This window comes from Athene cunicularia, assembly GCF_003259725.1.
Source record: "Athene cunicularia isolate RWA chromosome 19 unlocalized genomic scaffold, athCun1 chr19_part1, whole genome shotgun sequence".
NCBI classification, from domain to species: Eukaryota; Metazoa; Chordata; class Aves; order Strigiformes; family Strigidae; genus Athene; species Athene cunicularia.
The window spans coordinates 9,491,156-9,563,244 of record NW_020799124.1 but is presented as its reverse complement, the minus strand read 5'-3'; the positions used below and the strand labels follow the sequence as shown (position 1 = coordinate 9,563,244).

At 40.4% G+C, this 72,089-nt stretch overlaps 1 long non-coding RNA gene across 1 annotated transcript; it reads left to right on the top strand.

Moving 5' to 3' along the window:
* The first annotated feature begins 18,662 nt into the window (after positions 1 to 18,662).
* Positions 18,663 to 35,628, top strand: LOC113487259. The gene is made up of 5 exons (XR_003399753.1): positions 18,663 to 18,766; positions 21,901 to 21,904; positions 22,151 to 22,155; positions 23,880 to 23,889; positions 35,619 to 35,628. It is a non-coding gene; the product is annotated as an uncharacterized LOC113487259 (long non-coding RNA).
* The last annotated feature ends 36,461 nt before the right edge of the window (positions 35,629 to 72,089 follow it).

Genomic DNA, 72,089 nt, shown 5'->3' with positions numbered 1-72,089 from the left:
AGTTATTCCTGAGGAGATTCCAGTTGGACACGCGAAAAATTTTTCACAATGAGAACAATCAGCCACCGGAATAATCTCTCCAGGGAACTGGTGGATTTCCCGATATTGGACACTTACGATTGGGCTGGAGAGAGTGCTGGGCCATCGAGAGTGTGCTGGGCCATCTTGTCTAGACTGTGCTTTTGCCAGGAAAGGTTGGACCAGATGATCCTTGAGGTCTGTTCCAACCTGGTATTCTGTGATTTAAACTGTTACGGTCAGAATCATCAGATTATTCCTCCCAATTTCAGTTCTTGAAAAGAATAAGCAGAATATAATGTTCAGTTACCTAGGAAGGCTGGTTGCAGATCAAAGCCTGATGTCTTGGCAGTTTCTAAGACTTCTGCTTGGGAAAGGAGACTGAATGGGATAGAGGCAGAAAAACCTAAGCAACAGAAACTACCTCTGAGAACAAAATTTTAAAATGGAACTCTTTGCATCACTATTGTGATACAAATGCCTCACAAAGATGTTCAAGCATGCATGAGAGAAACAGGAGCATGAATTTATAAAGGGGAGGTGACCTGGTCACGGACGGTCTTGTTCCGATCCCTATTCCTCCTATTTTCAGCCCATCCAGGCACACTAAACTCAGTGAACTGCTAAAGCTTTAAATAAAGGCCACTACTTCCATACAGACAAAATTATCTTCAGTCCTTCCCTATTAAAAAAAACCCCAACTTGTTTCAGCCTAATACTGACTTTAAAAAATAACTACAGAGTTAACAATGGATCCTTTCAGTTTTATATGAACCTGAACATACACAGGTTCTACATAATATTGTCATTTAGACCAACAAATATGATATTACACATTAAGCATGGAAAGGAAACACGTTGCTTATGTGGGACATTCTCTGTTTATTGCAAAGTGCCAAAGCCTGATCCTCTTCATCAAGCAAACTGCCACACTCAAGAAAGGACCTCAAAGCTGACAGCTGTGCACAGCAGGTGACTCTAGTACTCCCATTCTACTTTTTAAAAATATATTCAGATGATTATCACCATTTTGTCACTAGAACAGAAAAATAAAAAATAAAAATTGTAATTGGAAATAAAAATAAAATATCTCCTTTAAAGAAGTCAGTCTTGTGTAAGAGAACACATTCTGAGGCTTAAACTATAAACATTGGAGCAGAGACTTTTTCCATACAGGTCTTAGCATAAAAAGGGCCCACCACAAGACATAGGCTCCTAGGTATGGAGTTGCAAACAATAATAGTAGTAGTAATTAAAAAAAAAAAAAAAAAAAAAAAAGGAAAATAGGCAGATTGGATTCCCAGTAGATGAACACAGTCTAACGATTTACAATGAACACATGTTTGAAGTCAACTTCAAGTAATATGCTAACAAGAATTATGTGCATCTGTTTCATGCTCCCTGAGAATAATGCCATCAAAACTGAATTCAAATGTTTCAAAGCTACAGAGAGCCTGAGTGTGTCTTTGACTAATTAAAATTAACCACGTTACTGAGGTCACAAGCTTACCCCTTTGGACATTAGCAAATTCTGGCTAAGGTCACTTCATCAAGCAAAATAATGAATGCCTCTGTTCAAAAGGCATGAACAATACATTTTTGTTAATTAACATATTGCTAGATTGAGGGAGATTTATGGAGTTATTTGAATTTTGGAAGACCCACAATAGCACTCTTCAGTCATAATACTATGGAGACATAAAAATATGAAATAAAATTTTTAAAAACCCTAGGTCAATAGTAAAACCTTAACTGAATTAATAAGGCTAAAATAGTGTTTGACACAAAACCAACCTATTTTTACCAAAAGGTATCAATTAACTTTCATTTTCTTTTAAATTCCAATAAACAGAAAAAAATGTAAATTTGACTCTAGTTTGAATACATATGACTGAGGCTGTTGCATCTTCCAAGTTCCTTATGTAAATTATAGGTATTCTTTCTCTAGGTCAAATGTAAAAGGGGAGCAGAAAATCCAAACTGAATCAAGCACTGCAACAAGTTACAAGTTTTTTTCCAGTCTTCATTTTTCTATAATATAATATAAAATAGGAAAATTAAGATCATGAGACAGAAAAAAAAAATAAATTATTAGGATTCTCAGACTGCACTATGCAGAAAACCAGGTTAGTATAGTGATAAAGGATTAAAATTCTGCATCTACCCATAACGCTGCTGTACCAGAGAGGTGGTGCTGGGGAAGCTTAACCAAAGCGTGTGGTTCTCATCTGTCCCTGCACCAGCAGCTCTGCTCCTCAGAGCCATCAGTTCCCTATCAGGAGGGGGCTCTGGGTAGCACTGCAATATAAATGTATGTTTAGGTGACAGTTTTAAAGTCCATTATTTCTTTTGCAAAGCATAGAAATCCATGCTAAAGTATTCCCTGTCGGATCTGTACCTGTCTGAACACAGATTTACTCACTGTGTTCCAACTGTCCCAACATGACTACAGGCAATTTATTTTCTTTTTTAGCATATTGGCAGTAACAAACTTTGAAACCTACTAAATGAAAATAATCTTCTTATGTCACAAAATGAAATCCCCCTCATTTTACCAGACACTGATATGATTATTGTATGAATAAAGCTAATCAGTGTAATTATACAGTTTAAAAGTGCATGCTGTGGACCCACAGTCATCACAGACAACACTTCTCTAGGTGCCAGCTGTGTTTCAGTTTTACTAAATTAGAGTTTCCATAAAGTTCTTTTTTAAAAAAAAAAAAAATGGTTTCAAATTATTCTTTCAAATTCAACTATATAAAAAGAATTGGAAGAAGTTTCCTGCCATTTGCTTTCCAACCAGAACATTTTGTCAAAAGCTTACAATTTTGAAGATGAAGCCCAATAATTTCACGCATTGTGATGCTACATCAAAGGGCTGGATTTAGAAATCCAGAGTCCCACTCAACTGCCCTGAGAAAGCCAATCAGCAGTTTACTAGACTACAACAACATGGACATTATCTCCACCATGTAATATTGCAGCATTAATATGTAGGGCTGCCAAAGGATTTTAACCACAGAAATACTGTTCAGGTTTAAAAGAATAAAAAGTAACCTGTGAGATACCCAGCAGCTTTATCTAATTAAACAGAAACAGATCAGGCTGTGCTACTGTCACTTCTATAGAGAGAATTTAAAGAGAAAAATAGAAGGGTCAGTGTGATAGCCTTATCCCTTTTAAGCCCTGTGGCAAGCAAAATTTGATCTAAAACTTTCCAGAAATTCATTGTCTATGATCTGGGAATTCCAGCTTTACCTTTACCCAGTTAATCCAGCTCTGAGCTGAAGTATCAATGATGTTCTCTCGCATACAGGTTCAGCAGCTCTGGGTTGAAAACCACTTTGACATTTCTAGCTTGGTATCCCACTCTCAGCAAATGCATTTGATGCTCATGCATAGCCTCTTGGCTGCCTGCTTCCACAGCCATCTGTCAGGATGGCATACTGCCTGCTTGCTAGGTGATGTGCCAGTTTTACTAGGGCAGAGATGCCAAGAATAGGTGGTTTTAAATGCACAGCCAGCACATTAATTCACTGCCATCTTGTCTCAATACCCTTCCTCCACCATCTCAATGAAGGCAAGAGTAGCCATACAAGAAGGCCATAAGTCCATCCAGAGCTCTCTCCCATGCCTGACACGGGTCATTAACACACACCTTAAAACGAAACAAGAGCATCAAGAGCTGCACAATTACAAAATAACCTGCTCATCAAAAGCCTGGAAACATTTCAACTGAAAACATGCATATGGGCTTCTCTGTATAAAGTCCTATAAACCCTGGAGTGAACCCTCTCATTTAAAAATGAAAACAGCGTTGAGGCATTTAACACGCAAAGCAAATTAAAGTCAGTCCAGCTCTGACACAGTGCCTGTGTAGAGAGATTTAAAATATTTAACATACAGTTTAAATTAATTTCAAATTACTTTTCTGTGGTATTTTCTGTGGTTTTTAATCTCCACAGTGGACACAAGCTTTAAACTCAACTATTTTATTGCCTGAATATGATTAATAGGGATGTAAATACAACTAGTTCTTCTGTAGCTTTATTCCCGCAAAGGTTAAAATCCTGAAGAATGAACGCTAGTGCTTCATTTTCATGCCTGTCCCTGTAAGTCTTTACATGCCTCCCTCACCTCATACAAAACACTGAACAGAGAAACTGTCTGCAAGACTGAAGACTTCTGAAGTACGTCATGGGTAGGGAACCTTCTGACTGGGGAGGGGACACAGCCCGTGATGAGGACAGTACCCGCTCCCACAACTCCCCCAGCCTATGACAGAAGGCAATTCCACTTGGTAGCGAGGTAGGTGAACTTTGATGGAATTGGGAAGGGCTGTAAATCACTTCACACTCATGTTTAAGGAATCAGTGAGGAAAACAGCAGTGATGAAGAGGTTGCAGACTGTGGGAATTGTAAGCGGGAACACCTGCCCTCGTGCCAGGCTCCGTGCCCCTGCTGTAGCTGAAGGAGTGAGCAAGCAGGTAGAGCGTGTCATCCCCGGCGCCAGCCTAGCCTCAAAGCCATCTGACAGACAGGCTCTGCCTTGCTGGCACAGGCAGAGCACGTGTTAAAAATTAGCCTCAAGGCTAACAGCAACAACACAGGACAGATCAAATCACACATTAAAAAGCAAAGCTGATGGAGTTCCAATACACACACGGGATTCCTCCGAGGAGGTGCGATCCAGCCAGTGCATATAAATACAACTGACCTTTTTTGGCAGAGAATAAATTTTTGTAAATACATTTGATTTCCCCAGTTATGTGACACACAAAGGTGCCAATTTTGAAACACATATGAACACTGAGTACAACACAAATGCTTTCCAGCCCTGAATTAGGAGTTCTATCCTATTTGGACAAAGCCCATTTGAAAACAAAAAAAAAAAAAACAAAAACAAAACCACAAAAAAACCAAAACACCAAACACCTCACCCTTATTCTACTCAGACACAACAATTACTTACCTTCTCTCCACTTTTCCTTATGACTTCATCTTTGTTTCTCTCTCTCCAGATCTTTTCTCCAACCTTCCAACCACAGACTCCTGTCCAGCTCTCAGATAACCTAAGGCCAGAATTCCCAAATACAGTCACCTACATTTGTCAAGTCAGCTACAGTAAGCTCCCACACAGACCTCTGTCTGCTGCACCAGAGAGAAATGATTTGAGCCCACAAAGTCAGAAACACCAGCTAGCAGAAGTTCACTGACCTCCATGAAACTCTAACAGAATTTACCCCAAGAACAGGACAATGCTGATTTCCACCAGGTGAGCCCATCTTCTACAAGAGGGGCCAACACTTCAAATCAGAGGATTTCACATCAAATAATGTCAGACTACTTAGTATTTACATTATTAGGTGCATTAGCACACTATATGCACAAGGCAAATTTCTTGTTTGTACCATGCAGTAGTTGCCATTATTTATGAACATGTTTCACCTCCTTGCTACATATAACTGAGCATTATTAGCTGACAGCACTCTAGAGCTGTGAAGAATGCCTTTATATTTGTAGTTCTAGTAATGAAAAAAACATTTAAAGTCTTGCCACAATTTTTTATGCTTTTGGGCAGCAGGCCAAGTATACTAACTTACACCAGACATTTTTAACACCCTCACCCTTCCATAGCATCACCCAGACTCTCCCCTTCACGCAGGCAGATGCAGGCCCTCCACAAGATCCCTTGCCAATGGCAGAACAGGGATGTACATGTGCCCTTACTGGGCAACTAAGCTATTCTTTAACAGAGCAGGGGAAGGAGATGTCCCCACAAGGCGCAGCACCAGCTCTCTTCTGAATGGTGCATTAGAGCAGAGAGGACAGGAAAGTCTCTGGGACTTCCCCACAAAGATCAATAGCTATCCAGGGCCATTAGCAGGCAGATTAAAAACAGTGAGGCTCATCTAATGTGCAGCCAGTACTAAACTGTGCTTTTGAGCCCTAGGATAAGGAAAGCAAAACATGGCTTTTTCCCCCAGCCTTCCTCTCAGCTCCACTCTCAGTTCTTCGATGGGACAAACAGAGCTGACCTCAATCCACCTCCGACAAGTAGTCAGTCATGAGATCTTCACACACCTCTTAAAAAGAGGCAGCAAAACTCCAATGCATTCCTGCCGGTGCTGCCTGCTCAGGAAAAGGTCAGCACACTCTCCAGGCCAGGATGTGTTTTTCAGTCAGTGTATGTGTTGCTCAATTTGTGCATAGTTTCCTGCAATATCTGTATTTATCTCCCATTTGAAAACTCACTGCACATTAAGCTAAATTCCTTCCATTCTTGCTATTTCTACACTATAATTACATTACAGATTTCATAAGCTAAAGCTGTGAAAAGCAACAATCCACTCTATTTGAATAGGAGCAGATTACACTTGCTCAAAATTCTATAGAATTTGTTTATGTTTGCGTGATTTGCAAACCGTTGTGGGGAAAGAGGATTACTGTAACCACCATGTTTGTTTGGTTTTTAAAGTGCTTGTTTTTCCATCATGTAGCAGATAACATCTGTAGTCATCATGCCTTAGTACACCGAGCTTCCAAGACAGATAATTATAGCAGAGACAGACAAGATAAGGCTTGTTGGAATATCTCAGCTGATGCATTTCCCTGCAAGCACAAGAGTGTCCAGTGCTACTGTTTGTTGGGTAGCCTGCTCAACTCAGCTTCTCAAGTCCCAGAAAGACAACCTCCCACCATTTTCCTTTGGCAGCTTTTAAGTTTTCAGAAAATTCCTCTCCCCACACCCCCCCTCCCCCCCAAAAGAAAGTCAGTGACACCTTCCTCCATTTATGCTCTTATGAGAAGGAAGCATCTCTATCCTGGGAAGCAATGACAGAGTCCCAGGTCAGGCAGAGAGCGAGCTGTGTGCGCTCTGGAGTCAGGAGCTTTCCTGCTTCCTCAAGACTTCTTCCACACGAGGGAGATGCCTTCCCCCATCACCTGGGGCACACTTATCTCTACAAGACCCTTTTGCTTTTAAACAAAAGCTTCAGAAACCCTGCCCATTCTCCCTTCATGAAGCCATACCCCTACAGAGCTTGGCAAAGCTGCTGCTTGAAGGCTCCCTCTGAAAGAAAATTAAGTGTGTACTTAGAATGGAAAAGTATCTCAATTCACAGTAGCATAACTGCTTGTAAAGCACCTGTAATCACATCACTCAAACTAAAGATTTAAACAAACATCAACAAAAAAGCATACTGAGAACAAATTCCAGCACAATGCATCACACCTAGACACCTATTTTCTTGTAGGAAAAATCAGACTCATTCTGTCAAGTGATGTCCTTCAAAAGGGTTGGTATCACACACACAAAAAAAAACAAGCAACTCTGACAGGCACAGTTACCAGAACAAAGTCACATTGGTGCTGCAAAGTATGAAGAGCTAAATTACAGAGCCGTATGTCATAGCCTGGTATGATAGCAACTGAACTTACAGAGTGCCAAAGATGCCACCACACTATACAAAATCAGTCATGAATTCAGGGTATCCATTGACCACAGAAGGGTGAGGGGGAAAAGTCACTCAAAATGATGTATAAAGCCTCTGTGTTCAAAAGGTTTAATAAAGCAGTTATTGAAGTATGACCTAAACCTACCAAGTATTAAGAAGGCAAGCAAGTCACTTTTAATTGAACAAAAACAATTTTTAAAAGCTATGCAAAGTAGGTGCAGTGTGCAGGAAACTCAGATAGGTCGCTAAACGTGACACCCAGCTAAGCAATGGAACAACAGATTCCTAGTAGAAGCAGAAACGTGTGTTTTATATCTCTCAAAAAACCCAGAGAAAAACAGTAAAAGCAAACAGCTCTGTTGCTGTTCAGAGCTGTTTGCCATGGTGTTGCAAACAGGACTGTCAAGGGGCAGCTGACATAAGGCATTTTCCTGCAGATCCATATTTAGAGAGAGCAGAAAAAGGACCCCAAACTGCTGCGCTGTGCTGCTATGCTGTAATGCAGAGGGGGCAGCAGTTTCACCATTGCCCCCTGGAATACCTGTGGGTCCTGTCTGCAGCAAACTCATGACAACAACAATATCTTTTCAGGCAGGTATGGAACTTCTGTTCTCTATGCTTTTAAACACCTTTGTTCTTACTTGTACTCCTCAGAAAAGAAATAATGATTTGCACCTTCATGGATATGGCTGTCAACATAAAATACAATAAAAATACAATAAAATCTAAGTTTTCCACCTGGTGTTAATGGAAGCAGCCCAGGAGAAAGCTCCATTACTTAGCATGGTAACCTGCTACAGCTCCTACCTTTTATTCTGTTCATGTCTTATTACAATGGTTTGGATTTTGTAGTCTTTCCTCCAAGGAATTTCCTAATATGAAGGATGGGAAGCTAGTGAAAATAAAGATTAGTATATAACACACAGAGAAAATGTTCCTTCTAAGTAATATCTCCAAGGAGTACATTTTCACTCAGACACCTCATTCTTTCCTGCATAGAACCTGAAAACTTTGACTAAATATATCCAACCCCATTGGATACATTCGGGCTTAGAAATATTATTTCAGTAATCATAAAAACCATTAATATATGAGAAGAACTGGTATTACTACAGTAATACTGTGCTTCCAGGAGTAACTGAACATTAGTTAGCATATAGTCCCTGTAAGAAATGTCTACTTTACTATACAAATTGCCTTTTTAAAAGTAAAAATGAAGCTTTTATTCCTCCTTTCTAATAGCAACAGTACAGGTCCTTGGTACACTGAAAATGGTTTAAAAATCAACTGAAATTTCCCAGAGTTTAAATTACTTCAAGCTTGACCCAGCAGTTGATCAAGAAAGCTGAAATTTAGCACATGTAATTACATGCAACTTTGTTATTATAAAACAATGCATGTGCTGGAAAAAACTAGTATCCGTCTCAAGAAATATCAGCTTAGAGAAAGCATTAGACCAGCTATCCCCAACACCTAGCAATGCCAAAAGGCCAGAATCAAAAGTTATTGTCCTAAAGTGTCTCCTAAAAATGTAATCCCAAACTCATTTTGCATATAAAAATAGAAGCATTGAGGGTGGGGGAAAACACCACCACAGAAAAAAAACCTGCCACAAACCCATGAATGCACAGGATGAAAACTGTCTTGCTCTCGAAGGGAAATTAAAGAATTTAGATAACCATTAGGGTTGAAAGTAGGGTGCAAGTATAACAACTACAACCACCTCTGAATATTACCAAAGGCAGCATATTTTCAAATCATAGTTCATGTTTAAGCAATTTTGTGGGCAAAAGCAAACTACACAATACATATCTAGATCACATTTACTCCCAGATTCAGGGCTGCTACATTCAAGATAGCTGCTGCTGGACAGAAGTCAACTATGAAAGTAAATATGTTAATTTTTTTTTTCCATATTCTCAATTCACTTCAAAACCACTTTTTCAAGCCACCCAAAAGTCAGCCAGCACAGAAATGAGTAAGTCCTTCAGTCTGACTCTGACAGGTAGCTAATTCTGCCATAAAAATCAAACCTTTTTTTTCCCTTCTGTAGCAGTCACTATTTTCAAAATTAAAATCCTGTAAGAAGAAAATTACATCTCTGGTTAACAGAACAAACTAAGGGGAGATGGGGTAAAAAAATCATTAACAAAACAATGTGCAAGGTGAGATGGGGTGAAAGAAAAGCTGGCTGTCAGGTTGTTTGCACTGTTCTCTTGGTAAAACAAAACGCAAAAAAAGCACCACAGTGTTAAGGTGAAAAAAAATAAATTTCAGCTGCTATCTTACATTTTAAAACATACCTAAACTAAATCAGGATTACATTCAAGATAGGAAAAAGTTTCAATTCTCTTATTCTTTCAGCTGAAACAATTCATGGAAGGCGGTACAAATTTTTCCAGACTTTGGTATAAAATTATACCATTTTGGAAAATAAATAATCTTTGTTCTGTCACTGGTACAGTTTCTAAGTATCTTTCATTACCTCCACTTAAAAATATATCCTTCTAACTGGCTTTGTTCCCAACATGATGACCAAAAACTCATCAGGAATTCTGAATTAGTGTGACAGGGATTAACACCTACATATGATGAAAATGAATTTGTTTGTTCTGTTAGACAGGGCACCAATTTATTGCACACGTTGACTTTCCAAATTTAAAGGAAATGTTCTAATTTATATGACAGAAGTAGAACCACCTATCCAAGCAGAAATTACCAGGGGAGCATCTAAATAAACAAAATCCCTTACTGCTTTTGCCATGGCCTCTTTCCAAATGCCCACCAGTTTAGTTTCTCGTTTTAACCAATCCAGTTTCCATAACTGGTTTTGGGGTTGTTGGGGTTTTTTTCCCCCCCATATTTACCATAAGTAAACTTAATATATGCTAACGTTAAACAACAGCAGCCTCCTCAAATGACAGAATCATTTATCATTAGAACTCAGGGATCCTTGAATCAATCTAAACAGAATAAATCATTAGCCTTTCCTAGTCTAAAACAGCTAAACAAACCCATTCTCATCTTAGAAAACAGGAGACACCCATGAGGAATACTGGATATTCAGGATGTTGGCAGGAATGGCCCCAAAAGTTAGATCTACAGGTTCCCATGGGCCACATTGCTGGTTGTTCTGGGGAATCAAAGTCTGTCCCTCATCACAGGAAACGCTCAGTGAATCATCAGACACTGGTCCCACATGGCCATAACCTTGCTGCACACACAGCTCCATTCTTTATCTTCCTCATTTCTGCATTTCAGATTCTTTCCTTGAAGGATGTTAAGCTCCTCCAAGTAGAACACCGTTTAGCTCTTTTAAAGCAAAGTAGGTATTTCATACCTATGTACGTGAACAGATTCCTTAATAATTCTGTACAGACAAAGGAAGTCAAAATGCCAAAAGATATTCAGCGTTTGCTACAAAAATTCTCATGCTACATTCAGCCTAACCCATACTGGGGTACAGGCCAGCACATAAATGGCTTTAATGTCTTTTAGTTATAAATCAAAGACTACAGCTATTGCAACTATCTTCTACCAAGTTTCCAGGGCTTCCGTACTCAGGCTGCAAAAGTTGCGAAGGGGTAGATGAAGTAAAACGATAAAGGCTTTTAATCCAGCTGAACAAACACCAAACCCCACAATCCCCGCAGACTCTTCATATCTAGCATTTCACATAAAAACAGAAATTTAAATACAGAACAAGAACTTTCAACATTATAAAGGTGAGAAAGTCATTCTTCAAGGAACAAAAAAAAAAAATCAGTCCCTAACTGTAAGCTATGAGGGAAAGAATTTTATTTTATACCTTATATTGTAAGGACAGCCATACACTTTCCTGTGAGCAGACCCCAAGTTTGCTCTGGCCATGCTCCAAGCTAGTGGAAAAGCATGTAACCATATCAGCTTAGCACTGAGCACAATCTAATAGTCCTTGTCTTTGAGCAAGGATTATCAGCTTGGCTTCAATGTGAACTAACTCAGCAAGACATTTTCTAACTTGAGAGTTCATCCACCTATGGTTGGCCCAGTCCCATCGGCCCCTAGACAGAGCTCTGATCCAGATGAAGGGTAGGAATTCCTGGACAGAATCCTCTGATGAGAGTCAAACTTAGTGCTGACGTACACCCCCGTGATGGACGAGAACCATCTCACCAACTACACATGCCCTGTGCCTACTGCTTGGATGCTGCCAGCACCTAGAAACACCAGACAGATGCACTGCAACAGGGGATACTCCTGGCTGGCAAATCCCTCCTCAGCTTCTCCAGTAAAACTATGCCTGAAGCATGTAGCCAGGGTAGAAGGCATTACCAACTGGTGACAGGTCTAATTGTATGGTTGCTCCTGTTCTCCTTTAAATCTGAACCCTCTATCTCTATTTATGCAAGATAAAGCTGTGAGCTCCAGGAAAGCACAGTTGCAGGCTATTGGCCACAGTGCCAGGAAAGGTCACTCAGCACTTCAGAGAAAGGGCTTAGGACATTTTGACTGAGTCTTCTGGATCCTACGGGGCAGATGGAAATGAAGGCTGCTCCCTTTTCACAGGTTCTTTTTTCCACTCTATTAGGATACATTCTTGGCACCTTTTTTCTTTTCACATTCCATTTTCTTTTCAGGAAGAAACAGGTACCTGAAAGACCCACAAAGGCTGCTAAGTTTAAGATACCATTCTTTTGTACCAACATTGCCACCAAGGGAAGTGGTTTTCTGTACCATAAGCTTCACACCATCAGGAAAGCAGTATCACCACAGATGTCAGTGAAAGGGAAGGCCAGCTGGTCTTCAAAGCCTGGATATGATGCAATGCTCTACCGGTTCAATAATGTATCATAACTGTAGCTTAAAAGGCAGGCTCTTATTAAAAATTCTAGGTAGTCAACTAACAGATTTAGAAAAAGAACATAGGATGGAACAACCCAAAAGGTTCAATCCTTCTTGCCAAGGGTGGGACAGGGCTTCCATGCAACAGCTGAGGATGGGGAACTACTACCTCTACAGACAGCAGCAACTGAAGTTATTTACACAATGGGGGGGAGAGGGGGAGAAGAACAAAAAAAAAAAAGAGGGAGTTTTGCACTGCATAAGACTTCAAGAGAACACAATGGCAATGGAGATGCCACCACCTCAGACTGAAAGATATGTCATGTCAAAGTGCCCTCCAAAACATGACAGTTCCTAAAAACCTTTCCTAAAAAGGAAACCTGCTGGGAGGATGTACACCTAATTCCTCCCACAATGCAGATTCTGCAGCTCTGAGAAAAAACAGTAGGGTTTGCAAACTCACTCCATTCAAATAACTGACAGTAGTCATTTTTGGCATAACATATTATTCAAACTGAAAGTATAAGCTTGCTAGATATATTTCTTTCCTGATCTATATGGAAACACCAATCAAAACCTCTGTCTCCTGACTTCGCTGAGTTATCTGTGCTCAGTTATTTGTTTGCTCATTAGATTAAAAACCCTGTTTCTCAACTCCAGTTTTTAAGTTACACCTACTGTAAGCAATGGTTCCTATCATCTTAACATCAGGATCAAAACTGAGATTGTCCCAGTCCACACACACAAATGCAGGCAGACTATAAAGAAGCCACACTTACCACTAGCACATGGTGGAGCATGGAAATAATAAATGACACATCAAAGACAGTTTCCCAGCTGTAAAAGATTCTGCTTTTTAATTCATCAGCTCATTCAACTGCCACATTACTTTGTTACAGTTCATATTCAATACAAAGTAATCACAAGTGTTTTACTGGACTAAATATGGAATAATTTGTAGCAATTTGATCCAGAAGACAATAATAAAGGCCTATAATATCGCCTTTTCTGTTATTAGAAAGCACTTTTATGATATAAACAAAGTTTCTTGACTTTCAGTAATTCACCATTTGGTCCTAATGTACTTAAATGGAAAAAATCCTTAGAGGTTTCAAAAAGCCTAAAATAGAGAAACATCTGCTAAAATTTAGGTGCAGCTGTTTAGTGAGGTCCAGTGCTACAAACACCAGTATTTAAAGTTCTCTCTGCAATCAATAAAAATTGTACTAAAAATGTCATGGAACAGGGTGAAAGCATTTGCCCAGGTTCAAAGTGATTTTTTTTCTTCTTCTTTTTAAAGCACTGACATCTTTTGGTCATCAAAACTTGGGAGGGATTTTTTTAATTTAGTGTCACATAGGTGTTTCAGCCAAAAGTCCAACCAGGCCAAATTCCAACCAGGCCATAGCTCGCTACTTTGCCAAAGCAGTCAAAGTCATTTCAGTTATAAGAATAAAGATCCCCAAAGCAGTTTAATTTGTGGTACAGGAGGCCTGCTGTATTTCCGGCTTAGTAACTGCACTTCATTGGTGAACGAAATGACTCTATGTTAAGCCTGTTACCAGCTACAGGCTCTTTTTAACAACTCTGTACAGATTTGTGTGTAAAGCATGACAACATTGTTTTCTTACTGGGGGAAAACTTGAATGATATTTATGTAAAAGACTAGCCCATATGACACTAGCAGAATTTTCAGCCAGGGCAGTTAGACTATTACAATCCTTAGCCAACAGCAAGGGGGATGGTGTCCCTCCAAATCGTTAATTTTTTGATTTAAATTGAAATTAAAGGGACAGATGAATTGCAGTTTTTCAGCAATAGCATTAATCACTAAACCTGTACCAGACAGTAACATTCCTGTTGAGAAGGACATGGACTGTTAAAGTGAGAAAGTTCTATTCGTTACTGTACCCCAGAGCAATCTGAGCATGCAACGAAAAAAAAAAAAACCAAAAAACCAAACAAAACAGTGAAAAGAAAATATTACTCAGACATGAAGCGTACATCCACCTGCCTAATGCTAGCTAGCACCTGTGAATACAATGCACACAATAAACTACACAGCATAGAGTGAAAGGGTTGATTTTACAAGGAAAAAGGAGATATTACACCCTTTGCCAGTTACCGAAATCAATGACTAGAGCAAGGTTATAGAGACTCAGACAATTATAGTTTCAGACACTATAGGTTATCTTTTCAGACAGTATAACCTCAAATGTTTCCTCTAGAGTTTGTACAGCTCTAAGCACTTCATCAACACAATTTAAATAATGACAATAACGTACCAGTATTGTTTTTTAAGAATGTGATAAAACTTGAATAGTCCTTTATGTTTCTGCTGCAAGAGGGAACAAGAAGGTTTAGAAACGCAATTCACAACTATAATGTTGGTTCATGGAACCACAAGCTACCCAAAAGATTTAGGGTGGTTCTTGATTCACGATAACTCTTGAGTTTGATATCCTGGCTGACTGCATACACACACACACACACGCAGCCAAAAAAGCAAAACATAACACAAAAGAAAAACCCCAGAAAGCATGCTTTCATCCTTCTCAGTTAGGAAATTAGATTTGTGCACAAGTCTACTAAAAGTCTATAACAGTAAATAAAGCATAACAAAGAAAACTTCAAGCTAGCTGTACAAAACTGTTTTGTAAGCTGACAATGTTTATATGTTTTCTGATCAGTCCCTGTGCCCTCACCAACAGAGGCACAGACACAGCCATGACTTCCATCTTCTTTGGAAATGGGTTAGAAGCACTTTGTAATATTAAGAAATATTTATGGTGCCCTCCTGTATCTTAGGAAAATGTTGACCTAAAGCATTAAGTGCATTTTGGGAACAGGGATTTACTTTGTATTGATCCTTTGTAAAATATTTGGGCTTACTATCAGATCTCCTCAAATAAGCTGTTCAAGCATTAAAGAACTAACTCAACTTTGAAATATATTCCCTCCCACTCAAAAGACTGAAAAACAAGAACAAATTCCACATTCTGAGTTTTTATGGAACTTATTAGTGTCTTCCTCCGATCACAAGCAGTTTCTTCAGTGAAAATACAACTTTCCAAAAGATAAAATATTTGTCATAGATTTATAGATATCAATACCTTTTGCTTCACATAGTCACTTAAAATATAGACCTTCTGGTTACTGCTGAATATGGGGAAGAACAAGAGTTTTCTCATCTCAAGAGCTACATTTTCAGGCCAGGAATGTTACAAAACTGAACTCCAGCCAGCCTTCCCCCAAACACCCATTTTCCTTTTACCACAAAAGCTTCATAAGCAGGTAGTTGAGATACATGAACAGAACAACTCTGTATGAGGAACAACCCAAGCAGATCAGGATTTCTTTGGTGAGAAAAGAGATAGTAGGGCAGGGTGGGAGATTTGAAATCACATGAAACATAAAAGGAAGGGTCAACTCCTATGAATGTCACAGTGTAAGATCTGAGGAGCATCAAGTGAAACTTCAGGGGAAACACTAACCACAGAAATTGTAACTGACTACACACATGTAATTCACCTCTGGAACTTCTTGCTGCAAGGCCCTGTGGGTGCTCGTAGCTTACAGAAGTTCACAAACCAAGTAGATAAATCAACATGGCTCAGGAAGGCTCTGAACCACAAACAGTGGATAGGGACGATTCTGAAGACCACCACTATGTGCCTGCCCTCTTCCTATACTCACCCCAGGTATCCACCACCACTTCAGATTATCAGCAACAGACCAAGGCAACAATTTTATTTTTATTTTTTAATTAGGTCAAAAGAAAATGGCTTGTCACAGTTAACCTTACAGCTGCACAATGCGTGTCTGAGAGTGCAAACACTACCCAGAATATCCAAGTGACTTTTAAAAGACTTTTATGGATATTCCACTCTCAAAGGATGCTGGACAAGATCAATGGACGCCAACCGAGATCATTATGTATGACTTACCTTGCCCATTTCCTTCCCTTTCTGCCTTTGAGGCTCTTTTAGTGCACTGAATGTCTTTCTGGGGAATTTCATTTAATATCTTGGCAGCATACTCAATTCTTCCTGTCAGATCCTTGAGGCAGTCCTATAAATAAAGGGCAGAATGCTTTATTACTAGAGTCAGCAAAAGAATTGTGCACAATGATGTCCTTACTCATACCACAACGTTATTAAAATGTGCATACTGTTTCTGTGGTTCAGAGGCAAAGGGAGTCAAGCAATTGTAACTTAATGGCTTCAGTTCTCTCTTCTCCTAGAAATATGTGTAACACTTTGTATTTTGAATTCTGCTCCACATGAGCTGCCATCTCTGCCTCCTCTATTTCTGTTCACTCACACAGGCCCACATCTCACTGCTCTTGCATGAATGAACACATACTTCATTTGTGTTTAGTACTGATACGCAATTACTATCAACCGCAAACTGTGCACTTCAAGTTTTAACAAATGGCAGACTGCTAGGACAAACAGTGCTATATTAAGGTTAGAGCTCAGGACTCCTAACTGACCTTTGTATTTCCAGCTGCCTCTAACATGCAAGAGACCTGGAAGAAGTCACATACAGTCCCCACTCCACATCCACTGAAACTCCTACAGCCTGTTGCTGCAGAACAGTGGCCTCAAAACTTTGATGGAAAGTAAAATAGGAAGCAAGTTATTGCTAAATGTACTAATTTAAAACTAGCCTACTTCAAAAAGACTTCAAAGTACTTGCTAGTGTTACAGAACAATCCATTCAGGGATGACTTACAAACACACATTGCAGCCAGGCTCATGATTTTATCATGATGCTCATCCTATTTGTGTGCACTATACCCTCGGGCTTACATGATAAAGAAGAATAATAGTATTTACTTTCTTAAAAAAGATTTGTCTAACATCAGGAAAGCACTAAAACAGGACCAAACCCAACCATTTCACTCGTCAGGAACTGTAGTCCTACAAACACTAACATCAAAAACTTAACCAGTTCTGAAGTGGCAAAGTTGCTTAATGTATTTCCAGCGTGACTCTCCCCAAGCATTAAAAGTACTTTCATTTTGCTGTTTTAAGTGATTAAATAGTTTTTATTAAAAACTTAAAACTTGATGTTGCCTGATAACAGATCTGCAAGAAAACAAAGTCCAAAAAGCATCAGCAGCATCTTACTTGGGTGCAGCACTTTCAAGGCAAACACATTTACCCTACGAGCAGCTATTCACCTTTTTAAGTAAACAGTATATATTGATCTACCTGGGGGGGTAGCTAGAAGCAAAAGTATCCTCAACACTGATGAGGGGCATTATATTAAGAAATTAATTTCAAAATATTTTATATTTATTTAAGGCTTATAAAACTTTAATAAAACATTATGTCTTGACAGTGATACCATGGAGCAAATGCTCCATTATCAATCATTAGCAGCCTCTTCTGGGAGAGAGAGAAGGAAAGAAGACATGCTCCACTTGAGTGAGATTTTATGAAGTGAATCCTTGCTACAGGGGAATGCGCCTATTGCCAGATTTGGTTCAATTTTATGACAGAGCAACACACATTTCATCCAAAGTGCAGCCTTCTAGAATGGGCAGAAATTCCACTGGATCACCTCCTTACAGAAAATACCCAGAAAGGGATGAACTATCACTATATACATAAAGACAGCCTGCACCACCTCTTTCTTTCTCCTTACTCCTGTCCTCATCAAAATTGTTAAACTGATGCCCTACTACAGAATTTTATGGGAGAAAACCAAGATTCAACTGGCAATAAGTCCCACATCACTAACTAGAATATCTATTTCTGAACGTGGACTTTGGGAAGACCCATTTAACTGTTGGGCTCATTTCTTGGGCGGGGGCACGGCTGGATATCAATGCTGACAACTGGAGTTCTGCAGTTGCTGCCTGTTCAGCTTCTGCTTGTAGTGACTCTTAACCGTGGAGTAGTGGAGAGAGGTTAGAATGATGCCTGCAAGCAGTTGGCGCTAATTGCTGTAAGGGGCCTCAGACAAGAACGAACCCAAGGACATAATTTTTGCAACTGTGATGGGTACATCCGGGACAGGGCAGAGAAACCAACAGACACCTGTGAGAGCCAAAGATAAGAAAGCCGAGAAACTTTACAGACAGAGCTATAAGCCAAGACCTTGTATGAAAAAAGGCTCAGAGTTCATGGAAAGGACACTAAAGTACCCTCTTCAGAAACCACTTGGGACCACCACAGACCACTGAAACCCCCCATGGAAGCCCCTCAGAGACCCTTCCCCAAATTTTAGTATGCTTGTGCAATGTATTAACATATGCATTAGATCCTCTGGAAATAGATCTGTACTTCTCATAAATTACATGAATAGTCATTTATTGTAGATAATGTGTTCTTTTGTCTTTCAGCATGCACATTAGGTGGAACAATCCCCCATGCATCCAGCACTGCAATAAAGAATGCCTGCCTTTAAAACTTCAAACTAAGTCTCAGAGGGTTCTTTTGAGACCGATTTTAGTATAGTTGCACCTCTTAGGCTGAAATGACTCAGTTCCATATACCTTGCACACAATGAGGCCATGAAAGATAGAATATTAGTAAGACTTTCACTTTGGTTCACTCCAGTACTACAGTTACCAGTAAACTCCTACTGAAAATCTAACAATTAAAACTTATTTCTGAAATCCAATATGAAAGTAAACTTCCTCTCTTATTAAAATGCTCACAGAAGGAAGAACAAAGGTGTCAAATAGTAAAAACATTTTTGGTCTATGGTCTTCAGCATGATCCACTGTTTACTCAAACTCATTCTGTTCAGATCAGTCATTGACTTTCTCAGTACACACGCAGTACAATATTAAAATCCCGAATTTTTAATAGTAGGTTTCCATGAGGTCTTCAGTTTTAACAGACCTTCGTTAAAGTGTAGCGACATATTTCAAGTGGACTTCACTTATACACAGGGGCAGTTTTTGTCACACAGAGCCATAGGGAACACTAACAGTAAGCACTATGACCAGTAATAGGATTTCATCAATACTAATGACAGAATCAAAAGAATTTGTGATTATTTCAGTAATACAAATAGCAGCTGACATCCATTAACACAAATCAAAATGTGGGAAAATAAAAAGCACCATTTACACATGGTTTCTAATTATTACAAGCCACAGAGTAAACCTGCATAAAGTGACATCATTATTTGAACTACATCCAGATTAGTTTCATGTCTCATATGTAACTCTTGGCAAAAAAGGATTTAACTGTATACTTCAGAGAAAAAGAAAGATCTTTTCACCAGATATCTGTTGACAGCACATGGAAACTCTGATTTCCATTTATCTTTACAACAGCTATAGAAAGAGTGCCTAAGGACTCAAGAAAAAAAGTTTGTAAAATTACTTCGTTAGATTTGTCTGAAAAGACAAAAAGTAACATGGATGCATCAAAATAAATTATGCATCAAAGCCAATTCAAAGATTAATTTAGCAACTGTCAAATGCAACTATTAAACATGAAAAAGTAGGATGTTTGCACAGTTCTAACATTTTTTTATTATATATACACAATTCATATATATATATATATATATATATATATATATACACATATATGGTTTCATAGTCAAGAATTAAACCAGCAGTGTGGGGTGGGCTGCCTTTCAGACACATTAAGTAAAAGAGAAAACCATTTAAAATCATATGCATGTATTTTTAAACACAAGCATGCAATAATATTCCTCAGTGCCTTTGAACAGGTATCAATGTCAAACTCAGGGCTGGAATGTCATCACTGCTGGCAGGGAACTACTGCGAGGACACTCATGTATGCAGTGGTCCCACTGACACCATCAGGTGTTGTTTATGCATGATCCAAGTCTAGATGTCAAGGCAAAACAGAAGGAGTCAGCAGGGAATATACCACAGAAGAAAGGGGTAAGAAGAGAAGGATGAGCAACACAGATACCAATGAAAAGGAAAACAATTTTTCCCTTCTCTTTCAAAGGGGATGTTAAACACAAATGTAGATTCCGCTGTAAACAGGAATGATCTTGACATGAAAGAGCTGACAGTTAGGCCTTAAACACACTCAAGAGAAACTTAAAATCAGACACACTTTCCTACAATAGATTCTCAAAAAATCAAATCTTAACTCCTGTGTTAAAATAAATTTTGCCATATTCTGCTAAAACATGGGCCCTTTTTGCAAGAGCAAGCCAACAGAAAAATATACATTTAAATACTTCCCATTTTTTTAAAATGAGCTTACCTGCACATTTTTACTTTCAAAAATCTGTATCCATTTTTGATTTGAACCATAGAACAGCTTTAAAAAGAAAAGTAACTTCTTAAAAACAACTAGGTATCTCTGAGAGCTAGTTGAATACTTTCTCAGAGGCTTATTCTTTCACTTCAAAAAGCAACTAAACCCATGGTGCCAAAGCATTCTCTGATTTTTGGACTAGATGCATCAACATGAAAAGTAGTTCAGCTGCCAGGGAATCAGACTGCATTTCAGGAGAGCTGGATTCCAACCTCTTATTTTCCCTAGACTTGGTTTCCCAAGGGAGCTACAATAAATTACTTGATTTCTCCTGGTTTTAGCTTCCCATACGTAGATTTTAAAAAAAAAAAAAAAAAAAAAAAAAAAGTTTATTTCTTTGCTTCCCTTCTGTAGTTGCTGATTTGGATTTCAAGGTGTGCAGATTTTAAAACTATATTTGTGGAGCACTCTAGGATCCTGATCCTGTTTGATTCCCATTGATATATGCTAATAATTAAGTATATTGTGATGGTTTGACTGACTAAATGCCAGGTATCCACCAAGTCGCTCTATCACTTTCCCCGCCCCCCCTTTTCCCCTTGTTTTCTCAATAGGGTAAAGAGGGGAAAGAAGATAAACTAACCCTTGTGGGTGAAACAAAAGCAGTTTTAATATAAGCAAGGCAAAGCAAAAGTCCGCGCGCGGAAGCAAAAGCAAACAGATTTAGTCTCTACTTCCCATGGACAGGCGATGTCGGGCCTTCTCAGGAAGCAGGGCTCCAATACACGTAGTGGTTGCTTCGGAGGACCAAGGGTGACCCCCACCCCCTTCCTCCTTTCTCCCAGCTTTATACTGAGCAAACGTCATATGGTATGGAATATCCCTTTGGTCGGTTTGGGTCAGCTGTCCTGGCTGTGTCCCCTCCCAAGATCTTGCCCACCCCGTCCCACTGGGGGAAATATCAGAAAAAGCCTTGGTGCTGTGTAAGCGCTGCTCAGCAGCAGCCACAACACCAGGGTGCTATCAACACCCTGCCAGCTCCCGACATAAAACACAGCACCGTGAGGGCTGCTGTAGGGGAAAACCAATTCCAGTTCAGCCAGACCCAGTACATATATAAAAAGCCTTACTAGTTAAAACTATTAGACATACATCTGGGTTTAGACCTGCAACAGTTACCAGCACTGTTTAGATCTCGGTGCAAAAAACCCAAGAGTTTGGGGTGGTGAGAAATGGCATACTATAGCTACAACAACAGATCAGACTGCAGACACAGCATTTGTAGGATACAGAACAAGGAAGAAGAGTGCTAGACCTTCTATGGAAAGGTTACAAAATTGTTTAACCATAAATTACTCCAAACAATAAATATATATTCAGTGATCTAGTGGTGTACACTGCTTAAATTTTCCATGAAAATTCAAGTCACAAGATTGCTGTAAACATCCTTCACTCTTAGGTAAAACACCACAATACATTAACTTGACTAATCTCCCCTTACCAAGACCACATTAACCTTTCATAATTACGAGATATGCATCGACAAACATCAGAGACAGAACTAGCCTCAGTGCAGGACACACGTTCATTGGAATCAAACTAGATAAAAGTACTATCAGCCATTAAATCTGGACAGAGAACAAGTGGTTGAATTATTTGTGCAAAACCAGTGCCATCTTGGGACACTGTCAGCTCCCCCTTTACTAAAATTCACAAGAGTCCTCATTAAAGAGATGAAGGTGCATTAAATGAAGGCAGAAATTAGAGCTAATTTTAAATATGCACTGGTTTAACAGAACCTTGTAATCTACTCAGGTGCATTACACTTGTGATTTCCTTAATGTTTCTTTAATGATTTTGGAAGGTAATTCTCTGTTGCATTGCAAACCAGTTTTGTTCAGACACATTCAAGTTTTCCCACAGTGGAGTAAGCAAGTTATCAAGAGAACTAATTAGCTTGACCTTCTGTTTGCCCAGTAATGAGAAATGCATCAAACAGGTCTCTCTTTTCATGTCTGACTCTGTCAATTAAAGCTCAGGCTTTCTATTCATTGCATTGTCCTCAGGAATATTTACCACAAGCACAGCCAATATAAGCAATACCCTACCCACTCACCTCTTCACACTACCAGGTAATAGCTTTAAATTTTTCTTTAGTGGAGGAAAACAACAGCCATAAATGAAACTTCCTTTGCAGAAGCCAAATAAAATCGTTCTGATTTCAGAGTTCCTTAGGCAAATTAAAAGCTACAGACTCAAACACTAAATGGCCCCACAAGAAAGAACCACTCTCCTAAGACTAACCATAACCTGATTTATTAGGAAATTCAGGAATTGCTACATTTGAGTAAATTACAGATCCTGATTTCTCTGGCACTCTAATAGCTCATTTTTGTAAATATAAGCCCTTAGCTCATACATTCAACCTCCTTTTACAAATAAAGCAAGTCAGAAGGTAAACCATCAAACCATCAAAATCAAAGGCAAAGACCTGAAGACTAACAGGAGCAGGGACTCTAATGTAAATTATCCCTCATGTTACTCAGAGAAGCTCATAACAGTCAAGGTTACAGGGAATGAATTGAGGAAGGTTATTATGGATAAGGTGTTGTCTGCCTTTTTTCTATTTTAAGATCGCGCAAAAGTCACATATATGAAATTCCAGCAATTTTTGCAAGACCCCTATAAGATCATAGAAAATGGATTTTAAGACCTAATATAAAGACTTCACCTTTCCATTCCACAGCCTCAGATCTATACATTCATGACATCTTCCAGACATACTTTTACAAACAAACCCAACAGACCTTGACAGTTCCTCTGCTTAAGGAAATTTCTAGGTCTTCTGGATTCAAAATTCTCTACCAATTTCATGCTGAGTATGCAAAACACTCCGGTTTTGCAGTCCTGATTATTTCCTTCATAAGTGTGCAGTTGAACTGCAGAGAAGCCAAGGACCAGCTCTTGCAAAGACAGCTTGTTTCTTGCAATGAAGAGCACCACAGATACCCAACCCATTTTCACCAGTGACATTCATCATGTGAATGAGGCTCTTAAGCTCACCGAGTGCTCCATGGAGAAAGTCAGCACCTCCAGTGGTGTTCACAGCAACCCTCACGCTGAGCCAAATGCCATCTAAATTGCCTTTATCAGAAGGACGTGTGTCTTGCTTTTCCTGCAGGAGTCCATATTTCTCTTTTAGAGTTCCCGCATCTGACAACATCTTTGTGACTTGTCCACTTGAAGATCTTTCTGCTGAAGACCAGTCAGCTCTCATTCTTCGCCCTGAAATATGGCTGACATGGGATGTAGTGACACTCTCAGCCAATGCCCTTGCGATCTGAGCAAGTGGCCAAGATGTAGAAAGTCCAATTTCAGTTTTCTCCTCCACTTGAGGGAGGTTCAAACTGGCACCGTCCACTGCCCTACCAGCCAGGAAACCTTAGAGGCTAGGAACTCACAGTAGACCTGGGCAGATGATGCAGATTTAAGCTGGAAGCAGGCAGGTGGGGAAAGTTAATTCTGAGTTTTCCATATACAGTAGACGGCCTTAAATGCTACGCCACACATAAAAGAATGTGACCATCTTATCACCCTCATTTTTCTTCAGTTTTGAACAGACATTTAACTGATCTTGTTGTATGCGTTAATGTTTAAAGCATATGCTGCAAGATGTCCCTTGGAACAATAAATGCAGCTTGGTGGAGGACTCGTGAGGCAGAGACAAAAGGTGCTGAGCTATTCTCAAGACAGACCAGAGCACATGCCCACACGGGGCCTTGGGGAAACTCCCTGATGACAATAGATGCCTGCAGGCTAATACAGTGGATTTTAAGGACTGTGCTCCCTGGCTTAGATACCTGAACTCTCCCTACATCCCAGTGTCAGCACCTTAAAGCTTTTGGGTACTGCTTCTCAAGCAATTCCTAACAGATCTTAGAGATCAAAACCCAGTGTTCCGAGTGCCAACTTCCATCCTTTTCTACTTGACAAAACTAGTCCACTTCTATAAATCTGCATTCATATTATTTCCCTAATGAAAAAAGGTTGATCAGAAATCACCTTGGTTTCCAGCAGCTTTTAGCAGCAGTCAGTCTTAGCTGATCAGATATTATTTGCTGTGCAGTAAGAATATACCAAACTTTGAAAAACAATGTCAGGCAACAGAATTCAACTGGTGTTCAAAGAGCTGAGTCAGGAGGGATGCTTTGTGGGTAAAGCACTGTCTGCAAACTGAGTCTTTCCTAATTCTGCCTTAGAACATGCTTTTAAACCTCAGGGAGGCTATCAGTTCCTCTTTCTCAGACCATTTCTCCATCTGATAAATGGAGATAAATATAATCTCTCTTATAGCACACTTTGAGAACTACATAATAGTAAGATTATGGGGTAATCAGCACCTCATAGTAGAGGAGACACTCCTTCAAAACACTGGCAAAAAAACCCACTGCCTTTCAATTTTAAAAGAAAACAAAACCAGGTAATTAGCAAAGAGAGTAGCTGCCAGCCAGGCATCATGTTTTCTCAGTCACAGTTTTATGTAACCATCATGAAATCTGTTGGTCCAATTCCCTGTTCTCTTAATTTCCAAAAGGAGAGCAGACACCATTGTTTGCTCTCTTGGGCATCATACCACAGAAGAGCTAATGCTGACTGCTCAGGGTCAACAGTAGAACATACTACAAAGTCCAAAGCATCCCTGAGCCCTTGAACATTTCTTTTTTCTCATATCAAAATATGAAAACCAGAAATCCTTTACCTCAGAAAAGAAAAAAAAAGTCACTAGATGGGGAAAACACAAAACAGAAAAATGTTCTTGTTTTATAATTAGAAGGTAAAATCTTAGAGAAACATGTTGCAAGAGCACCTGTCAATATGATGCAGCCTTCTCCCTCATGGACATTATTCACATCATCTAATGAGAACAGACAACACGGACGGCTAGGCCAGCATGCTGGTAGCCAACATGTGTTTGATGTGCACGTGGCATTGCGAAAGTTAAGGTGAGAAAGACCAAAGGGAAGTTTTCCTTTCACAGTACTCACCCATTTTAAACTAGAAACTCCTTTGCAGTATTTATATCATGTGGGAAGGAAACAAAATAGAAACTGGAAACAACTTTAAGATTATAGCACCCATAATGTTAGCTGCATAATCGAATGGCAAAACTAACTCATTTATTACATCAGTATTTCTTTCTTAGTGTCATAAATTAAGCATATTTTTTGGCAGTTCTCCCTTGCCAGGAACAATTCTTTTATTCATGAACCCACTCATTTTAAGGACTGAGTCTTTAGAGCCCATTAGGAAAACATCATCAACACATTTTGTTTTTTTAATGCAAGGAAAGAAACGTTAAGCAAGCTGCCGTTCCCATTTTTCAAAATAAATCTGTTCTTCTCTCACACAGTTATATACCAGTACATAAAACATTGATTTCTGCAGAGTTACTTCTGATTTACATGGCTGTGGAAGCAGAGTCACAAACCCATAGCATACGTAAAGATATTTCTGTACTGCCTCCTTATGTTGCTGAGTCGGCATGCATCTAACCTAAGACAGCAGAGGAATTTAAAGTGCTATTATGCTGCAAAGGGAAAACGTGCCTTGCTTCCCAGGCTAAGGATTATTATTCATACTGCCACAGTGCCCTGAGAGCAAGACCCTATGTGCTAGCTGCTGTACATATCTCAAGACAGAACATTTTCTGAATATTTACCACCTAAACAGATAACAGCAAAACTAGAGCTAGGAAGTTGCAACAGAAACTCCACCAAGGCTGCCTCAAGGTCTCCCTGAGCACCTGTGACAGGCCTAAGTGCAGCTCAGGGCCACAGCATCATGTTTCCTCTCCACTTAGACTCCCTCTGAACAGGACAGTGCTTTCTGCTACAACTTGGTATTGGTCTTCTGAACCACAACACGGATACAGCCTTAATATTTAGTATGATACATTAAAGCATCTCATACTTTAATCTTTTCACACATTTGTGGGGAAATGACCTGAATGAAAAAAAAAAAATTCTTTACCTTTGGAAGTGCATACACACTGATACTTGCTGGTATTTTAGTGGTCTCCTTTTGATGACAAATGGGGAAGCGTGGTGGAAATCAAAGACACACATCCTATTATTTGAAGGTGTGTGTCAAAAAAAAAAAAAAAAAGATGATTTGACAATCTTTGTCTATGTAAACAGCTTTCCTGTAGACAGGAAGTACTCCTCTGCTAGTCCTTGGGTCAAACAGATTCACTGAGGCATTGCAAGTTATCAGATACTTTTTAAGAGCAATTTTCTAGGTATTCATGAAGTTCCTGCATAAAAACACACACTCTCTGCTTGGTTAGGCACATTATTAAAACATCTAGCTCCAGTACTTCAGTCAGTTATTGACTTTACACCAACCAAATTTATTACCACTATTTGTTCATGACTTACATGTCTTTACCAAAAAACCCAAGTATGAATAATTCAGTTCTCATTTCACACCAACAGTACATTAATTTATTCATCAATTAGTCACAGATGAAAAGCAGAAGAAAAATATTCCCTAGCACTCCCACTGCCAGATTTCAATCTGAAAATAAAACAGTTCTCAGACATCTCAGAGGCTACATATTTTAACAGATGCCATCACTTTTGCCTTAGCAAAGGTGGCACTTGAATTCATACTATCCTCAAACATACTAGCACAACCCAAACTTCATATTTCTACCTCCCGTAGTACAACGGAGAGATATCTATGCAGGCAGAGTCTGGTTTGTCTTGCATAAAGCTAGAAACAAAGTGAGTGTGGAAATGCCAGCTGGCTTAGTACTTGCACCAAGAACACAGGATGTTTAAAAACAGACCTTTCCTTCAAGTTTAACAAGTATGTAGCATCAGGGCACTGGCTACCTATTCTCTATTGCATTCTTTTTGTAGGACAGATTTTTCATGGATCAATGGCTGTATCAAACACAAATATGTTAATTAGGAGGTAATACACTCCACTCTGTGAGCTGTTGGACTTGGGGGTCTGTGTCCAGCCGGACATCTGACCAGCTATAGGCTCCAGTCCTTTGCTTATCTTGGATGATGGACTGCAGCTCTTCAGTGGCAGAGAGGTTTCTCTGGGTATATTCTGTGCAGTGCCCAGAGCAACAAATGTCCATTTTTCACTGGAATCTCAAAGTACCAGTGTCACACAAATAACAAACCAGAATTTAAGCTGGGAATAGTCTACTAAACCATGAATTCTATGTACTGGTTTGTATCTCAGAGACTGCCTTTCCTAACACAGTTAACTGATGCATAAAACAATCTAGCTTTGTGTCCCATAACATATTAAAGAAAAAAAAAAGTCAAACATGAAGAGTTTGCAGCTGATTCACCGATATCCCTCCACACCAAAGCAGGTCTGACTTTTTCCACATCTGATGCAAGCTGCTCAAGAGACAAGTGTGCCATACAAGGAGGAGACACCCAGCAAAGTTAGTGAAAAAGTTCAGCAGACATTGCTGCCTAGTTCTTTTTCCTGGTTTGCTGCCCAATTTGGGCCAAAGAATATTTTTTCATTATCTCCTGCCTGATTTATGTTTACCTATATGTACAACAGAAACCTATGTTACCCTTTTGTAATTAGGCACTGTGCAGCCACCTGCCAGACTGTCTGTGTTCCAGCAACTCAGCATGTGCTTGTATAGCCAAGGTACAGAAATCACTGGAATGCTGCACAGGGTGACAAACTGCAGTAAATATCTTACAGGGAGGCAGTCTGCTTACTTACATCCAGGGTATAAAACTCTACATGCAACTCAAAAAACAATACCTAGTGGCAGAGAAGAGGAGACAAACAGATGGGCAACGTTCCTCTTCCTTGGTATTTTCTAGACTTGTTTTCTACCTTATTTTATCTAGGATATAACATTTTGAAAAAACGTATTTTTCAGTCTGTGGGCACTGTAAATGTATCATCAGTCTGTGAGGGTCTTTACATCCATATCTTATAAATAATAAACAGTGAAGCCAAATACAATTTTTCAAACTGATCTTTGATATGGAAGTGCTTAACTTGAAGAGCATTACAGAGGTCTTATTTTCAGCATACGGGGGGGTGGGGGGTGGGGTGGCGGTGTACATAGAAATCAGGCCCTCTGATAAGCATGTTCAAAAAGCCCCAGAAATCACCAGTTGTCTGTCCTGAAAGCAGGCTTGCATAGTACAGTCACCAAGGCATTACTGAAACATCAGTGAGACCACTTGTCTGTTTAACTAGGCATTTTCTGATCTGGAGCAAGAGCCAGAACTGTAGAAACCCCCCTCACTCCCACTGAAATCAATGACTCCAGAAGACATCACAAGGATTTGAGCACCTGAACAACATTAAAGCTTTGGCCTCAATTCCACAATGTTGCACAGAGCTAAGGTGGCAGCCTGTGCAAGTGTTTCATAATGAGATGACCCTTATAACCTATTTTTTTAAAAAAGTATATTGGGTATTTTCATTGTATATGCAAGCACATATTAATTTTCTATTTAGGGACTGCAAAGAAAGCAAACAGGAGCTGAAGTCACAGATTCCCAGTCACCAACATGACACATAACACTATCCCAGCATGTTGCATATTTATTCCTACTACCTCCCTAGGCCAAATGCACAGCAATTTCATTGGAAATTGGGTCGGATCCTTAACGCCAAAAGTAGCCTTCAGTGAAATTGCACATCACTACTGGCTAGCAACATCTGCTCCTAAGAAGCACCATTTACAAAAAGTTAGATAAATTCTGTAAGAAAGGACATTTTTTTTCACTCTGCATCAGAACAAAAGCTAAAAACACAAGAAAATCAGAAGAGAAGCCTCTCTCTAAATCCTCCTGGGTAAGACACTGACACAGGAAATCCAGTTTCATTTGCTACTTTCACTCACCTGAAGCAGGGTCTTGAACCAGCTTCCCTCGGCTGCATTTGAGCGAGAGCACTGGCCTAGCAGCAATTGCTCTAGCTTGGACACTCTTTTTCAATAGGAAAAATAACCTCCAAAAAAACCCAAAGGAAAAAAAAAATATCTATCCACAAACTACACCACCACTTGAAAGCTTAAACACCACCCCTCTCCCCAATCTCTCATCAGAATGGAGACCATTTAGCTTTAAAATTACCACGATCTTCAAGTAACAGTTACACCCCGCATGCAAACACGTAACCACTACACCCCTCCACTGCACTTCCACATCAGGGATCTTATCAGCCCTGTAGCAGTAAGTGCATTGTCCTTTGTCACATCCATTTTCGTTATGCATCTGTCTATCAAGCCATTCAAAGACTGAGTCCCTTCTATAGATGAAAACAGCCTCTTTTTTCTGGCTGAAGAGCAGATAGCCTATCTAGAGCACCAACAGAAAAACTTCAGCTCCTCTATTATATGCAAGCCATTTGTGTTCATAAAAGTCATAGTGCAATGGATCACCCCAACATTTATTCTCTTTATACTGCTTCTAACTACTCAAGTCAGAGGGTGCAAAGCACATCTGAATGTGGCAAGTAACAAAAAGCCCAAAGAGGAGAGGAGGCCAAGACAGATTGCTTGCTTACAAGAAAAATAAAGAACAAACAACTATTTACAATATCTCTTGTACAAAAATTGCACCTACGATGCATTTGACTAAAAAAAGGGAACCTGAAACAGCTGCCAGTCACATACACATTCTCCTAAGTAACTGCTGTTTCCCAGTGCAGCTTCAACAACTTTCAGTACTGCTTTATAAGCTTCCAGCATCTCCTTCCCTAGCTAAGGCAAACCATAACCCAAATAACACTTCAGCTCTTCTGTGTGGATCCAGTGATTTCCCCTCACTTAAGGGGAATTTCCATATTCTTTAGCACAAAAATATGGATAAATATTGAATTGGAAAAGAAAAAATTGTTACAGAAAAGAGATAGGTCTGTATATAACCTCACTGCCAAGTGCTTGGATCATGCATGATTTGTTAATGATGTGCCACTCCAAGACAGCGTTTGTAATAAAATACGTGTGTGACAAAAGCAAAGGCCTCTCCTGTGACAAGGTTCATGAAGGCTCTCACCCACTCCTTTGGAAAAACGTCAAAACAGGCATGGAAGGTGATCAGCCCCTCATCCAGCACACCTGAAGACTCTGTGTCAGTTTGCTTACATAAATCCTAAAGGACTGCAAGTACTTGCAGTTTCAGCACAGGCAATGGAAAGTTCACAGAGTTTTAAAAGACATCTATGCGGGCAGGACATCAGTTACAGGATACTGTTAAAACCTGAGTAATAAGCTCCAGGAAGATGACAAGCTCAAAGGTATTAAGATGACAGTTTTAGACACAGCCATTATTCAAATAGCTTTCTGCCACTGAGGGAAATTTATTAGAACTTTCAGTGTGATCGTCGCAATATGTAAATTGGACTGCTCAAATGAGGATGTATGGTGATGATGTGTGGTACGAATCGCCAGCTAAGAATTGGAAGTGGGGATGAAGAAAATGACACGATTACTGTGGTCAGGCATTCTGAAGGCCTTGGTTAACAGAATGAGCAAGATGTACTACATCAAAAAAACCCTCTAGAATATAGTTGTTCAAGAATAATAATAATAAAGCATCTGTCTTAAGTACTGAACTATGGAACATAGTATATCAAAAACAGGTTATTAGACACAGACACAAAAAGACAGGAAAAATAGATGAGTCTTATGGCCAACAAAATAGAGATTTTGCAAACAGTAAAACTATCAGATTCATGTTCCTAAATGGTCACTGTTTCATCTGTATTGCTGTTCAGATGTGAAGAGCCATTTAAAAAGAGCAAGTGATTATACATTTGAGAAAAACAGGCAACGTTAGCACTACACTACCAGACAGGTCACTGGGCACTGTTTATTTATTCTTTTAAAACACTTTTTTTTTCTTTTAATCTTCTATAAGGAAAAAAGCAGAGTTCTTTTAGAAAGCAAGTCTACCTCATTACTAAAAGTTAAGGTCTACAGTGTGAGAAAGCACTTCAGTTTTAATGAGATTGAAACACATGCAGTTATAGTCATCCAGGGACTAGCAGATCCTCTCTTCTTACTAGTCAGACACCTTAACAAACCTCTATTTTCAGAAAGTGCCAAGTATTCTTGCCTTCAGAACAGCCTCAAAATCACCTGATACCTTGTCACTGTATCAGCATCTGACCTTACACACAAGACGAGCACTGACCACCACTGTTGTACTTGTGTATGACCAAGAATCCCACTGACCACAAGCTGTCAGGAAGCTACATGCTGAACTGGACAGATAGTAACCGTGTAGGTACTTAAAAGACTCCCCACAGCCAAGCAACTGCAACCAGAAGGAAAACACACTGCAAAAATCCAGTGGGAGCTGCAAAACAGACATTGTCCAGATTACAAACACAGTTTACATTTTGCAGAAACAGTCACTTTACAGATCTTTAAAAAGTGGAAGAGGCATGCTGGAGTACTATCAAGTCACCCCAGTCAACAGAAGAACCACCAGATTTGAAGTTACAGTGTGAAAATACAGACACACCTCACCAGTTACTTCATGACTGTGTCATTTCTGCTGGATGCTTCCCTCATCATCTAGGTTACATTTCAGCTGGCCACTTTAAACCCATACATGTGTGTCAACACCACATGGATCAAGCAAAACAAATTAAGCAGAGTTTTACAGCATCCAAATACACTGCTGTTCAGATCACTTCCTCGAACAACAAGGATGCCAACATGGGTTTCTATCCCACCACAGGAGAGTTAACCCTCAAGGCAGATTAGCAATCACACAGAAGCTTTCAAGTTCTCAAAGGATGAAAAACAGACACATTTAAGGGCATCTAATCTATCCTTGCCAGGGTCCAACAGACATATCACTTTCCTGTCCCTGGCACCAAGATCAAGGCTGCAGGCTGAGAATCAGCATTGACACCTGGCCTGTGTCCGCAGCAGACAAGGGCAGTACACCACAAACCTCTCTGGCAAGCTTCGCATACACCTGGATCCACTACAGAAGGGAGGAATTTGAATAATCTACCTGCAGTGGCTCACTGAAGAGCTGCTCATGGTAACTGGAAGTGACAATGACAGTTGTGCAAGTAAACAATGGCTGTCTTTCCTTAAGGTGAGAGGGACTAGATATCTTTTGGAGTAAAGCTGGCCCTGCACTTTAAAATGCTGTGTCTAAACACAGAAAGCTATTGAGGCTTTTGAATGATTGTGCCATTAAAAAAGCCTATGTAACAGGGGAGTATTCATTTCAGTCTAACATTTTAGGCTGGAAAATAGGGGATATAGCTATAGCATCTGTGTATTCTTTGAATTGCAACTAGCAAATTCTGAAATCTGGTATCCAGTTGTCTGGTATGTAGTTCCACCTTCCAAGTAAAAGCAGTGGGTTTATTCTAGGTACATTCCAGATTCAGTCTTCAATGGCTTTACACTCACAGAAGCGTGAAAGAGAAGTAATATTGAAGGGCTCCCAAGAAAGATCAGGCAGGATCTGCTATGGCCCCAAAAGAGAGAAACTGCTGCCTTGGAAGGAAAAAAATAAATAAATAAATAAAAATTTAAAAAATCAACCACAGTATCTGTTGGTATCCCTAAAAAAAAAAAAAAAAACAACAACAAAAAAAAAAAAAAAAAAAAAAAAAAAAAAAAAAAAAAAAAAAAAAAAAAAAAAAACAAAAAACACAACAAACCCACAGTAATTGAAGATGTAGATAACTACACTTTTGACACTTTTGCAAATGGCTCACAACCCTGTTTTTCTGCCTTAACAGAAAGGGTCCTTTTACAGTGCACCACACAAAGCTAAGAAGAGAAGAAACTTTACAGTATCTACTACTGAAAACAAAGTAGACTATATGCCCTGGTGACTGGCATAATTCAAATTAAATAAATCAATTACAGTAGTGAAATACCTTCCAGTCTTCTTCAGACAGGTATAAAATAATTTAATCCAGACTAGAATATTGCAATATAAGAAAGTTATTTCATAGTGGTGTTTGGCATAACTAATCCCAGCATGATGGAGGTTGAGAAAGTAACTTGTTCTGTGAACAAGTTCCTCTGAGGGCCATATTCACACAGCCTAAATTACACTCAAGTCCCTGTACTTTGTATTTTCTAAAACTGGACCATGGTTTAATAACATATTGAAGTCCCATGAGTTGCTTTTTCAGTGGTTGCTCCATCACCAGCTCTGTCACCACTGACAAAACACAAGGAACTTAAGTGATTTTAATCCATCTCTTGATGAAGTTACATGATGGGACTTCTGGGATCATCTTCTAAACACAATGGTCAGTGACTACTACTGCACTACTGCCTACCTGCCTTTCTACAGTTTTCAACAAATGTCTTTTTTTTAAATTATTTCTCTGAATCCCTGTCATCGAAAAGAAAGATGAGTAAATGCATATTCCCTTTAGAACACAATTAAGCAGAGCCTGTACACTCTCAATGCTGAGATCTCAGCTGTGAATCTCCAGGAACATCACAGCAGTCTTGTATGTTGCAACCTAGGGCTGAATGGGAGAAAAAATAATAATAATAAACAACACCTTCAGCTTCAATCAGCAGCATGTTCCAGGATCACAAATTGCTACTGTGTATGAAGAAGGATCTGAAATGCAAATGATCAAAAGGCCATTAGAGACATTAAAGATTTAGCAGACGTATGTTCATCCTGTTTTTATTGGAGGGAATAGAGACATTAATTCCAAAGAAATAGATAACGAAATACAGTTACCATAGTCATCCTTTCACAGAATAGTTATGTGTCTCATTAAAATACTTATCATATCTACTGCCCAATCTTTAATGTTTCATGTGGGCAAAAAAGTATTAAAAATAAATATTCCCCATTCAGATCTAACTTTAATGACTGTTATTTACATCATTTTTGCTTATAGGATGGAAAGCTACTCCAGAGTTGTCTTACCACAGACTAACCTTCAGATGACTTTCCATTCAACTTGGACAGGCCATACACTCTCCTCAGAGGGAACGAGCCTTCAAGATTCTTTTGCTGCCTACGCCAGCATAGCATCAGGACTGAACAGGGTGATCTTGTAATACAGATTTGCAATTGTAATTCTCCAAAGCAGAAAGAGGATCTAAACTTATTCTTCTTCAAAGGGCATTCCTGGCATTTACTGCTGCAAAGGCATAAAAATAATCCTTATTCATAAATCCATCCAATAAATACCTACGCATATCTGTGAACAACTGGAAGAATTTTCTTGGGATTGCTTTAATTTCCATATGTAGTCATCTTTATGATCAGTGTAATAAAGGTTAAAAACCCTACTTTTCAACTAAAATTGGACCTAGAAACTTCTATTTTCAGTCTGCAGGCTTTGGGACTGTATTATTGTCACAGTCACATCATGTTATTTCCACCAAAACAGCTGGAGGTTTCCAGTGTAGGAAGCAATTATTATGAAAAGTGTCAATGTGTCATTCTCCCCAAGTCAAATGTTTAACTTCACGTTATAGCATTTGACAAGTATCCAGCTCTTAGTCTACACCAAGAAAAAGGAAAAAGGAGAGCGAGCCTGTGTGCAAGTCACAAGAGAAAAGAACAGTTTACTCACTGCTATGCAAGCAGATTTTGACATTGCTGACTGATGCCACAGTCGTGGTGCATTTCTAGAGTTTAATTGCTTTGGCAGAAGGCAGGCTTAGGTTTGTATGCATGAATGAACACACTGTTTGCCTTGACCCAACAATGCATATACAAAAGGTGTCAGTCTAAAACAACATGCTAAATAATTACATGTTCAATAAGCAGTGCAAGCATTTTAGGAAACAATAGTCACAATTCATGGCAGGGACAAGAGAAAATGTCCTGCCTGTCACATGCACAACAAGAAACAGTTCCTCTGTGATACCTTTCAGGCCTAAAAGGCTCAATTTAACAACAGGGTCCAAGGACCACACACATGCCTGCACATTCCTGGCACCACGTCTTCCCAGGGTATGTCCACACAGAGGAACAAAGGTGTGGTTGTAACCTCAAGCAGGTATGTCTGTTAGCATATGGTATATCTACTAGCTGAATCCATGCAGTCTGAATAGTTGCGTTAGTAAACAATACAGCACAAAACTAGACAATAACAAGCCAACAACTGGGCTACACGTTCCCAAGAGCAAGCATAAGTGCCCTCCTCTACGTCCTCCCCACATCTGCTGGCGAGTAGGCATGGTCAGCCCTCCTTCGAAGGTACAGACATAACCTTGATGCCTCTTCCTCCAGAGGAAGCAGGCTAGCCAGCTCTGGGTGGCCACAGCAGCCTTGGCTCATGCCAAAGTCAGTATATCCCAGTGAAGGGGTTCTCTGGTTCACAGTCTCAAACTATTGACTCGGACTGCCTGCACAGGCCCTGGCCCAAAACTCAAAGCTCTGTGGATGTCCCCTCCTTTCAGGAACCTGCACAAGTCAGACAGCACACCAAAGAATGAAGTCCACAGGTAGCAAAAACCACTCCAACAGCTTGGAGCGCCAATATCTTGTTCTCCCATTACTCTCTGGCACCACAAGGACCATGCTATTAATTTTGAAGCTAACAATTTGTGAAAGTGTTTTGAGAGGAGGCAATAAAAAAAAAAAAGGGGGGGGAAAGCACTTCAATACTTTTAAGCTGGAGTTAAGACAAGGAAGTGATGCAAAACATATGAGATCTGAATCCCAGTTCTGCTTAGAACAAGAATCTCCTGTTAGTACAGTATATTCTCCAGCTACGCCTAGTATATTAAATTAATGGAAACTCTGAGCTTTAGCATATGTTTAATAGCTACAGTCTGCTTTCTTGAGCAGTGATACAACTTTCATACTGTATACAAAAAACCACATATGGATACATTTATGTATGTCAAAAATATCCATGCAGGCTTTGATATTACTCAACAATATATATTGTCCATGGTCAAACAGTGCTTTAGGCTACACTAAGCAACACAGAAGTAAGTTGGTGAAAAGCATCCCAGTTCCTCAGAATCTAGCAAAATCTTTTTTAAAAAAATAAAAATAAAAATTTAAAAAAAAAAAAAATCAATCATCAGTCAGGAGAAAGATGTTCTTCCACAATCAGACTGAGTCCAATAAGCCTTTGCTCCTCCAACAGTAAAGCCAAGGCACCACCCTAGAACCCAGACCTCTTACACACACAGCTGTAAAAGGCTGTGGGACACAGCAGGACACTGGGCAATTTCTCAGTTGTGTTTCAGTCTACAAACCAAGTGTCACTAACTAGACTAGGCACGTTTGGATAACCCTCAGTGACAAGAGCCAAGGCAAGAAACTCAGGGTCTAATCCTCAATCTGTGCCACCCAGAAGGAGGGTGACATCATTTGCACATTTGGAAGGTGCTACATATTGAAATACATCAAGAATTAAATGTTGTTGCCAGTGCACTAAAATAACTGTGGAAGTGTAATTGCTTACTCAGAAAGTTCATCAGACAGATGTGGGGAAATCACAGACGCTTTTCAACCATGGCATGCAGTTGCACAGACACTGTGTGGACACATCTGAAGCAGCTATCTCTGTAAACCGTACTGAATTTGTGTTCCTAAGAGCCAGCAGCATTGGGCAGTTACGTATTGCATGCTCAGCCACAGGAACACCATCCACTTTTCCTCCCGTGACACCGGCAGCTGAAGCGAAACACTGTCCCAGCACACCAGACACCACACCAAGGCTGTACCACAGCAGCGTACGAAAGGAGAAGCAGCTCTATGGGGGTAGAGGGCTGGGGGGTGCTGCCCAGGCGGCACGGGGACCTCTGCAGGCCTGGGGCAGCTCTTCCCAGAGGGAAGTGGGACCCAGCCCAGCCCAGAGACCCCCGGCTGCCAGCACGGCCCGCTGTACAAACACACCCACACCCACCAGCGCTCCAGAGAGATCTACACACACTCGAGAGGCTTCTGGGCAAAGTGTTGGCACACCATATGGAAACAGCGCCATGGAGAAGCATCAGCTACACTTGTGTTGGGAAGAAAGGATAAGTGTGTCCACCTCCGCGTGGGGACGGACACAAAAAGCAGGGATGTGAAAGGGCAAAAGCATTCACTGTAATCCATCCTCTCCAACTCAACACACAAGACTTACAAGGACAGTGATACCACCCCAGAAGCAGAACAGAGAACATGGCCACAAGGAAAAAAAAACAAACCAAACCAACCCCCCCTCAAAACATAATACCTTCAAGCACTTCTATCTTAGCAATACAAACAAAAATGCCTCATATACATAGTGGATTGCAGTGTGGGAGGAAAACAATAGGCAATGTTGTTGTGATCGGATATATGCCACCTACTCACCCAAATATGCCAAAAGGATATGACATTGTCCTAAAACCAGGGTTCATACCACAGTGTCTAATGGCTGGCTGTGAACAAGCTTCATCAGTCTAGTACTTCTTTCTCCTTCTGCACATAATATGCAGATATTTTTAAAGCAAACCCACATCTACTCATGATAGGGCTGCAAATACCATCTCTGAATGAATGAAAGCCTCTTTTCTGTGAAATTATAATTTGGAACATATATTTTACAGTATTGACAAATTCAGGAAGGAAGCCATAATGGAAATAATTAATGAGTCGTTAGCAGGAAAGGCCAACTCAGGGCATCAGGGCAAGAGAGCAACTCTGCAATGACACAGACCTGGCATTCACACCCCAAGACTAAACTTCTGCACATATCAGCTGAAACCAATGGTAAATGTTTATGGCCAACATGGTGCCACTCCTAGGCAAAGGCTACAAGAGGTTAATACCCAGATCTGTTCTACAGAAGATCTCTAGAAAGCTCAGCAGAGAAAAACATCCCTTTGTGCAGTAAATTACAGAGAATTAGATCTACACGGTAGCATGACTGCATATGCCTTACACTTAGATCTCAGTCTCTGCTGCCTTTACAGTGTGTCACTCCTGCACAGCTCCATGGGCCCTGGGGGCAGCACAGGTTTTGCAGCCACAGTCGTGTTGGTGAGTACATATTCCCCGACCCTAGGAACTCACTCCCAGCCATTTTCCTACAGCACCAACCTCAAATGGATTCAGTTCTCTCTGTTTTTTGATGTAGGAGGCTCCAGACTGAGATTCAGGTCACAAGAATTTCCCATTCTGTCCCACTCCACCCACCTCCGGACCTCAAGGAAAACTAGGAAGAAAGGGGGGGACGGGACGACGACCAAAAGGGAGATGAAGTAACCTCCGAGGAAAAAACAAACAAAAAAAATCTCAGCTTTGCGTTCTGCAGCTCTAACTTCATGTCTGTTCAACTGCAGGATGCTGAAGGCAAAACAATAGAGTACTACTGCCACCTCGTGCTACATGAAATCTCTACAAGCAAGGGTTTTCTTTCTGCTTTCCTCGTTTTTTAACCCACAAAACCAGAACCAACACTTGTGTTAGGATGTTCGAAACAGAGGGCGAGCAAACAGGCGGGCTCTGCTCTCCGGGGCCGGGCACTGCCCCCGCCACCCCCCCAGCCACAACAGGTGTCAGCTCTCCCCACTCCCCTGGAACCAGAAGGCACCTTTATCATCACTGTTCAGTGGTGTAATAGCAGTGGCCTGTTATTCATGAAATTAAGCTCGTCACACATATACAGCATGGCTCAGGTCTCACTGTCCTGCCCGAAGGGAGGCCAACAGCCTCCATAACCCCTGCTCCTTGACAGTAATCAGAGGTTTGGGTTCTTGCTGAAAGTAAACCAACTGACTCAACACCAGAGCTTACTTCACAAGGACTGCTGGGCTGGCAAGGTTTGGGTTTGTTTCCATGCTCAATCACAGTTTGAATAAAGTCATATTCTTATGGAGGGATTTTTGCAGCACTGATTTCCCAGAAAGGTATTTAAAGGGGATGGTACTGCATGGTACTCCAGATCTTTGGCAGTCATGTACAGCCCTTTCTGGAACAGACCCATATGATTTATTACAGATTAAATTGAACAGTTTCTTTATAAACAACATACAAAAGCCTATAAAATGACAATAGAAAATCATAGATATTCTACAGCATGTTTGAACAATCCCTGAAAGCTTAACAGAGGCAGATTTGAAAATTCTGAAGGAGAGAACAGTTTTTCACAAGAACACACTCCAGAAGAAAGGATATCTGAACACAAAATTAATACATTTTAACAGAATCATTTGTCTCATTGATAGTTTTGACAGGGTGTACTTTTAAAAGTGTGTTTGTTATTTACTTTTATCCCTTGTTTCTGAGATCAATTTCAACTAAAAACTAATTTAAAAAACACATAGTTGCAATTGTTCTCCCACAGCAGCTTAGCATTAACACAAAAATTATACTTTTGCCCAAAAATGCCAGAATGTTTTCACATATTTTAAATCTTAAATGCTATCACATAGATAGGAAGGCAGGCAACTGCTCAAACAGAATATAAAGGAAACTTTCTCAGAGAGATGGGTACTCATTTCTGAGCCACCCTAGAGGCCTGCCACAGGAGGGTCTCCAGATTTTCTTGACCCCAGGCAGGTACTGGAAAGCACCTTCAAAGCTAGCTTTATGGCTACCCTCCACAGTTCTTGCATCAGAAAATCCTCCACTGTCAGAAATGAAACTCTGAAGGCCATTGCCACAGGAACCTTCACAGAATTGGCCGTCTCCTCATGTAAAATTCTGTTTGTCTCATCTGACCAAAGGATTGGCTCTATCCAGATTTATTACTTACCCAAAACAGACCCTGGGCTGCTCTGCCCCTTCTTCTTTCACAATACTATATACAAAAAAACAACCTAAACCTAGAAACTGTTACAGATTGAGGTGTTTGATGTTTTCCTTCCTGCCATTCCCCTTCCTTGTTCTGTGCTAGACACTGACATTCAGCAAGACTTCATGTATATAACAAAGATCTGTACAAACTAGTAGCTTTACTTCAGTTTTGTTACTTCTAGCTCTTTACCTGTTCTGCTAATTCACCACTATTTTTTCCTATTCCTTTTCCTCCCTTACCAACACTATCTTCTCTTTTCCTCCCCCATATGCTGTTTCTGTACTTCAGAAAAACAGCATTTAGGCATGTGAAGTTGGGCAGAATGAATTGGGGTGTACTGAGTAGGGACATCCTCATTCTATTCCCTTCTCAGCCTCATTTGAAATGATGCAGGATAAAACCAACTCCACTCTGAATCAGCGAGAACAGAAACTAAACATGAATCATTCCACAACCCAGTCAGTCATGCTGTGGCTACATACTACAACCAAAGAGGCACACATGAGCATGCCTCTCCCCAGTGCAAATCCATTTTCACAAAATCTCTTCCAAAGCAGTATGGAATATGTGAAGCTTCATTCTGCTCCAGCAAGGTTTTGTCTCAAATGACCAAGGTACCAAAAGGCTGTTAAAATATTTCCAGTAATAGAAAGCCTTTAATACTTTGTTAGCAATTTTTTTTTTTTAATTCCTAACTGGAACTAGCCATTGGATAAAGTTAGTGTTCAGGCAAGTGAGCTGTGCAGGGTAAGTGCAAAGCTGCCTTTCTTTTTTCTGTACAATGCCACAGTTCTGCTGTGGAGACAGGCAGCCATTTTGCATTCACTCAATTAAAGGCAGCCACCAGCATGACTCTTCCACAGCATGCTCACTGACAAAGATCCCGCAGTTGTTTCCAATCCAGAAGAAGTAATCCTGACAGAGCCTACAGACAGCCTTTGTGTGTGGAGAAAAACACAGCATTACTGTTCATGTCCATCCTCTAGTGAACACGTAAAGCATATGTGTTGTGACAGCCACCCACGACAGGAGCTTGGCTCTTTCGCTGAAGCTGTCGGCGCTCATTGTTTTAGCTCTGGAGCCCTCCAGTTCAGTCCTGGAGCTTGAGCCAAAACTGTGACTGCAACACAGACATTGTGGAAATACCAGCAGTCAATGGTCTGAAAAAGTAATGCCTCACTCAGACATATCCAGGGAAGACACAGTGATTGGACCTCTCCAACATATACCACAGTGCAACTGGTATAGAAAGGAATTACAATTTTATCCTCACCAGCTGCAGAGGGGCAACTCTCTGACAAAGTGGTAGCATCTCTGACACAGCTGCTTCCTATCTGACACATAGTTTTGCTGTATTACAAGCTCCAACTAATCTTCCTTATTATGGACTTCAATTTTATAATGTAACTACATAGGTCCTATCCAGAAAGGTCATTCTCAGCTTAAATAAAACATCTGTCTCCTAAAACAGGACAGGAGTAATGAATATTATTTTAGTTACGGATTAAGCATGTTAATAGAATACTTCACCCTAATCCTGTTTTCTGAGCAGCATGGCTACTTACAATCTCAAAATGAACTGTGTAATGAGAGCAATTTCATACAGCGTCAGGCTCCTACAGGTTTTATGCAAACGTCACAGATGTTGCGGTTAACATCCACAACTGATGATCTGATCAAGCCTGCGCTGAGTGGTACTAGAACACACTATGAATTCATTACCAACAGAAGGGTGAAGGGTTGAAGGTGGTTAGAATTTAAATTTGTCATGTTTATACAAATAAATCAGAGGTAAATTAATACACTGAAATACTTCAGTGTTTAAAAATCAATTTGTTTCTGTAGAACAGAAATCAGGTTCTGGATACAAAGCATTAAGCTCTGACATACACGAGGCAGATTTTCATTGCAAGAAAGGCCATTTCCACCTTCCAGTTTCAGTTACTGTCATAAATGCACGAACAACTCTCGAATACAATCCTTAACTCCTGTTCAGTGGTATCATGGGATACAGGAGCACATGCTGTACCAGTTGGTGTTACTGGATAGAACTGGGGAAGGTGCTCAAGTGTGCACAGGCTTCCTTTGTATGAATTGCCCCCAAATGACATGGGTCATACTGCGATCCTTGTAACTGTAATGTACCACTTCATTTCTGTCACAGAGAAATAGTGAAAAATTGTCCATCCCAAGGCATGCAGTGAGAGAGGAATAAAATGTAACCACTTAAGCGATGCCAATTGACACAGAGATTACAGAGTAGTCACATTTGCTTCTGTCAAGATGGATTCCCTTGAGTTTCAGACAGCAATGCAGAGTTAAAGCCACCCTCACAAAGTGAAGGTAGGGAGGCAGTTCAGTGTGAGGATGGGTCTCAGCCCTAGGCACTGGAAATCTTCCAATGAGAAGTGAAGAACTGAGTCCAGATTTTCTAAAAGTAGCGTGTTGAATTAAGAGGCCACTGTGCTTTTCTACCAAATCTACTTCCTCCCATCATCAAACTTGGAACTCAAAAAAACATGAAGGAACTACAGCTTTTGGAACCATGGTCTTACATATTGTAATTCGGGGAGAGGATCCACCAAGATCCCATAACTTAGACCTGTCAGGCTGCCACACTACACAGCATAAAAGACATGAATGAAGCTGGTCAGGGCACCCAAGGTGGCTACATTTCTAACACTGTTTTATCAGCTACTATAAAATCCAGTGGTTTTCCAGTATGCTTCATCTTCAGCAGAGGAGGGAACTGCTAAAATGTGGTATATAGGAGAACCCCAGAGACATATTCAAACATAAACTGTTTCTAAAGCTCTGATTCTTGGCAGTCTGGGACTGGCTTAGCTCAGCTTTGTTGTTAAAAGTGCTGAGGTTAGCCTACACTAAGCACTGCTACACCGCCTGGAAACCCTGGAGCTAGAACAGGTACTGGGGTCAGAGCAGTTCCACTCAGTTACCAGCTCTGCTAAAGCCATTACAGTGTGGTGCAGCACACACGCTGACGCGCTCCTCTGCCTACCCTGGAAGCAGCACGGGTACCCCCAAGGAACAGGTCTGTGCTGGCCAGGCAGAGCGTGGTTGTTGAGAATAACACAATCATGCAAGAGCTTTTTAGGGAAAGGTTTTTTTTAAGGTATTGCTCAAGCCAGCCTTCCATCACCTGTGCTGTACTTCACTGCAAGTCCCCTGCTATTTAATTCAGAGCAAAGAGAACCAGCTGCATATAGATAACAACAAGGAATTATTTACTGTTCCTATTTTTTATTTGGCATAAGTTAACAGCAAATACACAAACACAGTAGGATCACGCACTCAGGTGCCATTCTTCCATGGGCAACCTCTTTATTTCATAACTGGATTCATGTCCCACTGACCTCATTTAAACATGCAGAAACAGCCAGCAAGAGAGCTACAGTTTCAATGCAGTCTCCTAGCCCTACACTGAGAGTATCAAACAATCTGGTAGAAGAGGACAGAACCTGCAGAAAAATAAATTACATTCAAAAAAAACCCCCAAACAAATACAACACTGTCTGGAGCTGCTTCTTGCAGCACCAGCATATATTTGCTTCAGCCAGAGCTTAAAAGCCTCACCTCAAAAGCTGTTTTCATCTTCCAGAAAATACACTTTAAAAAAAAAAAAACCAAACACTAATAAAGCCTACACACCATTGTCCAGCCCTTCATTCCACAACCCCACAACTCCACACATAGGCTTAAACCCCTGCTCCCAATTCCACACACTGTCCCACAGCCTGCTTTCCTTGAAACCCAACACTCGTGGTACATGCCAGGCAGCTTTCTGTCAGCACTTCCACGAGGGTGATAATCCTAGCAACAGCCCAGCCTGCTAAAGCTGTTCCTGAACATAAGCTGCGAACTGCTACGGAAGTACCAGGACACTGAGGGGGTGTTTGCCTGTCATCATAAAAGTTCCTCCCAGCTTTGCCTCCTGTAACAAGCACAGCTGCTCCACATGAAGACCTGCATCCCTGCCCCAACCAGCATCACTTGTGGTCACACAGGTAGCACCCACAAACAAAAGCTCAAAAACTTCCATTTCTGACCTACCCTAAAGTCAGATGTATACAACAGAATTTCACTTAAGCTTTTCCTCCAACTGCAGCTATCTGAGGAGCAAAGTAGAGCATTAATCTAGCAAGTCCAGACCTGCTTTCAAACACATTTTCCTTCACACTTCAGTCCTTACAGTCTTGGCTAATAACACTCCTACACCAGCAATTTTCATCCTGTGGCTCACATTCCTCTGGGGGGCAGGGAGGGGGACCACAAACTATTCAGAAGAGATCCACAAAAACCACCTGAGAAAATCTGGTTTGTGCACGTCATATAGCAACCTGCATATGAACCCATCAAAAATTTCACACATGTGCCTTGAAATTTTGAAGGGAGGCTCCAAGACTTGAGACTGAAAACAACTGTCCACCATGATGTTCCAATGTTATTAGAGAAATCACTGATTTAAGACTCAAAAATCCAAGTTATTTTACCAACTCTGTCCTTCCAGTGTAGTGATAGACAATACTTGTCACTGTTCTGTGCCTCAGTTTCTTCACCTGTAAAATAAGAGGAAAATTATTGTATCTGTTTTTTTCAGATTTAAGACCTACCTGGGAATAAATGTTACTTAAAAGGTATGTGTTGCTACAGCTCTGCCTCTTAAGTTCACCTCTATAAACCTCTGTTCAGTACATCAGGTAGTCACCTTAAATTCCTGAGTCTCCTGTACTCATACTCTGGGATTCAGCACTGGATGCCACAGATCTATAAACCATCCTGTTTGACTACATATAAATAATGGTTGTTGAGTTGCTTTGGAGTTTATACATTGGGGGGAACACCACAACATAGTTTAATATTACTGTAGCTGGTGACAGTTACACCATTCCAAGTCATATGTTTGCAAACAATTGACACACAAATCCCAGTAAACAGGACTGCATAAAAACAGAGCAGGAACAGAATGCAAAAAGCATCAGTCAAAGAAGCAGGATAAGCCATGATACCATTATAGCACCATAAAGACAAAACTTTCCTAGCAGAACTACCCGGTCAACACAGAGACAGAAAAAGATTTCATATAACCTGCATGTTAACAGAAGTATTTCTGTTGCTTCCAGCTGTTAGACAGAGCTTGGCAATGATCTAAACTCTGCACATCTTCAAGGATGCCCTCTCATTGTCCCTCAAAGAGGGTTCATCACCTGGTATGCAAAGGCCAACCTCACACACAGAACCAAGGTATGAGTTTATTCTATAGTCGCACAAAGATGCGTGTTGGGGGGGGTAACTCCACAAAGCTAGCACACTACTCAACAGAACTACAGCCTATTTATCCTACTACATGATTAGTAAAAACCTATTTAAGTTTACATTCGTTGGTCCATAACAACCATTCCACTTGCTTTTGGTTAATTATATTTAAATTAGCCTCACTTGCTGTGTAATTAGCATGGATGCTCCTTGCAGGTGGGGGGCAAGTTTTCTTGGCCTTGAATTGAGTCTGTGGTCACAATCTCCCCCTGCCACCTTTGCTTCTCCCCTGGTTGGCACAGAATTTTTGCTGACTTTATGCTCCTTGGGCAATCAGCCAGCTTCTGGGGCAGGATGCTCACCTCTTCCCTATTTTTTATCTCCTCTTCAATGGTAAAGTTTTCAGCAAGGCCTGGATCCTATCAGGCTTACACAATAGAGCCACTGATTAGTGGTCCTTGTGCCTGATGAGAAACATTTGTACAGGCTACAAGGCTACATACACTGTTAGTTCAAACCCTGAAGAATGCTGTTTCTTCAAGTAAATTTGCTAATTTGTTAATAATCACAAATAAGGTCTTGTATAAAGACCAACAAGCCTTTGTGCTAGTTACTGTCCAGACACAAATTTGTTAACATTACCCCTGTTTCAGCAAGTGTACAATCATTGGTTTCATAATTATATGCGTATTTGAGACCTCATACACAATTTTCTCATGTTACATGATCTTGCCTTCACATGGCTTTGTTTTAAAAGCTTCATCTGTATTCCTGTTACTTCCTAGAGGAATCCCACAGAAGAGTTTTTGTATATGTGTATCACTTTAAAAAGAATTACACCATAAGCAGTCTCAGTTCTGCTCTTAGAAGCATGACCCAAAACCAGTTAAAAAAATCAGTGGGAGCTTCCCATTAGGTAACCTGGGCCTTGAAAACCCCTTGTACCTCCCCAATGAGTCATCTAACCTTTATTATGTTATGCACTAATTTGTAGAGCAAATGAATCCTCCTGCCATTCCCCATCCCTTGTATTATGTTTTTTCAATTTCTACCTTCCTGGAAGCTCGTGTTGCTTTTAAAATATAAAAATCTGTTTGAACCTCATCCTCTCTTACTAACATCACAGAAATCCAGGAAACTGGATAGGCTATCAGCACCAATCAGGACTATGTCCTTCCTCTACCGATTGCCTCAACTGCTACTTCCCACAGTGCAAGCAGTTCATTCACAGGCTTGCTCAAAAACACACGGTTTCCACATAGAAAGCTCTAGCTGAGCCTCTCAGAGGAAACAGGACGTGGGTCACAAGTTGCCTCAGCCACGAAGAGCCCAACTCACAGGTATCACTCACACCGCAGAGACTGCCTGCCCAAGCATCTCCACACAGAGACAAACCCAGCAGGATTTTGTCAAACAGAAATATGCATCCTTAGCAAAACACTGAACAATGGAGGAGAAAGAGGAAACACACCAGGAAAACACATACACAGCTCTCATCCTAAACACGTAGGTTAACTTTGGCATGCTGAGCTGCTGAACAAGATCTACAGTGGTACAGTGTCCTAGCTTCAGAAATAATACAGCGCAGCTGTGCCACACCTCCCACAGCTGTGAACAGGGCTACAAAGGTGCTTAAGCTGTTCTAACTAGTCTCTTAAGGGAAACAATTAGGAAAAATTTTACTATTTGAAAAACAGCAGGCCTGTTATACTGTTCCCAGGGAATGTTTGCACTTAAATCTCACACTTGTTTTCATCCTGCAGCATAAGGAGTACTTAAAGTTCCAAACACTTCATTCAGCACAGAAATTACAAGCCGACTTCTTTCAAATGCATAATAGTCTGAAGGCCTTCACCTGGCCACAGCATTGCAAAACCTACTCCATTATGAAAACCCACTCTAGCTTTAGGCAAAAGGGGTTAGTGCCTGGGCAGCCTGCTGTTACCTCTGAACATCCTTACCCCCACAAGCCATGTCGCTAAGTTTTTAGTGTCAGCACCACTGAAACATAAGGTATTAATATCACCCTAAACAAAACACCATCCTGATCACCGTGTCCCCTCTGTCTGAACTAGACCCTTGGAAAGCTATACTGACTAAAGTCAGGAGTTGACCTGCAAGCGCATCTCCCTTCTCCTCAGACTACAACCTTCCTAGGAATTCTGTATGTATACTTCACCAACAAATACAAACACCAAGCGAAGGTATGGCTCAGTGAACCAGATAGGTCTTCTTGCCATTACTAAGAATTGCTTTCACATACAAATGCCTTGAGGGTGAAATCCTAATGGTAACTTGCGGGTGAAGTAACTACTATAGACTGCTTAGAACCATATATAAATCTTCAATTTAAAAAACAAATTGCTAAAGTGCACAGTGTTATCTTTTTCCTTCCAGACAAAGGAAAAAGGAAGAAAGAGGAAGGCAAAATTGCTCCATACTTGCATTTTACTCATTTTGATCATTTGCACTTCATAGTAAATCAATTTGTGCTGCTCCTATGAGGGTTTAGGAGTTCACATTTCCTTTCATCTAGCGACCAAATTCTTATCTAATTGTCCTGTACTGCCATCTCTCTCTGAAGCAGTGTTCCTCAGGGATAGCTTCAGGATTCTCTGGCTGTAAGTATCTAACACAAGAGGTTTGTTTTAGGTTTGATTTTTTTTTTTAATAATTCTTTGAAGGATTAATGCTGAATGTTTCACACACAGCACCATTGTGAATTTTATATTTAGCATAACTCCAGTGAGTTAAACTTGTGCAGCCAAACATTCTTATTCAGCAAGCTTCCACCACAGGTTGGTATGAAGCCAGAAACTGGGAATGGATATCTGTGTTAGTAGCAAAATGACAACTGAGCTCGCTAAATCAACATGAGTTCTACACAGCAATTAGCAGGATCAGCAACACCACACTGCTAGTAACATTTACAGGACTGCCAACAGAAAACTTGAACAGGATTTAAAAAAGAATACAGAAACTGAAAAACACTTTTAAATATCACATTGTTCTAAGTTAACACCAAAAATTACAAGAAAGTGATATTGCTTTGCTTTTGAATTACAGCACAAAGGTCACAAAACAAATATTATGGTAACCAAAGGCTAATGAGGTACTGCCCATACACAGTGCTCCTGCCACACCAACAGTCTTACAAAATATTTCTTGACTCCATGCATTTGATGATTTTGCTAGTGGAAATGTTTTTTTCTTAGAGGTTTCTCTATTGCTCCCCACTCAATTGCTGCATAGCGTATGCTATTCCGTTTATAGATACATGAACATACTGCTTCATTAATGCAGAAAAATCCCTGATCAGGGAAAAGACTTCTAAAGAAAAAAATCAATTCTAACCAGGAAAGCCTAATAAAGCACTGGAAATCCATCAGATAGGCACAGAAATAAAGGTGAGCTAGGCCTTAAGAGCAATGTAACATGCTGCAAAATCCAGCACTAACTCATGCTGTGTGGCAAAGACATAGCTATATTTGGGATTTATTTTCCAAACCTTTTTTTTGGTTTTTTTTTAAGTCCCATTCCCCTGGGAAAGGTGACTTTTCTTTTCCATGTGTATTTTAGGCATCCACTCTCATTTACCTCAGGTTGAAACCTTTCATGCTGGCACAACAAATTGCCAAGGGAACAACAAGGGGGAGTCCCTTAAAACACAGCAAGCAGCCAGCAGAGAGGCTCCCCCAGAGGCTGCACACCCAAACCCTCTGAAGGGGCGGCTGGTGCCATCCCTGAGCTGAAACAGGCCCAAGCCCCAGCCCCGCACCCACCTTCTCACAGCGCTGGGGCTGGGGCGCGCTGGCACTCCTGGCACAGCTGCGAGGGCACGGGGCTGCCCGCAAGTGTTTTCTGACTTACGAAACAGCAACGAGTATAACACGATGGAGCTAAAAGCGCTCAGGCCCCAACCGTGCCACAGCTCCGGGGCTGGTCTCCCTCTCCAGCCATCTCAGCAACAAGCACGGAGCACGGGCCTCCCGCCAGGAGCGGCCTCTAACTCCCAGTACCTGGGCCACAGGGAAGCGATTTAACAACCTGTCACCGCAAACACCTTCCCTCTGTCCCAGGAAACATCTCGGCAGGGCTGGGGGGAGCCACAGGAGCCGAGGCCCACTGGAGCTAAGGGAGGAGGAGGGAAAAGCAAACACTGCCCTGGGGCACGGGGTGGGGTCGTGAGCCTGACTCCTGAGGGGAAAGGGCCTCAGCTAAAGAACCCACCTCTCCACGATAGTTAAAGCACCAAATCCTTAAAATGCTGCTGACACTTCCAGAAGGTTCCTTAAAGAGGTAGGTTGTGTTGTCCCCTTGTGTCCTGTCAGCAGCGGCACAGCAGTAGCTGCTGGAATGGCAGCCTGGCCTGCTTCAGCAGGTGAGTCAGCTTTTGGTGCCAACAAGGAAATGTGAATCCCTAGCTAGAAAATAATTGTGAGTCTAGGATGGTGATAGCTATATAGATAACTGTGTTGCCTTCTTTTCTTTTTTTTTTTTTTTTCTCCTTCAATGCTGTGGGTGGCTTTGTGTTAATAAACTCTTAAGTAATCCTGTCTCAATAACCCTAATAAAACAAAATGGCTGTCAGGGGAGGGAAAAGGTATAAAGGCTGCCGTTGTTAGCCAGGAGTTTGCAAGCATTCAGAGATTAAAGCCTCACTCCAATAAGAAGCCTAAGGCAAACAAATTCCCTTGGCTTTGCCCTGCCTGTGCATAGGCCTGGCTTGTAGGAATGAGGCTCTGGGAGCTGTAGATAGAACGGGATGCTGAGCTTGCTGCTCCTTGTGATCAGAAATGTTCTGTTCTTGAATCAAAGGGTTTATGGATAAGGCTCATTTGTGATAGTTTCAGGCCAAATTCATCTAGCCCAAAGGACTTTTAATTTTCTTTCAGTAATCTTATTCAATGAAATAGCACAGGCATTTTCTAAAATAAACAGCTCTGTTGCTTGATTCTGCTTAGATGCAAATAAGGAAGAAATGAACTGGGCTTGATACTATTACTGTTTTTTCCTCTCTAATTTTGTTACTTGAAATCCAATTATTTATAAAATTCTCAGATTGGGGATTTAAAAAAAAAAAACAAAACAGTATTGCAGTCAGTGTAGGAAAACAACCAGCGCTGTTTCTAGCGCAACAATTTTTTTTTTCCCATATGACTGCTGCTAGCCCTGATACAGCTCATAAGCTGTACAGTGAGCACTAAACTTAGGCCTAGAGCTTGCAGAGAAATCCTTCAGTACCAAGCAGACTGTTTTTCCTGAGGCTAGAAGCTGAAGATCAGCTGTTCCTTTCACCATGGCCAGGAGTGCTTCTACTGTGCACAGAGGACGTACTCTAAATCGAGATGGTATTTTTTTGGTGTTTTTCCATGGTAAGTACTAGGGAGAAACAATACCAAGCACAGCACCCAAAGTTATTCCAGAACTCCAGTGTGATTTTTTTTTTTTATGTGTATTTTTTTGATCTTCCTGTGCTGTTGTCTCCTGTGCCAATCACCTGATCTAATTCTGTAGGGAAAACATACCTATCTGTTTCTGTAGTCTTTATTGCCATGTGCACAGCCCTGTAAGGGACTTATCATTGCCCTTTAGCTGCTGTCATATCACCAGGCATTAAACTTATTTTTCAGCTGTAAGATGCAAAATTAAAGTTAAAATACATGGCAGTTTACGCTAGTAGACACCACCCAAAAATTGTTTGTCTAGTACTTATTTTAGGAACACTTACATAATAGGGAAGGAGGTGCTGTGAAAATTACCTATTTCTCCAGTTGAGAATTCTGCTCCTACGTAACCTCCCCAATGTGCTGATTTTTTCCATGCTTACCATGACTCCTACAGTCTCTAGGCAGAAAATGGTGAACTGTGAATGACTTTCCGCCCCTTTAGGGATTTTGGCAAGTCTGAGTAATGATCACTTCCATTCTGAAAACAGCTGCAGCAAGGAATGTATTGCACTGCTAAAGATTTTCCTGACTAATAATCACTCTGATTTTTTCTATGTATGGCAGAGTGATGCTGTCATTTGTATAGTATAAAATATTCTAGAGCTCGATTGCCCAGGAAAGATATAAAGTGGTGTAGATTTTTATTGTCTACTTGTATTTAACCTATAGAATTTAAAAGATAGTCCTGGGATTTCATACCAGCTATTAAAATAATAACTTTCAGTGGGGAAGCAACATAAGTCAATGCTACTTGCATTGGTTGGCAACTTGCTAATTTGTTCTAAACCAAGCACTAATATTTCACTGTACTGGTGAAGCTCAGTGAAAATGCCTTTAAAGCTGAGAGAAGACACTGTATCAGGAGTAGGCCAAGCCAGTGTGTTTGTCTCCCTAATTAGCTGACTGTAAACAAGGTACATTGTGCAGCTCTTTCAGAAGGGTTTTGGGAAAAGCTCATGCCTTATTCACTCCACCTAGGAGCTGGCTGTCTAACTCCATTTTCAGGCATGCTTTTTTTCATAGTACTTATTAATAAGACACACAGTTCAACACACAGCAGGAGAACAATTCTCCCATTAAGAAAAATGGTTAAAATAGTTTAGAATTAAACCTAGAAAAATGTAAATCCATAAGGAAATCTTAAATGTATACAGCTTTTAATGGCAAAGCTTGCTGCTTTGTTGTTCTTCTGTATCAGTTGAGAAAATTGTTCATCTCTTCCAATAAATTCTGCTAAATAAAACTGTCAGCATAATTCACCTACTTTAGAGTAATTCACCTTTCTCCCATGGATGTAGTATGAACTACTGAGGTGACCTTTTATGAGCTAAGACATTATATACCTCTGATGCTACCTAGGTAATCTTTGTGTGTATAAGAGCAGCTCTCATGTCTTAAATTGTTAGACTAAAACTCCCATCCCTAAAGCCAGGGAACTGAATCCAGTAAATTTTTTTGGTGGCTCAGTACAAAATGTGTGTTAGTCACTTCAGCGTAATACACCTTTAAAAATATTTCTAAATGCCACCTTGATGTCATTTCCAGGGAACATTAATTCACTTAACTGATTTGATGCTTTTTCTTCGTCAGTTAGCAAGGTATACTCAGTCCTTGCCTCCATAGACATAGCAGTGTCAGTCATGAAGCTTTAAACTTGCTCTCCTTTATTAAAAGGGTTTTGCATTGTATTATTTTGGTTTCAGAGTGCAAGTGATACTTGCACTTGTATAAAGTTGCATTAAGTTGCCATGAGTCATGTTTTGTCATCTTTAAACAGACTAGGGTGATAGTCTTCTTCAGCAATAATCCTGGCAGCATCAGTAACATAAGTGAAATGCTGGTTATCTTGATTATCATTAGAGGAATCTGAACTTTTGTTTTAGTTCATTGTTCTACTCTTCATCTGTGTTGAGCAGTAAAACTTTAGCCCTCCTTTCCATGCATTAGGTAGCCACTGAAAATTAGAATTAGCATATACAGACTAGGAGGGAGTTTGCAGGGTTGTCTGATACATCATCATCTTCCAGAGAAGAATCATTGCTATTCTATATCTATCAGAGACAAATCTCTTGTGATGGTTGTGTTATTTCTAGTTATGAATTCTCTGTCTGTTTTACCCCAGTTTACTGTCACATATACTATGGCAATTGCTTCATGTTTCTTAAGATAGAAGTATTTATACTATTCTGAGGTGAATCCTCTGGCAAGCAGTTACCCACTGACTCAGGGAACTGGAAGTAAGGAGACTGCTTACCAGTAGGAGTAAAGGGTTTGCAGTCTGGACATTTTACAAGTTGCACTGTTTGACCTTCAGCTTGTGTGGTCTGACCAATCTGCCTGACTCCTATTTAGTGGGGGGCAGTCATGCAGTGCAGGATTATGCATATGTTTATCCCTGAAACGGAGGGAGAACATTAGTGAAACTGCATGCACAGCATTGGCTAATAATGCCACTTTTGCTGGTGATGGAGTCAATGACTCGAAAGGGATTATGTTTGTTGACAGAAAGCACATCTGGCTGCCATACAGCCGTGCACTCCAGCGGTCTAATTCTGTCCTGATTTACTCCCCATCCGGTTCATGGCTGTAACTCCTCCAGATGTGCCACATGTTGATAAATATAATTCTTTTATCAGTGACTAAATCTGGACAAAATTTGGTGTTCTGTTTGTGCCTGTAAATTTTAATTTAATTTTAGTGATACATTTGGATTTAAGAGGCTGAATATAAGTTCTTGCTGTATATGCCAAGATCTCTAATGTCAGTGCTTCTTGACCAGAATACATAACTACTGGATTAAGGCTCTCCCAGGTTCCTTGCTTTATTTAAAGGAGTGTTTTTCTCTTTTAAAAGTTTAATTTCTAGGATGGAACAGTTGCATTGTTAAAAAAAAAAAAAAAAAGGTGTATATGTCTATTTAAAGAATTATAATAGTGATAGCCTTTGGCCACACAGAAACTTCATGGTTTTTGCCAGTGTCAAGTGTCAGGATTACTCAGTGTTGCAACAAGAACCAGAGACTAGAAGTTTCTCTTTTTTATAGATAGGGCTTTTTGGAAGATTTTCCAGTATCTATACTTGTTCTTAGGAGCAATGCCACCCATTTGAGACTTGCTTATGCATATGATAGAGGGCAGCAACGTAAACTGAACTTAAAAAGTCATGGGGTGATAGCTCTGATAAACATGTACAACAATTCCTTTTTCCACCTTCAGCTTAGATAAATATGGGCAGTTCTAGTACTAAATTTCTAATAAAATATATAATTAATATGTGTCATAATTCATTCTAGTTTTATATTTTAAGATTACTTAAATTGTTTCTTCTTTTTATGAGTGCTTGTCCAAAATAGAGGGAAATGTATCTAGCACATATTAAAAGAGCTACAATTAAAGTTGCATATCTGCTTTTTAACATACTATGGCTAATTTCTCTGTTCTTTCTTAATCAATTCAGCATATTTATTTTCAATAAAGTTTTTGTTACTTTTTGTTCTTCCTGGATGAATTCACAGCTTCCATCCCACCACTGTTAGGCCAGGAAGTCAGGTGAAAACCTGATGGACTTCTTCCAAGACTGTGAGAGTGCTTTCAGCTGGATGCAGAAAATCTAGTGGCTGTTGAATTTAGGAAAAATATTTTTGTAAATGTATTCTACTTGCTTACATGATTTCTATGACAATGTTACTTCTGCATGCTTTTGGGCCCTCTGACGAAGTAGAGGAGTATAGCTATCCTTTTTACAGATGGGGAAGGTGTTTCTGACAAACTGGTGAATTCAGTTAATTGAGTTTCAGGCTTCTTTGCTCATTGATGTACTTCTAATCTCTAATATTGTATTTTGATAGAATCCCTACTTATTTCACTTTACTAACCATGGGGTGCTTTGTGTACTAACTACACAGAGAATTAGGTAGCTTGCACGCTCACTGCCCTTCTCTGTGAGTGTCATGAGTGTAGAATAAATTTAACTGAGCTGATCTAGTAAGCATGATCCAAAGAATGAAACTTGAAGTCATGTACTTCTGAGTTTATATTTAGGTGATGACAGTGATTAATTTTGCTACTCCTTTCCTGTCTGTAAAACAGGGGTGGTTATATTTATACCTTTCTAACAAAAGCTTTGAGTCGCTTAATTACTACATCGAGTGTGACAGCTGCTAATACGGGTGTTGCATCATTAATTCTCTAATTGCAGCTTTATTTAGAATTTCATAGGGGTCCCAAATTTGATAAATCACGTTTTTATTTCTTGTGGCAAATATTCCAGTAAATCTGCAACATTTGCTTTCTTCTTTTTTTTTTTTTTTTTTTTTTTTTTGGGCAACAATTTACAAGTATGTTGTAACTAATTCCACCACTGTAATTTTCTAATGCTGAACAGACTCATTCTTCAAATACCAGGCTCAGCAAGTTCATGAAGCAGTTTAAAATACATAGTTTAATATTTTGAATGAAACACAGTTTCCTGGTGTGTTAAGAAAAGCAATAAGGACACATTGGAAGACTCGGAGCTTGTTCTTTTGCTTACTTACTTCCAGTGGCACTGTGCTGCCCTTGGTTGGTTTTCTCCCCGTAACCATCTTGTCATGCACACTTCCTACTTTCTGAAGTCATGTAGGCAGGACAATGATAGTCACCCATGCTATATCAACTTCGAGCAACCACAGAGTCTGCAAACTGAGTTCTGTTACAAGGACATTCATTGGTGGTACTTTAGATCATCCACTTTTTGCTTAGACAAACACAGGCAAACTCTCTGTTTAAAGCAAGCAGAACATAAAGATCTTGATTCAAATGAGAACCTAATGCCTTCAAAGATATTTCTCATCAGTTCAGTAAGTGATAAAGGTATGAGCCATAGATGAATGGTCAGATGGCTGTTCAAAATTATGAAGACAGTTGGTCTAATTTCCTTTCCACTACTCAGAGGTCCATTGTGTTAACTCCCCTGACCTCACAGGAGCTGTGTGTGAAGTAGTATAATGCAGTAGAGAATCCAGTCTACACAAATTCTATGGAAGTCTAAATGATGCTTAATTAAATGATGGCTGTAGGCTTCCTCAATAAGTGGATATGTTGGGGGGGTATGTGTGGCAAGGTTTTGGTAGTATAGGAGGAAGCTACAGTGGTGGCCTCTGTGAGGGTAATAAAATCAGATATAGGGTGATACTACTCATTTTAACTTAGGCAATCAGAAATCTAACCAACCTTGTTTATTTGCAGCATCACAATTCTGGTTGTAATGTCCAGAAACTTTTCCATGCATAGTGTGCTGAGCTTCTTTCAGCTGCCACCATTTCAACCTCTCCCTTTGCTTCTCCACATACTTAACCAATACTTTGTTCCCTGTCCAATTCTTAGACATGCATTTCACTTAAAATTTTCTAACAGTTTGTCCTCTGGCATGAGACATGATGCGTGTCACAAGAGTAGATATACTCGGGGTCACCAGAGAATGGATCCTCTTTGGTTCTGCTCTGACCTGCTTGTTTCCTGCTAGTGGTTAATAGTTTCTTAGATGTGAGAACTCCTTCAGAGAATCAAAGTTAATCAGGCAAATAGTTTAAATACTGGATTTCTAATGTCTTGGTTCATCTTAATCACAAGTGCAGCCCAACCCAATATTTACTTGTTAATAAAAATTGTATGCTTTTTTGCAAAATGGCAGTTAAATATGCTGATGATTATTTCTGTATTTGCATTACTTATTGTATCTTCCTGAAATAATGTAGACAAATACACCTAATAAAAATTGGTTTGTAAAGAATTTGGTTGATGGCACTTATACTGTTCAAACAAATGATCGTTTGGCCTTCTCTGTGTTTACAAGGAGGATGAGCTAGCTTTCACAGATGCTGGTTTGATCTCATCATTTTAATCTTCGTAGCCAGCAGTGAACTGTGCTACTTTAGCTTGTGCAGGTCAAACTTGCAGCCAAATTCTGATTGCCGGATACTTTCTGTCATTTTTAATAGACAAAAAGACTGTTCTAATTAGAGTAAGTGTATTCTCCGTGTAATGCATCTTTTGCTTGGGAAGAATATGTTTTCAAGTGTCTTGTGTAATGAAAGTGACAGGTTGCTTTCAAGTAAGGCAGTTGGTAGGGGCTCATCAGCTCAGGGCAGTGCAGAAGGTGGTGTATTTTCTGCACAGATAACTAGAAAGGAAAATTGGCTGGGTGCACTGCAGTATGGATCTTTGCTTCCCTGCGTAGAGCAAAGATAAGTCTCCCAGCCTCTGCTGTGCCCAAATAAGCTGACAAACCTGATGAATGGAAAAGCCTTGTATCTCAGAGTCACAAAAAGCACAGAGGTGAACTCGGCACATGTTCTGTTCTGAATGCACTTGAATTATCAGCTGTAGCCTAACAGCAGCTGAGCAAATGGCTCACCCTTCAGAATACAGCCTTCTGAATCAAAGCCAATGATGTAGCTGTGGATCTGTCAGTCAGATGGGTTATCTTGCCTTGGAAAAGGGATGTCAGCAGCAGGATGTATATGTGATACTTTGGGTTTGCATCTGTTATTTAAGGAGGAATTCAGCAAATGTCTGGCTCAAGCCCTGTTCTCATGTAAAGAATTAAACTACAGTGATTCTGTTGAAAGTAACTATACATCCCAGAAAAGCAGCCTTGCTTGAGTGTCAGTGTTGCTGCCAACGTTTGTGTTCTTGGGAGCACCTCTGGCTACTACTCATGCAGAAGCAGTAGTTTGGTGAGCAGATATTAATGGGAGAGGAACTTGGAGCTCCAAATGCATCCCCCCACTTGCTCCACAGGATATTTACTCCAACAACAAGCAGAAGGAGAGAGAAGTTTGTGATGAGTCAGAGTTACAGAGCTGATCATCAGGGATACACATAACACCTTGAGGTTAAATACCTCAGTGCAGTGTTACAGGTCATATCTATGACTTTTCCAGAAAGAATAGGGGAAGGAAATATAACAGTAATTTCTGGGCTTTGCTGTATGTTTTGGGTTGTAACCTGGTGTAACTGGAATTTTTTCAACCTGAGAGCTGACAAGGATGGCGGATGTTGGCTGATTTAATGCTACCATTAAGGACAGGAATTTAATAGTTGAGCTAACTGGATAACTTCATAACTTTTATTTCAGGGTCCGTGTATGGTAAAATAGCCCAAGGCCTCTAAAGAAGACCTGAAAGAAGGAGCCTTATGTGAGTTTTGCAAAGGCAGCAGAAGAGGAGAAAGATGACAGACTGTGTACACTCAGCTCTGACACTCAGAGCTCTGTTACATCAGGAGAATTGTATCCATGAAAACAGGGTATTGCATTTCTTATCCAGGTGATCAGTATGTTGCATAGAATCTCTTGCCTGCCTGTTTCTGTCTGTAAGTCTTAACTTCTGAACACATGCAAGTTATCGTTAAAAATATTTAGTCATGTTAGTGTTGCCTTCATGGCCTCCTCATCCCTTTTTCTATCTTGAGTTTGGTGTATCCCACTTAAACACTTCCCTGTTCACATCTCCCTGAAGTGTATGCTGCACTGTCCTATGTTTCATTTACTTTGCACAACCTTCTGCCTGTTGCCCCTGCATTGATCCTTGTTACTCCTTGAGTGATGATAGTGAGAGGCATTACTCCAAGTGTGGGAGGATAAAACTGGGAGCTAGAGTTCTGCTTTGTGTTTCTGGCTATGCTGCTAACTGACAGGCAGACTTCAGTGTAATTACTTACCTCTCTTTGCCTCAGTTTTCTTATGAGTTAACCTCTTAAGTGACTTCAACATTGCATTCTTTTTAAAGGAGGTGATTATTTTGTAGTTATTCAGCCTTGTTCAAACAAACTGGAGAAGACTGGAGGTCAGTTTGTTTGAACTGATTGAAACTTAGAGGTGGGAGCGGTCAAGCTGTTCTCTGAGAGAGAGAGATATGCTTTTTTGTCCTTGATTTCAGCTGCATTTGGCAAGAGAAGCTGGATGATAACACAGGTGCCCAAAAGCATGCCTGTCTCAAAATGAGGATATTCCTCTCAGTGAGATTGTCTTAATTTAGTAAATTAAAACCTACCATCCACAACCCAGGCCATGGGAGGACATGGCCTCTTCTGTTAATGATTTTTTGGATTACAAGAACTTGTACTTAATTGCAATGTGCATGACTGGTATGTTCCAGGCACTGTGTCATCAGAGAAACCAGGGAAAGTTAGTTGTTTGTTCTGCCAATAGATCAGGCATTTTTTCTTCATTTCTCCCTGTGATCTGTTTTCTGTGTTCTATATGTATGCACATTAAGAAATGTAGGCAGTCTTTAATTATAGGCAAATGGTACTTAATGCTTCCCAATGTGTCTTCTAAAGTAGGTGCCTGCATACAAGAAATATCAGCAAAACTGAAAAGCTCTGCTTTGCAGTGGAAGTCATCTTCACTAACTGGCAAAATCTCACCTGATCTTTGAAGCAAACAGCCTTCAAAGGAAAGAAAAAATGTTTTCCTAACACTGTAAAACAAAGAATGGATTTACAGCCAAATGTTGGGGGTTTTTTGGTTTGGTTTATTTTGGGGTTTGTTTTTTTTTTTTTGATTGGAGGAGACAAGGACCAAATACATCAGTGAAGTGTCTTTGAGAGGAAAGTTTTCAGTGTTTCAATACATGTATTCAGTGACTGCAATTAACTATGTTACACTTTGGCCAAGTAACTTTAAGACTGAATGTATGGCTGTACAGGGGATCTGTAAGTGGAGGCTTGCAAAATGACCTGGTTCCACTTCTGCGCTTCTGGCTGCCCTGGAGCAGCTGACTGTGGTCATCTAAAACAGCATTAGCCTGGTGCAGTTCTTCCAGTTCTAGACAAAGCTTGATGTGTTGGGGGGTATAGGATGTTAGTTGTCTGTGCATGCATCCTGTATGTTTTAAATGGAAAATTACACCCTAATCACTCTGTAGAAATTGACTTGTTTGGGCTGTAACAATGTCACCAAGCAATAGGTAGATAATAGGTGTTAATTAATATACAGCCTGCTGTTTATTTACGTGTATGAAGGGGTGTGGGGTTTTTGTGGGGGTGTTACAGTGTTAAGGACACTCTAAATTCTTATGCCTTGGAAATAATTTCCCATGAGCTGATAGCTATTTTAAAATTCAGAGATGGCTTTCAGTGGTTGAGATAGTATTTACTTTAGGTGAATGTTTTCCTCTGTAAATCGAAGGACTGTGAGCCTTAACAAATGAAATGCTCATACTGAAAGCACAAATGCTTTCCAGTCTAGGTTTCCCACAGTGCTGTATATAGGATGCTCTGCAACATGAAGATAAACACAATGATAGTTTTGAATACACATCAAAATGTGTCTAAGCTTGCCTAATATTTTCCCTTAAATCCTGGTATAATTCAATGTGGAAGTTTTTTGCAAAGAAGTGGAAGGAAAGATGTCTTATCAGCTTGTCTAGTTTTTAAAATTTTGAAATATGAAAAAGAAATGAAAATCAGTTTATTTAAATTCTGTATTTTTTATTTCAAATGTAGATGATTTTTAAACCACAACTTCTGATTCAAAACCAGCTAGGTAAGAAAACAAAAAAAAAAATTGGGGGGGAAGATTGGAAGATTGGCAGCAAATAAAATTGCTATCTGTTTTAGCATTAAATTTGTTATTGTGCTTTCAACAATATCCAAAAATACTGGCTTGAAACCTAGTTGCTGTCCCATGTGTAGGCTCTGTGCAGCATGTGGATGGTTTGTACTTAAAATCAGTAGTCCAGTTTTCATTTCCTTTGCACTTTGGGCACTAATGTACACCTGAAGGGATCATAGGTAAGATCTTGCCTTACCAGGTCAATAGTGTCAGGTCACTTTATTGTGTTTCCCCTTGCACTAGGGAACTGAATATAGACAAAAGTAACGGGTTTTGTTTGTCTGTACAGTTACGTGCGGAAGAATGGCAAGGAGATGGGTGATGGAGGTCGGTACAACCATTTCCCAGATTCTTTATAATAAATCCCTTTATGCTTAGTTCAGGCAGCAGAGATGTCTGGTTCACATTGTAGCATATTAATGCTTATGTTGTTCTTGGCTGGGTTTCCCCATACGTGTCCACCTGCAAGGCTCTCCACCAGCCATCATGTCACCCAGATTTACTGTGCATATGCATTTTTGCATAAAAACCTCATAAACCCACACCCATTGTTCCTGGCTCTGGACTGCCACTCCATGGCCACTCCACTGGCCCTGCACCTTCCCACTTGCTGTTTACCTCACCCGGGTACCTATTGGGGAACCTCCTCTGGGATGCTGAGGTAATAAAAGCCTTGTGATCATCTTTGCATGTGTTGTGTTTGTGTATCCAAGCCTGCTTGGGTCCAGTGAGGTGTCACCACTGATGGAGGCCAGTCCGGTGTCACTGCCTGGATCTGACAAGTGTTGTAGTTAGCAGGAAACACAAACAGCAATGCCAATGTCGGAGTCAAAAAAGGCAAAAGGGGAAAACAAGAGCTCAGATGAAGCTGCTCGTTCTCACAGCATGCCAGGACAGCCCCAGACGGAGCAGTGGGGGTCACTAGCTACATTTCTTGCTAAATTGGCCAGCCCAGAACATTGGCCAGAATTAGCAAAGGGGGAAGAAGTAACCCTGGGGACCCTTGATATGGCTTTACTGAGCCTGCCTTTTCATGACCCTTCAGAAACATCACAAAAGATGGCATGGAAGTTAGATTGGGATCTGATAACTGGAATAAAGGCATTGGATGATGATATGTTAGTTTTACAGCAATGGGTGAAACAGCTAGAATGTGAAACTGGGGATTTATGGGATGCAAATCCATAGCACAAGAAGTTATTACCACTCAAGCAGAGAAGAGGCAGGATTTAACCCATGAAATTGAGCAACTAATGCTGAGAATAGCAAATAACCGTTGGAGGTGGTATGATAAGGCTCTGGCAACTGCTGCACAATTTTGGGCGGTTGTGTCGTGTCCCTTATGGAATCCTGAGGAGTAGGATGGTAATATCTGAAGCACCTCTTCAGATTCATTCTCTGATATTGAATATGATATGGAACCAGGACCATCCTTTGTGCAAGCTAAATCATTGGTACAAATGTGGGAAGAATGGCAAATAGGTGGTAATGTTATTGAGCAGCTCAGGACATGTACCCTGAAAGAAATACATGAGTTTCTAACCATGTTCTGACAGCAATCTGGTGAGTCTTTATTAGTTTGGATAGTTAGAGCTTGGGATAATGGGGTGGGTGCTTATCCTACACCCAGTGAACTAGCAGCTGTGGTAGGAGTCTGGCAAACCACAGAGGAAGGGATAAGCACCTTACAACAACTGGGAGTCGCTATTGGATTAACAGATGGCACTGGTCCTGATGGGGTGGTGATAACTCAACCAGTGAAAAGACAATTGCTTAAAGGGGCCCCAAATAGGTTAAAGCCATTTCTGTCGGGAATTGTGATGCCTGCTACGGGAACTGCAGGTGTTTTGGTAAACCAAATGAGGGACCTAATAACAGTGAGCGGGGGGTCTGAGAAACAGGTTAGAGTGGTTCAGAAGGGCAAAGCCAAAGTATCAGGTGGAGCACTGAAAATTACTGGCAAAGACACCAGAAGACAAAGGTGGGCAGATTTATTGCAGGCAGGAGTGTCAAAAGATGAGATAATGGCTTACCAGCCTCAGAGCTTTTTCAGAGATGGCAGAGACTGCCTGCTAATCAACAAAATCATGTTAAACCCTCAGTCCCCCCTGCTCCTAGTACTCTGTGGAAGTTACCTGGAAAAAGGCAGCAAAGGAAAGGCAGATCCCCCAAAGTCCAAGCATCTGTTGCAGCCTACAACCCAGGGGACCCCCACCCCTATGTACCCCTATGTATTCAGTGGTACTCAGGCAGAGAGAGAGTGGGTTTAGCTTTAGTGAATACTGGGGCACAGGTGACTTTCTTACACAGCACGGTGAATCCATGTAAAGCTACTACCCATATCTGTGGTCTGTGTGGGTCTGCCACTCCAGCAGTAAGGACTGTAGACACCCTAGCTATTGGAAAAAATCCTCCGTTCTCTACCCCTGTGTTATTGGCACCAATCGTGGATACATATTAAGAACTGATGTATTGCTGGGTTGAGACATAGAAACAGTGCAAGGATTGTTTTCATTTGGACAGAACTCCTCTCTGCCACAAACAGGATCAATTACATTGGTTAGAGGATACCTAGTGGGACCTTGTTGAAGTACCTGTACCAGTGGTTGTTGTACGAGCAAAATAGTATAGAATACCAGAAGGAGAGACTGAAATCCAAGAAACAATAGATGCCCTTATGGAAGCCCAAATCCCAAAATTTCCACTGCTTTGCCTGCCTTTACCAGTCCCATATGGCCTGTGAAAAAAATGGGTGGTTCATGGAGAATGACAGTAGATTATAGGGAATTGAATAAAGTAGCCCCACCTCTCCTGACCCTTGTACCTGACATGATAACGTTGCTGGAGGGGGTGGGGAAGCACTTTCAAGAATGGAAAGCAGTGGTTGATTACAATACATGCTAACCAATGTGGACATTTTATACAGGTATGCACATCTGCTATTCACACTAACCAGTCCTCTACGATCCAGGGATTAGAAAATATGGTATATACCTATGGAATACCAAAAGAAATCCAGAGTGACCAGGGTAGTCACTTTGCAGGGCACTCTGTTCAGGAATGGGCCAAAGGTCTCAGAATCTTATGGACCCTACAGGTTCCTTACCATCCCCAAGCCAATGGTTTACCTGGCAAAACATATAGCTATACGGCTGCCATCAAAGTGATGGCAGGTAAGCAGTTAAGGTAACTTGCAGTGAGGTTTCGCTACACTGACACTTCATATGACAATCTGATGCATTATAAATGCAGGTTTTAGAAGTGTACTTAATCCTAGCATAGATGTATGTAGGTACAGCTCAGCTCAAACATGACAAATTAGTACATGTTGTGGGTTGTAGCAGTGATGTGTTTTAAGGCTAGGGGTATGATTTTAAGGTGAGTAGTAAGAGGCCTTAACGTAAGCAAGGAATTTGGCAAGAGGGCAAAAGTAGAGCAGTGATTAAGTTTTTCTCCCTGTAAGAAACAGTAGGTGACCCCACTAATTGGATCCCAGATGCAGATTGACACAGCTAGCTATAAACATTAGAGATTTCAAGAAAATCTTTGTCAGGTATAAATGAGAGTTGAGTATTTCTCTAAGTTAAATAGTTTGATGAGTAACCCAGGGAAGTTTGAGTCAGACCTTTGAAAACATGCGACCCTATTCTGGACTGACCTACCAGACAATGTTATAGGCACCAAAACTGAAGGACTTGTCACTGAATAGACCTTTGTCTATGTGCCAAACTTCTTCTGGCTGCTCTAGAATGCTGCGGAGGGATTGGGATCTTTGGTCAAGCAGTTGTTTACAACCATTCGTTCCTGCTACATTGTGTTGTAGCTCACTAACAGGAGTTCATGATTCATTTTAATGCGAGATACATGCCTGCTAATGTAAGTCATCTAACTTGTACCAAACCCGGGGTCAATACCATGACCACTGGCACTGATGTTAAGAGGTGAAACGCTCCTAATATGAATAATCTTATAATGAATAGTCTTTTCAATACACTCTGGTTCTGTATCTCGTCCAAAAGGCAGGCACATGTTCTGATAAATTAAAGGGCTGCTTAGCTCTCATGAAGGACATGCCACAGAAGTTTTTAAACAGCATATCCTACATTAAGCAGGATTCCTTCAAAATTCTAGGTTAGTAAACTTTGCTTTTGCATCTTCTGGCCCTTATCTGACTGCACAGGGCATTCTTTCCTACTACACCACTCGCCTGTGATGCAATGGTCATGATCTTTGTCACTGAAAGATCTGTAGAATTAAGAGCAAGAACCTTTATAGTTTAAAATTAAATAGCATGTTCCCTAGCTGGAAGCTAACATGCATTCACATCATCTGTGAATCAAGCACATAGAGAAGAAGCAGTGCATATTGAATAGCAGGTTACATCATCACTGCCCTCTCTTTAAAACATTGAGAAAGTAGAAATTTAGGCTAAAGAAAGCATCTTGTGCCTTATTGCAAATTTTCTAGATAATGCTGTGTTTGTATTTGAATTTGCTTATTAGCTTGCTTACAAAACTACTTACTATACATCGATTATTCTGAGCAAGTACCTCCAGATAAACTGAGAATTAATCTCCTACAGATAATGCTTAGGCCATTGATGTCTTATGGTAATTTGCATCTAAAAGATACTAAAAATGTTTTTAATGAGTCCCATAATAATAAAAATATTAGTAGTAATAGTGCACTACAATCACTTACAATTTTGCTCCTGGCTGGGGAATTTGAGGTTTGTGGCTGGAATTTAGCTGTTCTTTGGCATTTGCTGAGATTGGCATGACCTCCTCATATCAGGGTTATAGGGAAGAGGAAAAAAAGATGATCAATGGCAAGAAGAGACTCATGAGTGGGACTGGAAATTTAAATAGAAGAGCTTCAGGTCTGTTTGTCTACCTTTATGAACTAATATTTTGCTTCATTAGTACCAGTGGACTTCATCCTCCTACAGAGAGTCTGCCAGGTTTGGTTCTGGAATTCATGACAAATACGAGTGCATCATCCTCAGATGCATAGAGAGATCTTCTCCCGGTTCCAGGAAGAAATGAACAAAAACTTTACACAACAAATTATTTACAGAAATTGTTCCTCAAGAGAAATGGAGTAAATCCTGCTGTGAAATTAAGTCTAACTTATTAAACCTTTGTGGTGGTGCAATTCCCTCCCCTGCCCCGGGCCACATACCAGCCTGGGGAGATAACTATTGCTGACGGCAGTACTTAGAGCGTTCAGACGCCCCTTTGACGAGCCCGGCTCTGCCCTCCTTATCAGTTGGGAACGGTTATAACAGCCCATCACCTGGGAGAACAATAGCAGAATTGCACACCCATCAGGTTCTTGGCAACTGGCCAGCACACCTCACTGCCCGAGCCGGAGGGATAAGTATCTGACAAGTGTCAATTATCTTGGACCTTGTAAACAGCGGCCCCACGTGAGAGTCCCTGAGCTCTCCTGGACTGCAGCGGGCCTGGGACCAGCGTCTCCCCTGGGCCGCGACACTCTCGGGCATTAACCCCTCGGGGCACCGTCCACTGATGGAGCTGACGGGAGCCTCAGTTACCTCCCGCCGAGGGATGCCGGGGCAGTGTGATTATTTACCCTAAGCTCGAGAAGAGGGAAGTTTAACTTGGAGCTGGCTTCTCTTTCACCCACTCGCTCTCTGCTCACCGATGTGTTTAGGTGTACACAGTTATTTTCACGAGTGTGGAGACACACGTATTTTTACTGGATCCAAATACTTCTGTCTGTGTGTTTGTATGGTTTGTATTTGTGAATGCGCATGTATATATGTATAGATTTAAGGTACCGTATAGTAAGTTAGTGCAAATCTTGTCACCTTCGAATCTGTAGCTAAATCGCTGTTTCAGATTATTTTGCAAACCTTTAAAATGGTTAATGATTAACTGTTGCTAGTTATTAATACATTTTGATTTGCTGTTAAATCATTACAGTGTTAATACTTTCATCCGCGACAACCTTAAAGCAAGCAGCCAGAATGTTGTGGACAGGGAAACGCAAAGCTTACAGAGAAAAACTAATCAAGAGTTATTCAATATGAGAAACAATCGTTGTTTAGGAAGTTCCTGCTGCATGTCCCTGGAGGCTGGAAAGATACTGGGCACGAATAGTTTCCCCTCTTCCTGTGTTTCCCAGGCGACTGTCTGGGTCGGGGTACCAGGCTAGTCATACAGGTTTTCAGAAGAGGCATGATAGGTAGATATAAAACCTCTACTCAAAGTATTGTCTGACTTATATTGCTTAGCTTTACCTCAACCTATGCAAACTTGTGTCTTTCCCTTGTTAGAACATGCCAGTATGTTTTATGAGTTGGGTAACTTCTTGTCTGGGTGGATTTTTTTTCAGTTCTTCCAGAATTTCTAAAAGATAGCCAAAAGAAACTTCAGATCTTTCTATCTGCCCCAGTAGCTCTATTGTTATGTTAGTTAGAAATGAGACTAATTGAAATCTATGTCAATTTAATTCTTAATGAGATGCCCTGTGTGACTGATTATTTTTAATAGTTGCTTTATGATCCTCTGGGAAAATTTAATTTCTTAACTACATTTATAGGAAAAGGTTTCCATGTGAGCACCAAGAATTTGTACGATTTGAGTCTGAGACCTGAAAACCTAGTCTTCTTAAGCTAAAGTTATTTTATTGTGATGGTGATCTCATAGTTAATTTTAGTGGTTGTTTTCTGAACCCACAACTGTTTTTCTAAGATTCTGAGGTGGGTCTTGCTAAGCACAAATCATTACACAGCCTCTTTCTTTTTCATTAGTGCCAAACAAAACCTAGCTCTAGAGACTCACAGAATCATCAGTGCCTGGGCAGAGAGGCAATAGGTTTTTTATCTTCTGCTCTATATATTTCTTAATGTCTCTGCAAGCTTTGGGTAAGCTAATTTGCCATGGGAGTTTTCACCTGAATTTACTTGAGGATCTAACTGAAGTAGGATCAAAGTAGTGGGAACTAGGTGTATATCCAGGGGAGAAGTGCAAACAAATACACAGCACCTCAATTGAGCAAACTGCCAGAGTCAACCAATGGTACTAGAAAACAATTTTCCCTTCACCCGTGAGATTATGCACGTACCCCATATCAAAATGGTATCAGAGTCTGCCATGGCAATCTTAATATTAAATCGGATTGGATGTAAAACAATATCCAACTTTTTTCCACTCAATTAAGAAGGATTATGGGCTAGGTTTGGATATTTTCCAGACCCCTTGAACTCTACCTTACTTTGTCAAGAGTGTTAGTGAGGCAAAGAGATTATTCCGCTTAATCCCTGTGAAATGTGTTCTTTCACACAAACAGCACATTCCTAGAGAAAGTTGAAGGGGGTCCTTTTCAGGCTAGTTTGCATGATACACAGGAAATGCATAAAATCTGCATAGGTGGGTTTAATGAATCATGATTGGTTTTGCATGTCAGCACTAAAATAATGGATAATCCACATAATCTTTGTGCATCATCGGAATCTCAGCGTCAGGCTAGTTGTCAGGACTTTAAGATGCCAGTTCAGGATTTCTTCCTTCCTAGCATGGTAGTATGGCAGTAATTTACACACTCTTGCATAACTGATTTAGAAGCACAGGATACTTACCTTCTTTATCTATCTCTTCCACCTAGCCTTGCAGCTTGAGACAGTGTGAAAACCCTCCCTGATGCTGGATGTGGTGAGTGCACCCTGCCTGTTAGGCGAGGGGCAGCGGCTATAGCCTTGTAGGGCTCTTCTCCGCACATGCTGTTTTGTAAGATCTATCCTCAGTTCCAAGGCTTAAGACAGGCTTTAGCGCTTAGAAAAGACATACAAGAAAAGACTTGCTTCGTTGGCAAATGTGCAAGGATTGGGATCAGCTTCCAATAGAAACTTTCTAACATGGAGAAAATCTATGCCTACCTCTTTTTTCCATGCAAGTTAGCCAGAAATATTTGCACCTACAGCAAATGCCTGTGCACTCAGAAGACACATGTCTAAGGTTGATTGGTTGTTTTTACTGTTACCAGTATGTGTGTGGATCCTGATCTAGATTCCACTTTACCTCATCAACAGAAAATTAATTTTCTCAATAAAGAAGCATATCCACACTCATATCTTTCTGCAGATACGGCTTTTTATTGTTGTTTTGCCTAATTAGTAATCTCTGAGGGTTTTAAATTGAAAAAAAAAATCTAAATTTGTTGTAGAACTTCAGTGGTCAACTGTTCAGTAACTGGTCCCTATTGGTAAATTGTGCTGACATAGCATCTATTGATCCATTGTGCGTGGACACATGATTGTTTACATTCCTGATTAAATTAAGAATGTGAATGACTGAAGGATGACTTCAGGTCTTCTATAAGGAAGAAGCCTGCTTTTGAGTTTATATTGTTAGTGCACTGGCATCCCATAAAATATATTCTTTGTGTGACAGATTTCAGAAAAAAAAAAGGAGAAAAAGAGACTAGTTGGGTTTTTTTTTCCTGCAATTGATTGCTATCCAGGACCATGAGATACCTGTGAAGCTTTATACATCATATGTCTTGGAAGTTTATTTCCCTTTTAGAGTTAGAGCTTAAATGTAGTTGACTTTCTGTGCATGTTGTTTCCTGAAATTTTAAGAGGTCACAGGTTGAATGTGGTGGATGTTGCATGTGCAGATTGTGGTTTTTTGATAATGACCACTGTGGCAACCTTTATCTCTAAGCGATGTATGAGCTCTTTTTTGACAAGGATGTTAAACAAATAAAGGGAAGCACCGTCTCAGGATTGAATGTTGTTCGAAGTATTTTTGTGGCCTGTCCTTTTCCTTGGATGAAAAGGTATTGAAGGACCATATTGCCCTTTTTGGAGTGGGAGTTAATCAAATTTCCTGTATGTGTGTATTCTGGCAGGGGAACAATTTAAATGTGAAGGTTTAGGCAAGTGTATTCTCAACTGGTTCTTGATTTGTTGGCCTGGTACAAGCAGGTGGGGAACTGTAGCTTGTCTTGGTTGAGTTGCGTGTTTGTACACATTTGTGCTGCTTTTTGCTTTCTGATGCAGCACAAGCAGCAGCTTTCGTATCATCCTATTGCTGTCTGTAAGCACTTGATAAGGAAGAGGAAGCACTAGCAGATAAGAAGATGGAAGCTGCCACAGTTTTCAGCCTTGAGCATTTCAAGGGGCAGCTGAGCTGTACGCTGAAAATTGAGTGCAGTTTTCTTGTAATACCCTGTTGGAGAGGGAGAGCTTTGGGAACATGGTGCTTCTCTCTTTACTCCTTAGTGTGGTTCCTTGCACTAAATAATAAAGTTAAAATCTTAAGCCTTGTAATATATTATGCTTAGGCCTCTTATGACCCACTTTATGGACTCAAAACAATATAGTTTCATATAATTTACAAAGAGAAATTTCATATAATTTACAAAGGGTTGTCTGAGTATTTAGCTTGTTAAAATTATTTTTTAGAATAAGAGAGTACTGCAAGTGGAGAGCAAATGGGCAGTTTCCCAATAAAGTTTTGCTGTCCAGGATAGCAGATTTGGTCTATGAAGCCCCAATATCTGCTTTGCTGTTAGAATTTCCTCACCACCAGAATGAGGGTGTCAGGGTGTTCCCTGGTTAAACAAGGTATAGTGCAATGGGACACGCACACGCACACACTATGCTCCTGTGTTTTGAGAGACAAAGAGCAAAGGAAAGTCAATAAGCAATCTGTCCTCTCACTCACTGTTTGGCATGTTGCGGGAGAAATTAATTGTTTTCTTCTTTAATTCAGTCTATTAAAGGATATTGGTTGAAGCTACAAGACCCAAGTTCAGTATAACAAAATATTAAAGTATCATTGAGGCCTATGAACCTTTTCAGAAATGTCTGCTGATGTTGTTCGTAAGCTTCAAAAAAATTGTTAGGTCAGCAGATGTTGGTTTTATAGTCTGTTCTTTTTACTGCCCGCAGTTACTATCAGTCTATTGATATAGATACGATCCACTCAGAGGCTTGAGAACCTGTACTAGCTCAGGGGTAATTGTTTTTCCCATGCCTGAGATGGACCACCAAACAGCTTGTTACACTGCACAAACACAAGGATACAGAATATTCAGGGTTCTTTCTCCTGTTTCCTCTGTATTGTCTCCAAACCTCCAATGGAGGAGGGAGAAGTGTAGACATTTGTCAGTCTGGGTTAAGCGCAGCCAGTGTTAAGAGAAATAATGCATATGGCAAAAATAGTCTCATGCTTCTGGAACTGTGCCTGAGCTCTGATAGGGGTGGACAGGCAGTGAGGTGTCTGTCTGGCTGATACTTCTGGGACAGTCCCTGAGCTGAATAAACTTTCATTGATATGCTGATTTCTTCACTCATGTCATGAAGAAAACATTTATCTGAGATTCTGCTACAGTTTGCTTAAACCAGAACAAATGCCCATTTTCTGTTTTTAAATTTAAACAAATGAAAAACAAATTGGAGACAAGCCCATCAGAGGATATGGCTATGCTATTTGTGTCTAGAAGCTGAGATAGTAGTGTTCCCTCGCTTTAATACATTTAAGCGTGGGACTGGGACTTCTCCTTCCCCTGATTTCAGAGAGAAAACACAGTTTCTGCCTCTTTAAAAATGTTAATCATTTTTTTTGAGAAAATGTTGATGAAAACTGTCTCTAAAGTAGTTAACTGCCATGAAGGAGATTTCATCACCTATTTTGAAATGTTGATATGTTTCTATTTGCATGTTGGGGAAAAAACCCAAAAAGTATGCATGAGTACCAATTAAGAGGTGCCATGAATCATCTTTGCGAAGGGATGAGAATGCTGTAATCACATTATTTTTAAAAGTAAGTCTGCCATTTTTCTTTATGGCCCTGCTCTCTCTGAGTTTACTTGGGGAAGAAAGGGCAACACTAATGTCACAGATAAATAGTTCTATCAAATCATATAGAAAGCAATAAAGGAAAGAAGTTATCACTGTTTTGTCCCCAAAGCCAATAGTAGTTTGGCAAATTCAAGGTCAGGCATGAGTGCTGGCTTTTAGAAGATGGGTGACTCAGTAGGTTGAGAAGAGGCTGTTTGCTCAGTGTCCAAGTTCAGACCATGTAGTTGGAGTCCTCTGTCTTTTGGAGGCCTCCTGAACAACCATAGTGAGGCCAAGGTCACTGAAAACTGCTTGATTAATAGATGGTTTTTCCATAGTAAAGGGCAGGGCATTGCTGAATAGGAAAATTAATGGACACACTTTGGGAGCAGGAAGATGAGAGGGAAGGGTCTGGTGAGCTTTTCTCAATGGAAAAGTTTAGCAGTGTCATTTCACAGCAAAAGTACTGAAAAAAAAATGCTGAAGGGTACAAGGCACAAAAAGGGAAAAAAAAATCTTTCAAACTAAACCAGCTGCATCAGAGTAGGTGCCGATCCTCTGTTACTTTGGCCATGTGTGCCCTATTAACCTGCTACATTTTCTTAGCTAGCCAGACCTGGAAACCACAAGTTCCATTGAAGCTGACACATGCTAGATGTATCTGATTAATTGTGAAAATCAAGCC